Genomic DNA, 72,089 nt, shown 5'->3' with positions numbered 1-72,089 from the left:
ACAAAACAATAACAAAATTTTTTTGTAAATTATTTTTCTTCTCTTTTAAATATTCAATTATATATGTGCAAAGTTACAAGCCTTTATAAGCTTTTGTATTCATTTACCAGCCCATTGAAAATCTTGAAAAATTAAAATCGAGAATGGGGGGGGGGGTTCCCTTAAAGAATTTACCCAAAGCAAATTATGAATGACTAGTTGTCTTCACAACAAATACCAAAAATAAACGGTATTCTACAATTGGCTCATGTTTTCAATACAAATGCGTTCGGAATGTCACAAATGTCAAAATGGCATTTAATTATGGCAAAACAAAATAATTGCTTTACGAACTCAAAAATGTAGTCAAGGATTTATTACACTACATACACGTGCTAGCTGCTCTCTTTGGTCCACTAATCATCGGTGATCGAAGTGCGGCTGTTCGAATATTTTGTTTATGTTCATTCCACATCATGCTGTTAGTGTTGGTACAGCGTACCAACAGCTGTATGTGAATGTGATATACCACCGTTTTTATTCGCCGCAACTAATCCGCAGCCGATTTATGCACCATTAAACAAATCACTGGTACTTAATCACAACAAATAAACACAAAAAAAGCGTTCCAACTATATGGGTCTCCATAGATTTTACTTACCCGGTCATGTGTATGTGTGTTTGTTGTACTCGAGCTATTAACTGGAATCACAAATATGGCCTAAAATCCTTTAACATGAACCCACTCATGTTACTCTTTCTCGATTTGTACGTAAGTCACTGCTACGTACCACTTGTACACGCAATCACTCATTTAAGTACCATACCACGCACCACTAGCTAAACTCAATACCATGGGTGGAATGGGTTAGAAGCAGCCAAGTCGATGAATAAGAAGACGACGACGAAGAAAAGGATCAGAATTTTCGCCAAGAGAAATTCTCATTCCAGTAAATTGGTGGCGGTGCACTTAGCTAGCTGCTTGTTTGCCATTTTATTCATACAAATGAAAAATGAAACGTATTTTAAAAACGTATGTCACTGTTCAGCAGTGGTATGTAAGTGGGCTGTTGCCGAAGCACCAACGAGAGATCTGCAAGGCGTATGTTTAAAAGGGGCCAAGAAATGTTGGGCCTGGATCCTTTGAAATATCGTTGGAAGAATGCATACCAGTCGTTAAAATGGACACTCAGGTTTTGAAAAAAAACCCTCGACCATGTAAAGGGGCTTCAAAATTCCATAAATCGATTGCCTGCTAATACGTTTTTTATGATTTGTTAAATTGTAGAAACACTGTTTCTAAAACTAGGAATTTAATATACAGGTAAATAAGTGGGTCCTTTGTATAAGTGCTTTCAGAGTGCCACATCGAAACACTTTACAACATCGAAATTGGCGATATCGCCCCATTATCGTAATATACAATTACAGCAACTTTTGATGGGCTAAAACATTCTAAATACCAATATTAGGGCGGGGATTATATAAAAAATGGAAAAAAATATCTAGACAATTTCAATCGCGGTCACTGAATCCCCAAGAATTATTGTTGAAAAGTCTATTATATCTCACCGTTCGACTATTCGGTCGTTTCCTGATCCGCTGGATCATTACTTCTTCTGCCGAAAATGGAGTTTGGATCAGCTCGTCTAAAATGACTCCCTTCAGCTCGTCTACAGAGATACCCTTCAGCTCGCCCATAAAGACTCACTTCAGCTAGTCCATAAAGACTCCCTTCAGCAGCTCGTCTATACAAACTCCCTTCAGCAACTCGTCTATAACGACTCCTTTCAGTAGCTTGTCTATAAAGACTCCCTTCAGCAGCTCGTCTATAAAGACTCCCTTCAGCAACTCGTCTATAAAGACTTCCTGGAGCAGTTCGTTTATAAATACTCCCTTCAGCTCGTCTATAAAGACCCCCTTCAGCTCGTCTACAGAGATACCCTTCAGCTCGTTCATAAAGACTCACTTCAGCTCGTCCATAAAGACTCCCTTCAGCAGCTCGTCTATAAAGACTCCCTTCAGCAGCTCGTCTATAAAGACTCCCTTCAGCAGCTCGTCTATAAAGACTCCCTTCTGCAGCTCGTCTATAAAGACTCCCTTCAGCAGCTCGTCTATAAAGACTCCCTTCAGCAGCTCGTCTATAAAGACTCCCTTCTGCAGCTCGTCTATAAAGACTCCCTTCAGCAGCTCGTTTATAAAGACTCCCTTCAGCAGCTCGTCTATAAAGACTCCCTTCAGCAGCTCGTCTATAACGACTCCTTTCAGTAGCTTGTCTATAAAGACTCCCTTCAGCAGCTCGTCTATAAAGACTCCCTTCAGCAACTCGTCTATAAAGACTTCCTTGAGCAGTTCGTTTATAAATACTCCCTTCAGCTCGTCTATAAAGACCCCCTTCAGCTCGTCTACAGAGATACCCTTCAGCTCGTTCATAAAGACTCACTTCAGCTCGTCCATAAAGACTCCCTTCAGCAGCTCGTCTATAAACACTCCCTTCAGCAGCTCGTCTATAAAGACTCCCTTCAGCAGCTCGTCTATAAAGACTCCCTTCAGCAGCTCGTCTATAAAGACTCCCTTCAGCAGATCGTCTATAAAGACTCCCTTCAGCAGCTCGTCTATAAAGACTCCCTTCAGCAGCTCGTCTATAAAGACTCCCTTCAGCACCTCGTCTATAAAGACTCCCTTCAGCAGATCGTCTATAAAGACTCCCTTCAGCAGCTCGTCTATAGAGACTCCCTTCAGCAGCTCGTCTATAGAGACTCCCTACAGCAGCTCGTCTATAGAGAATACCTTCATCATCTCGTCTATAAAGACACCCTTCGGCAGCTCGTCTATAGAGACTCCCTTCGGCAGCTCTTCTATAGAGCTCCCTTCAACAGCTCGTCTATAAAGACTCCCTTCAGCAGCTCGTCTATAGAGACTCCTTTCAGCAGCTCGACTATAGAGACTCCCTTCAGCAGCTCCTTTTCTACCAGGACCTTCATCAAAGGCCCCCCATGTCCGCATTTTGTATTCAATTTCCACAACCGACCAGATTGAAGATTTTTTCCAGTTATGCTGCAAGGTGCAAATTGGTATTAAATGAAAAATCATTCTAAATCTCCGGCAATGTTTTTTTGTTATTGTTGTTGTTGTTCGCGTAGCACTTGTTGTTTTTGTTGTTCTGTCGTCTTTGGTGGATTTTCTTAAACTATGGCACGATTTATTTTAAGTGCAACTCATTAATCGCAATCGATACACAACATCGCACCATTTCATTGGAATAAACCGCATTGATTTCACAAATCCATGGACAAAAACAACTCAGCTAAGCGTTTTTGTGTAGAGAAGTAGGCATATGGAGAAAAAGTGCGAAACACTTGTTGGCTAAATCATGTGGCAAACCTAGTCAATACAAACCAAAAAAAAATAGATGTTCCCCAATATTCAGGGCAACATTACTGCGAAAAGGACAAAAAACAAAACGGCTTAATTTGGTTTACGCAATTCTCGGCGCAGCACAATGAACTAGTTCAGCCAACTTGAAGACGTTTTCTGGCTGGCTTAACGTAAATAAATCGACATGCCAAACAATACGGCGAACTGGTGAATGTATGTATGTCGTATTTATTCACAACTACGAAATATATGACTGTCATTATCATAGCTTTGAGTGGTTACGCCTTTTGTCATTTGTTCTGAATGAACTCGAAGGCATTTCTTGTTAGTTGGAAGAAATTATGATTCCAATAATAACATCAGCATATATGTACTCATATTGTAAATAAAATAGCGATATGTACCTAATATAATTTAAAGCTTAGCAGTTTAATAGAATTTCTTGAATATAGGTAATAGGAATTCAGCAATAATTTTTTGCATAGACTTTTTATAGGCCTCATTTTCTTCGACCTTATTGTTCTTTTTCTCCTTTAATTTAGCTGGTCCAATAGACATATATGGTCAATGGAAAGACATCTTCTTCTTTGTATTTTCAGACAATTTGTTTACTTTTTAAAACGTTTTTTTTTTCTTCCTTCCTTTCTTCTAATATTGAAGTTGGCACTGACTCAGCAGGGCAATGGGAACAAACAAATCAAGAAAATGTGTTCTATTACTTGAAAATACAAACATATGTATGTATATGACATGATGATTGTCAATATTGCCATAGTCCAAAATTAACATTCGAAAACATCTCTCATGACAGTGGACATTGTTGAAGATATCCATCGTCACCATATTCTAATTGTTGACAAACAAAAGCCAAGCAACTATGCCGTAATAGGACAATGCAATGGTTACATCAACTGGATTTCTAGTCAACTGTTAGCAACGATGAAAATGACACCCTCCCAAATTTCTATGACCCCTTTATAACATTTTAAAGTTAAACAAACATCCTTAGCTCCACATGACATTTTAAGGAAGTGAGAAGAAGTTAATTCTCAAAGACTTGAATCAATCAAGCTCGCCAGTTGTGTAATTTACCTCAGTGTAAATATATATGGGAGCTATACCCAAATCATAACCGACGACATAATCAACGAAACAACATTCGTCATTATAGACATAATTTTGTACGGTGTGCTAAATAACATCCCACTCATATATACCTGGGGAATTTGATGCAAAAATGCGACATGTACTTCGTTTACAATTTAACAATGGCTGACAGATAGGCGGATGGACGGACAATCCGCTACTTCGTATGCGGAAAGGGAATACAAAAAAGTGTTTGTTTTTTTTAATAGTCAGGCTTAATCCCAATTTGTTGTTTTTATAAAAAAACGACTTTTATTAGCATTGTCCGCCAAGAGGTAAGGCTGGGAAGACTACAGTTTCGGATGTCGTCACTGATCCTCATCACCACTACTAAATTCAGTACCAGTTATTACTAAAATTTTATTTCTAACTCCCCGTCAGTGACCCACATTTCAAATTTAGTATATTTTGTGTTTAATTTACTATAAATTTATTACATAAAAAATTGAGTTTCCAAAGTTGTCCCCATAACTCAAAACTACACTTCAACAGTAATCTAAATTCAAAATCTCAGGATTCAACCAAATCAAAATTGTTTCACATTTGGAACTTTTCATGCTCATAAGAAAACATTTCTAAAACTACATAAATCCTACAGTTTAACAATAATCTTAATTCCACCAAAGTCCAAATTGCACCAAATTTAGTACTTTTTGTACTCAAAAGTACGAATTTCCAAATGTACCTCAATCCTGCTTTCAAATAATGATAGTAAGTCTAAATTTAATTATTCCACCTCTGTTTGTTCATTAAAAACCAAATTGTTCCAGATTTGGAACCATTCTGTACTTTTCGTACCCACATTTCAAAGCTATCAATATTCTAAACCTGATTTCAAATAGCAATCGTATGTCCAAATTTAAGAATTCCAGCTCTGTCTTTTCACCAAATTGTACCAGATACCAATCATACACTCCCACAGTAACCTAGTTGCAACTTTCAGGATTCAAGTTCCGAAGTCCAAATTGTACCAATTTTGTTGCTTTTCGTACCCATAAGTACAAATTTCCTAAACTACCTCGGTCATGCACTCCAATAATAACCTCAAGTCCGCATTTACGGATTCCAGTTCTATCCGTCCACCAACATTCAAATTGTACCAAATTTAGTACCATTATTACTTCTCGCATACGTAAATACGATCCCAGCCCTATCCGTTCATATAGATCCAAATTGTACCATATTTAGTACTTCTCGTACTGTCTCAATCCCGTATTCTAGCAGTAATTTTATTTTCAAATATAAGTTTTCCATTTCTATCCGCATTTTCGCATTTTCAAAACTACCTCCATGTCTCAATCCTATCTCCAACCTTAATTTAAATTTAAAATTTTAGGACTCCCGCTCACACAAAATGAATTGTGCAATATTTAGTACCATTTAGTGCTTCTCGTATTCATAAGTGCGAAATTCCAATAATTTTCATTCCAAATTTAAGTTTTCCATCTCTATCCGTTCACTCAAATCTAAATTGTACCAAATTTAGTACCTTTTTGTACACATAATGACGAAATTTCAAAACAACCGACATATCTTAATCATGTATTCCAACTGTAATTTTAATTCAAAACTTCAGGATCTCAGCCCTATCCGCTCTCTATAGCTTAATCGTTAACAGTAATCTGAATTCCAAATTGTATGTTTTCAGCTCTATCCGTTCAAGCAAAATCTAAATTGTACTAAATTTTTTACCATTTAGTACTTTTCGTACCAATAAGTATGAATTTTCAAAACTACCTTAATCCTACACTGCAACAGTCATTTAATTCCCAACTTCTAGACTCCAGCTCTATCTGTAAACCGAAATCCAACTTGCACCAAATTTAGTACCATTAAGTACTTTTCGTACACATAAGTACAACTTTTTAAATCTACATCATTCCTGTAGTCCAATAGTAGTCCTAATTCTGATTTTCAGAATTCCATCTCTATGCACTCAACTAAATGCAAATAGTACCAAATTTAGTACCATTTTGTACTTTTTATGCACATAAGTACGAATTTCTTAAACCATATAAATACATCAACATCACTTCCCAACCTTTATTCCGTATACAATTTCAAGATTCTAGCTATATAAGTTCAATAAATATACAATTAAAACTAAATTTAGTAATTTTTAGTACTTTCAGTACACTTAAAGGTCGAATTTCTAAAAACCCTTTTGTACATCTTTCTAACTTTCCATCAGTGACCCACATGCCAAATTTCAGAAATAGGTAATATTGGCCCAAGTTTCTGGGAAGCCCCCAAATACTCGGTATTTTCTAAATCTGAACCGATTTTCTCCAATAGGGTTCGTCCTTGGGCCAAATAAGTGAACTGTGGCAAATGTCATCCAAATCGGACGGACGGACATGCGACTCAGAAAGTGATTCTATGCATATTCTCAAAAGGAACCATGGGTCTATCTCGATTCCTTTCGCCTGTTACAAACATATGCACAAAGACAGAAATGCACCAACAACACATCGTTTGTCCGATTGAGATGAAATTTAGCATAGCACGTTGTGCTGCGTAATACCGAATGGTATGTGTGTTAAATTTGCTTTAAATCAATCCAAAGTTATATAGAGAGTTATATAAAAAATTTGTCTAAGGCTTTCTTTGAGTACCGAAAATCACAAAAAAATACAATTTTTCTCAGGGTATGTCAGGGCATCCCCCTCTTGAATTTCTTTACATTTTCCATCATGAACATCATTTTGTTTGACACTAACACCTTAACCTGCCTGTATCAGTTAGGACAGCCATTGCAGCCGAACAACGTTTATCTAAATGATATAAACGACAATTAGAATAATAATGTATGTACGTACTCGTGTGTATGTAAGACGGCTCAGTGTGATAGGTTTTACAAGTGGCAATACACTTGGACATGGACACCAAACATAAACATGAACGGACATTTACATGCAACCAGAGAAACATCTAAAAACACGGTTGCTGCCGAAACTATTGTTGGCACGAATTTGCTGTCGGCAAACATAAGGTGATGTTTTAAATACTTGCCTTAAATTACAACAGGAACAGGTGCTATCGCCCAATATCAAGTCACAAGGGTGATTGACGAAGTACCGAAAAAACACAAGGTAGCAAAATGGGGAGAAATAAACAAATATCTGGCGAATAAAATAAACGGGATTCCAAAGATGTTCCTTTTCGAGCTTGTAAATGGGATTCTTGCATTCAAAAATTCGCATGATTTTAATTAAATTGCCATCGTTTATGGGTTATTAAATGTTTAATGACAATTTATGTCTTTCTTGCTGCTGCTGCTCTCGCCATTGTCAGTCGCATGATTGTTGGCAACAAAATTCGGAGGTTGTCAATGTTTTTGTGGAGGTTATGTTCTTTTTTATTTTATGTTTTGGAACATACACCAATGTTAATGTGTCAACATTTTCTTGGGTAAGTTTTTATGTTGATTTTTGGTATTTAATTTACAACTTGGTAATGCAACTACAGCGTGACACATGCCACCTTTTTATACTCTTATCTGATCTGATAATGCTTTAGTTTTATATGGTCATCATCATCATTGAATTTGGCCATAAATAATATCAACCTAAAAAAGGTGCTGATTTAGGACATCATAAAATAAGTAGAAAATTGTGTAAAATTGTTAAAGGGCGAACATAAATATAGTAAAACGGAATATATTTAAGTGCAAAAAAGGTATCATGGTGAATACGAAATTGGTGTATGATTCCCAATCGCACGATGGTAAAGGTAGATTATCGGTTCATAGAAATCAATTTTAGAACCGAATCTAAAGTCTAAACAAGTAAAAAACGTCATTAAATTCGGAAGTGTCAGAATATTGAAAATTGATCTTCTGGGAAAACGAAATACAAAACAAGTAAAAATATTTTCAAAATGTTGACCCGGAAGGTTCCAAAGAGAGTGGAAAGACGGATCGCATCATCGTTTTTGATCTGTTTTGGTAAATATACTACAATTGACATTTAACGAATCTATTTAATACTCCAATGGCTTCATATGAAATTTTCAAAATGTTGACACTTACCAGAAGGAGTGGATCGATCTCATCTAGCTTTTGTAAAAGCAATCAGTTGTGCACAGTATAGATTAAACTGAACTGTTAATTCATTTGAAAAAATTACGATATGTCAAGTTTGGATGAAAATGGATATTCCGAGAGACATTAAAAGAAGCAGACCGATATTTTTATACCCTTCACCACACTGTGGTACAGGGTATTATGTCTTTGTGCATATGTTTGTAACAGGCAAAATGAAACGAGATAGACACATGGTTCCTTTTGAGAATATGCATAGAATCATTTTCTGAGTCGATTTACGCATGTCCGTCTGTCCGTCCGTCTGTCCGTCCATATATTTTTGTGAACAAAGTACAGGTCGCATTTATGATTTGGATGAAAGTTGGCACAGGTCACTTATTTGGACCAAGGACGAACCCTATTGAAATTGGGAAAAATCGGTTCAGATTTAGATATAGCTCCCATATATATTTTCGTCCGATTTAATGTAAATGGGGCACCAAAGTCCCTATATATCTTTCGATTTGCACACAATTTGGCAGAGCATAATGAATTAGGAATAGAATGATGTGTGCTGAGTTTCATGGAAATCGGTTCAGATTTAGATATAGCTCCCATATATAGTTTCGTCCGATTTTATATAAATGGTGCACCAAAGTCCCTATATATCTTTCGATTTGCACGAAATTTGGCACAGCGTAATGAATGAAGTATAGAATGATGTGTGTTAAGTTTTCTGAAAATCGGTTCAGATTTAGATATAGCTCCCATATATATTTTCGTCCGATTTAATGTAAATGGTCCAACAAAGTCCCTATATATCTTTCGATTTGCACGAATTTTCGCACAGCGTAATGAATGAAGTATAGAATGATGAGTGTCAAGTTTCCTGAAAATCGGCTCAGATTTACATATAGCTCCCATATATATTTTCGTCTGATTTAAGGTAAATGGTGCACCAAAGGCCATATACATCTTTCGATTTGCTCGAAATTTGGCAAAGCGTACTGAATATACACTAGAACGATGTGTGTTACGTTTCGTGAAAATCGGTTCAGATTTAGATATAGCTTCTATATCTGACCAAATGAAAAATTTAGTATCGGTTGCAGAATGAAATGTTAATGTATCCAATTTCATTTTATTCGTCCTTTCAAAATGCGACGTCTGTTAGGATTCATCGGTTGAATATACCCAAAGTGGTGAAGGGTATCATATAGTCGGCCCCGTCCGACTTTACTACTTTCCTAACTGGTTCATCTTCGAGCGTACGGTAAATTTGTTAGAAATATACTACGTGCAAAGATTGTATAAAATCGATTGAATTCATCGAGAGTTATCGTGCGCACCAACCAGAAAAAGGGCATTTGTAAATCGCTTCTAAACGGAGTTGGTCCAAGAATCTTGGGGTATAAAATATATATTTTTAATTGCCAAATCTTTATCCTGAAGAAGTGCATATTATTTATTTATAGAGACAAATATTCGGTAAAATTCGGTACATCACTTAGATACTTAAAATGGGAAAGAACCTTGGAAAGGACGTTGGCTTTGTCAAAACATTGAACTATGAAGAAGTTTTTTTTTTATCCACCAAGAACCTAGAATGGCAAATTATAGGTCAATCAAAATACCAAAAAATGGTGGCTATGTCAGAACATGACATATATTTTCAGCAAATATAGTGTTTACCCTCCAAGAATAAAGACTAAAAATTCTTTTTAAAATTACGTATTAAAATATTCAAATGCCGGTTCCGTTATATGGCAGTCACATCAACATTTTTGCATATATGGTTTTTATATGGAACGTCATTGCACTGCATTTCTCATATATACATGGGATTCAGTAGCACAAGAACTCAAAACGGCCGATCAGCAGAAATTGGGTCCTTGAAAGAAATAAAATGTTCGATAAAGCTGATCGCAATATTTAAGATAGAGATCCGAAATTTTGCACATATATTGCTAGTACTCCTAGGATGTTCGGTATTGCAAATGGGATATATCGGTCCACGTGTTGGTGTAACCTCGATATAACGGGACCAAAATAACAGTTATTTTTTAAAATGCGAACAAAAAAATCTTCATGTTAGAGTCATGGGACACCAATAGTGTCATATACCAATAGATTCGTATTGAGGAGCCCATTAAGGATATTGAGTGATCTTGAGAAAACACTCTCTGTTCCCATGTTAAGGATTATTTTTTAACTGAAAAAATAAACGTTAATTTTTAACTGTTAAAAATGATTTTTATTTTTTCCGTCAAAAATAAAAGTCTTTTTGGGATTTTTATTTTTTCCGTCAGGAAATAAAACTCGTTTTACGTAAAGAAGTTTATACAACTTGTAATCAGTTATAAAATTACAATTTAAAAATCTCTGTCCTTATTACAATATGTGTACACATAAATAATCAAGATCAAAGGTAAAAAATATTTGTTATAAATTTTTAAAAAATAGTCTAGTGTACCAAATCATGAATATTAATAAAAGAATCATTCCCCTGACTATTAGGTCAAATGTTATATAACTGGTACCAAACTTTATATGTTTATTAACGTAAAAAGAGTTTTATTTCCTGACGGAAAAAATAAAAATCCCAAAAAGACTTTTATTTTTGACGGAAAAAATAAAAATCATTTTTAACAACGTTTATTTTTTCCGTTAAAAAATAAATAATTAAAGTGGATTTTTTTTTTATTTAGGCCACATAATAACAGTTATTTTTTACCTGATTTGATATATGTTATAACCATTACGGTCCCTGCCTTAAATTAGTACCATTCACATTTGATTTGACCAGTAAACATTGTTTGTACGCGCTAAAGGGGAATTCACATAAATCTTTAAGCTAGTGTTCGCAAACCATAGATACTATCGATGGTTTCAGACTTTTTTCTTTCATAAATACTTTTTTTGTGATATAAACATACATCGCAAAAATTAAATTTGACAAAAAAATTTAAGTACATAAAATTTCAAATCGTGCTAAGTGGAATAAAATTGTGTAAAATAATTTAAAAATACTCAGTTTTTTTTTTAAAAAAACGTTCAATTTTCAAACCGTGTACAAAAAGACCGTGTAAAAACGGACTTAGGTGTATAGCATTATTAACATTGACCAAAGTTTCAGGTTAGCCTCCACAAAATTGAACCCCAATATTCGGTATTTTGGACAGAATTTTCAAACCAACTTAGCTGTGATTCTGTATTTTGTGTTTTCGTTGAATAACGCATATCCGTACAAAAAATTATTAATATTGACCCAAGTTTCAGGTTATTCCCCATAAGAATACAGCCCATTAAAGGTAATTCTAGGAATTTTGATCACGTTTTCCAACCGAATTGGCTGTAATATGGTATTTTGGGTTATCATTGATTAACACATATCTACCAAAAAATATTAATATTCTACAATATTTCAGTATAGCCCCTATTCGGAATTTAGGGGATTTTGGACATGTTTTCCAACCAATTTGGCTGTAATTTAGTACAGTTCATTGAAAATCTGTATAAGAAAAAGACAAAAACTAATAACCCAATCGATTCCAAATGTTTACACGTTTCTCTGTGAGTGTATAGCTATCGTATGAACTAGGATAAAGCCAATCGGTGAAGATCTTCCTTATTTTTTAACTTGGTTTTTGGTCAAAAATCGGCTATTTTCCAAAAATATTTTTTCAAAGGTCCGCGATTTTGTTAATTTTAGAGCGAAGTCAATAATACTAGTTCATACGAGAGCCAGACATGTACTCTTTCTAACACCGTTGGAATTTTCGGATACCGATGTTGCAGTGAGGAGTTATCATGCCCGCCATCAAAAATAAGGACTTCTCATTAATTACAAAAAACAACAACAAAACAATTAAAATTTGTTTTTTTTTTTTTTTGTAAATAATTTTTCCTCTCTTTTAAATCTTCAAATATATATGTGCAAAGTTACAAACCTTAACAAGCATTGGTATTGATGGGAGGTTCCCTTAAAAAAAATATCATTTTTGTAAGGGCGACGAAATTCATTACAATTTTTACAAAATTGTGTTCCACATTTTCAGGACATCCAAGCAAATGTCTACGAAAAACAGAAGTTCGTAATCAATTCATTTTATAATATGATTTATAAATTTCACGATTTTTTCAGATAATGATTGAAAACTTCGTTTAAGCGCAACGAGTTTCGCTTATCCGAAGTTATTTTAATTGAAAATCCTGCTAAGAGAACAAATTTTTCTGAAATTAGGCATTTTCGCTTAACCGAATTTCCTTACTAAACATAATTAATATTGACCCACGTTTAAGAGTATCCCCCATAATGTTACCCTCCAATGTGCGGTTTTTACACGTTTTTCAATCAAATTGGCTGTAATTTGTTATTTTGGGTTCTAATAACAGTATCACCACATCTCTGCACTAAAAGTTGACTCAAGTCGGTATTTCAAACAAATTTGGTTGTAATTTGGTATCATATCAATATTCTCCGTTTTATTATAGCCCCACATATCGGTAGCCCCATTATTATACATTTGAGAATTTCATAAATCTTTTTCTTTTTTAAAGCCCTATCATAACATGAGTTTTCTCCTAGAAGCCCTCATTAATTTTAGATATATTGATTGTCATCCGTACATGGTGGAGGGTATAAAATGTTCGGCCGGGCCGAACTTAACATCATTGTAACTTGCTTAACACCGAAATTTAAGATAATCAAATCTTATTGAACTTTTTTCGATCCTAAAATGTAACTGAAATGAAATGTTAGGCCTCCGGGAAATTCTACTCACCGATTTCTTATTATACTCACGGCGGGCAAAAGACATTTTCAATTCCACCAATTTTTCTAACATAGTGCTATAAAGTGTACTTCATTGAATTTACAACGTTATCTAAGAAAATGTTCGCCAGTATCAAAAATTAAAACAGTTTACATAAATCGTTGTTATCATCTTAGTTTATCGTGTCATTTCGTATGTAAACTTCAATCTAAATGAATAACAAATAGAGTCAGCTGTTGTTGATGATGATGATGGATGAAGGTATACAAGAACAATTAGAAAAGAAAGAAAACAACATGTTTACAGAGTAACAATAAAATTGAATAGGATTTATGTTAGTTTTTTCACACCTCTAACAGTTTAGTTATAAGAAAAAAATGTTATATGTGATGTCAAGAAATACACTCGAAAAAATAGTGGTTTTATGCTATAAAATTTATGAGGAGAGTAACGAATCAATGAGGTCATTGTTGATGCTATAATTAAGTGCTGCTCTACGTTTTCTTACAACTGATTTATAAATCAAACGTATATTTTTTTATTTAATAAATTGCATACTTTTAGGCTCCTCTTAATTACTAATTAAAATTAATTAATTAAACCTACAAGTGCCGAATATTTTGAGTTAGAACACGATTTATACAAAAAATATGGTTCATTTCATCTCTCTTTGATCGTTCAAACAACAAATGTAGAAATTTAACTAATATTTTCTTTGAGTGTGTGAGTAACTCAAATAGTCCATTCTTTACTTGATATACTATAACATACTTCACAGTTTACTTACATCATCGTCGTACATCACTACTGTTTGTTCCAATCAAAGAATCTGATGATGAAAATGAAGTATAAACTACTGTAAGGAAAGAAAACAAATGTAATTTCCTGCTAACTAAGCCTTCATATAGATTCACAGATTCAATAAAACTCGAGGGTTTTTTTTGCTTCCTCGGCGCAAATGAGAATATGCATAGAACAAAAATGATCACATACCATTTAATTTCCTAGTTGTGATTTTTTCCCATGTATGAGAGACGTATATTGTCTTTAATATTGAAATATCAATGATTCCCGGTAAGGGAAATTTAAAGTTGAATACAAAGAAATTACAAACAATGGGTATTTCAGGAATTTCTACTTCATGTACTTTACTTTTCGTAGAGCAGTATTCTGAAAAACTCCAATAAACAAAACCATTCAGGAGAAATGAATGAGAGAATTTAATTTGTCAAAGAACAGGAATCGGTTCAGATTAAAAAAAAAACATTCATATATATTACATACATTAATTTATATGATGATTCAATAATCTAATGATCAAGATCATTCTGATTTTAAGAAACACGATCTTGGTGTGGACATTCCCTTTTGAGGATAAACTAACTTGACGATTTTGTTTAGAATCTAGAAGAACAAATTGGGTGACGCAGGGGGATGATAGATACCAAGCAATGGCTCTGATTGGCTTTAACATGGCAAGGCCCAGACTTATCTTGGTTCCTCTTTCATCTCAATTGTGGACACTGACCTTCCTGCTGTGTCACAAAGCCGATATAGTTGTCTTACAGGAAATGCGATGGAAAGGGGCAGGCGTAAGTAAATCAAATGATTACGAACTGTATTACAACTGCCATTAAACGATACATTAATTTGGCTGTGTATTTATGGTTATGTGTATTATGGTTAAAATACCTCGTCTCCAGATTCACTCCAGTAGATGAGCGAATTGCTATAATCCGTATAAAAGCCAAGTTCTTCTACATCAGTCTTATTTGCGCCCATGTTCCGACAGAAGGCCAAGATGAGCAGAACAATCGTAAATTTTACAAGCGCCTAGAAACAGCATATAACCACTGCCCTGGCCATGACATTAAAATTCTGCTAGGAGATTTTAATACAAAAATCGGAATGGAAAATATTTTTGGTTTCACCGCGGGATAATTCAGCTTCAATGAAGAAACATCCTGCAGCGGCATGAGGTTGATTGACTTCGCTGTAGCAAAAACATGGATGTTAGCACCACAAGATTCAAGCATATCAATAAACACAAGGCCACCTGGATTTCTCCTGATCAAGCAACGAAAAATAAAATTGATCATGTTATGATAGACAGAAGGCATTCATCTAGTGTTTTAGACGTAAAATCGATCCGAGGAGGGAATTTCGATTCGGACCATTACCTTGTAGCAGCCTAGGTTCGAACTCGTCTAAATGTTGCAGCAACACGGAAACTCGAGGTCGTAAAGCTGCAAACACAACAGGTAGCAGAGGCCTACTCCGCTAAACTTACCCACCTGCTTGACGAAAGCACCCCTTGTCACGATAATAGTATTGAAGCACAATGGCAAAGAATTGTTCACTCCCTACAAACTGCAGCAAAAGCAACACTTGGGTACCAAAAACCACCATCAAGAAATCCATGGTACGATCAGGAGTGCCGTAATGCTACTGATGTGAAAAACGCAGCGTATAGGGCAACCCTGCAGACAGTAGCAACACGTAATGTGATGGAGAATTATCGAGAGAAAAAGAGAGAGGAGACACGTGTTTTCAGAAAAAAAGAAGAAAGAACAAGAAAAACGTGAGCGCAAATCTTGATGTACAGGAGAATGAAGTCCGAAATTTTTACCAACGAGAAAAACACCAAACCGAAGGCTTTTGTTAAGGCAGAGGAGGATGTGCCTGCACCAAAGCCTTCGGTTGAATAGATAGATGAAGAAGGAAACCTGGTGACAGATACAGACAGCGTGCTGAAGATCTGGAAGGAGCATTTCGAAAAGCTTCTAATATCAAATAGTAGCGGTGAAGAATATACCCCAGAACTAATAAGTGATGACGGTATAGAATGTATACCACCTAGCCAAGATGAGGTTGAATAGCAATTAATCGGTTGAAGAATAATAAAGCAGCAGGTACCGATGAATTACCAGCCGAATTATTCAAGACCGGTGGTGAGACGCTGATCAGGAGCATATATCTGCCGATTAGTACAATTTGGCTAGAGGAATACATGTCCAATGATTGGAACCTCCGTATCCTGTGTGCCAACTATAGAGGAATTAGTCTCCTTCTCATCGCATATAATGTGCTATCCAGCGTGCTGTGTGAGCGACTAAAACCAATGGCGAATGATATTATCAGATCTGGTAAATCCACTATAGACCCTATTTTTAACCTACGGCAAATCCTGGGAAAAAAGCTACGAAAAAAATAAATCGACACAATCCACCTTATCGGCAGCCCAATTCCCTCAGATGAGCTTAAAGCCATGTCTGCGTTCGGCATTCCTGCAAAATTAATACGGCTATGCAGGATAACTTTAACCGGCACAAGATCAGCAGTTAACGTCGGAAAGAACCCATCGGAGCTCTTCAATACCGAACGAGGATTCGGACAAGGTGACAGTTTGTCGTGTGATGTGTTGTATGAATCTGTAGCATGGGTACTTGCGCAAGCAGATGAAGCAGCTCTTGGAGTGTTTGAGAAAAGATCTGTGGGCCGATCTGCGTCGGCGGTGAATATGGCCGTCGAATTAACCATTAGCTGTACTATCTACTGTCTGATATCGATATAGTCAGGCGGATCGAGCTGCAGCGACTACGTTTGCTATGTCATGTTGTGAGAATGGATGAAGATTTTCAGCTCAAAAATAAAAGAGAGCCAAGTGATAGTTCACGCAGAAGGGGAATGCCTCGAATTCGATGGGAAGATCAAGTAGAAACCAACATCTCGGAACATGGTCTTTCAAATTGGAGGAGATGCGCAAAATACCAACGCGCTTAGAAATCTTTTTTAAGCTCGGCTTAAGGATCAACCGATCTGTCACCAGTCAGCTAAGTAAGTAAGAAGTACTAATTCACCATAAGACTAATGGTAGGAACAAATTTTCAAATACGCCAAACAGAAAAGAAAAAGTAAAAATCTGTGCCGTACCCATGACACATTTAAATAAAAACATCAATGTTATTTGAAAACCCCTCAATTTGCCATCAGCTTATTAAACTACTGATCTGCATGTCCGTACATATTAGCAACTATGTATTTTATTATGAGTTCTTTTTTGTATTTTCAGTTTATCTTGATACGCTCGGATGAACACTGTTCCAACAAGTATGCTACTATCTATTATTAATGTAATTCCCGGATAACATAAACACAAAACAAATGTGAAAACTTGAAAATAACATGAAACCGCATATTAGCCACGCACAGATTTAAGCGCACACTCACTTTTCAAATGTCTGTATGTCAGTTTCCACAACACGGCTGTGAAGTTTCCAGCGAACGCATTTTAATAAATATTCATTACGAAATCTATTCCGACTTATTTTGCAGTGATAAATTGAATTAATTAGTACAACCCAATGAAGAACATCAACGATTGTTCTTAAAGAGTAGGCAGACACATTTTTATATTCGGAGGTTGGCTACTTTCGCACCACCGCGACGACCAACACCACCTAATAACGATCATTAATGTTTTTGTTTAATAGAATTTCCGTCAGACCTTCACATTTGTTGTGTTAACTATTCCACCTATAAATTATGAAATAATTAAAAACCGTAATAAATGTCGGATGAACATAAACTTCAACTATGCCTCATGGGATCCGTGTATACAACTAATTTAGACAATGATTGCGTCCATCACCATTCAAACCAGGGAAGAGTGGAAGACGAAAACAACAACCTGCTATCAAAATCTGCGTCAGTAGTATACGCAATTTACCATCACACCACACCACGTTGTTGTTGCAAGTGGCAAAAATGGGATGTGTTAAAAAGCATAAATTTATTTTATTTTCTTTCATTTTTCTACCAGCAATTTTATGGTTTGGGAAAGCTTTACTTTTGAGGAGAAATACTAGAAGGTTCTTCGTTAAGTTGTGGCGGTTTGTTGAATGTTAGCTTCCGGCCTAAATAGAAATATGGTGAATTTCAGAGATAGGGCAGAGAGCAGCCTTTCATTTTTAAAAATATTTTAAAAAATTTCCAATCATCAATTACACTGTGACACAAAATCGACGTCATAGTCCTAGGGTGGAAAATTCCATTTGGGAATGAAAGCCCTTGGCGAATATATTAAAAAATTCAGATAGACAATTTCGCCATAGGCCATAGTTATGTCGCAATAATTTTTTTGCTGGTAACTCTAAAGTTCATATTGCAAAGGTTTACATATACCAGGAAGGAGAGGAGGTAATTAAAAAGGTCAACTAGTTCAGATGTACGATTCAATGGGAAAAGCAAGAAAACTAGTTTAGTCGTTCTTTAGAGTTCATTTGTTATTTTTCAGCTATCCGAACTATTTCATACTTCGTTCAATCACAAATTTAACTCAATGACAAATTGCTTACATATATTAAAACACCTATAAGCAGTGAGCGGAGCAGTATAGTGGGACGGGGCCGACCATACGATAACCTAAACAACTACCACGGAACTCTAACAGTCTGCGGATGTTTATTCTGAGCCGATATTTGCTCCCTCTAGCCCGATTAGATTTCAACAGCATCTCTTCCTTACACCGACATATTTTCCGAATATTACTATTCATATTCAGTACAGCCCTTCTAATCAATTGTCCAGATTTTCTTCACCGTGGGTTGTGTTGAGTTGTGTTGTTATTATTGGCATCGACTCGAAAAAAAAAACACAACAAAAAAAAAGTATTCGGACCACGGCATCCCATAATTATAATCTGATCATCTCCGAAAGTTATAGGCATTGTCCTTGACCATAACTGGAACCTCATGGAAAATTTAAAAGCGATCAGCGCTGTATTTCCGCCCTCTAGTGTGGTAATGGGTTATTAAATAATATCAGAGTACGTAAGCACCAGTGAATATTTAAGTGTAACTCACACATTTCAGTACATACGATAATATAATTGGTATCAATTTAAGGGTCAACCAATCCTCTTGGATATACTATTAACTTCTCGGGTCTGTGTTCTTCAGGAGTAAATATACACGTCATAGTATACAATTTTTTAACTTTTCACACGAAAGTCAGGGTCCATTTGATCTGTTAAATATTGACCGATGTTCGGACCATAATAACAGCCTCTAGAGCGACCAGAAAATCAGACAAAAATATAGTTTTTGGTCCACTTCATCCCCTAAATATTAACAGATCTTTACCAATAGGGGTATTCATTGGCCAGAACCGACCTTACATGCAAAATTTCATGAAGATTGGTGCATAACTGTGGCCTGTATCGTGTTTACAAATTATAATGGACCGATGGACGGACGGACGGACACACATGTCTATATCGACTCAGCTAGTCGAGATATGCCGATCGGTATACTTAAAGGTGGGTCCAGAACCAATATTTCGCGGCGTTACCAACTCTTGGGCTACACAAAGCTATAATACCATGACAACATAGTTGTGTGGGTATAGAAATAACATGAATATCTATTTATAAGCGATTTTTTTAACAAAATTCCAATATATATTTTTATACCTTCACCACACTGTGGTACAAGGTACTATGTCTTTGTACATATGTTTGAATTAGATAAAATTTGGCACAGCTCATTTGTAGGACGAACCCTATTGAAATTGGGAAAAATCGATTTAGGTTTAGATATAGCTCCCTTATATATATTCGTCCACCAAAGTACCTATATATCTTTAGATTTGCACGAAATTTGTCATAGCGCATTAAATTATGTCTAAAGTTATGTGTGTTAAGTTTCGTGAAAATCGGTTCAGATTTAGATATAGCTCCCTTATATATTTTTGTCCGATTTATGGTAAATAGTGCACCAAAGTCCCTTTATATACTTCGATTGACACGATATTTGACATAGCGTACTGAATTTAGTCTAGAATAATGAGTGGTAAGTTTCAGGAAAATTGGTTCATATTTCGATATAGCTCCCAGATGCAGCGATAGCTTCCATATGTATTTCGAACGAGTGTCGATTTAATGATGTCTGTATGTTGAAATCACAAGAGAGATCGCAATAGTTAAGATCGAGCTCTGAAATTTTGCACAGACATTGCTAGTATTCCTAGGATGTTTGGTATATATTTGTCCAAGTTTTGGTGTAGCGCCCATATAACGGTATTCCCTATTCGGGTTTCTGGGATTTTGCTTATGCAAATGGTAACCCAAATAACCCGCCAAAACCAAAAATACCATAAACTATTAATATTGACCCAAGTTTCAAGATAGTCCCCTTATAATGGTACCCCCTATTCGGTTTATTGGGAATTTCGGACAAGTTTTCCAACCGAATTGGCTGCACTTTTATGTTGTGGGTTTTCATTGCACTCCACATCGCCGCACCAAAAATTATTAACATTGACCCGAGTTTCACGCTAGACCCCATATTCGGTAGCCCCAGTATTCGATATTTTGGGGATTTTGGAACCTTTTAACCAACTTGGCTCTAATTTTGTATTTTAGGTTCTCATTGCATAGCATATTTTCGTACTAATAATAATTGGCTTTCGTAATAATAATAATTGGCTGTCAAATATTTTGAGAATTTCACTCACTTTCTTCTCACATATTTTTCGGTATGTTTATGATAGAAAACTGAAAATCACTTTTATCGGGTCTTGTTCCATTCACTCACTTTGTAGGTGGTCTAGAACATATTCTTCTTAAAGTATTTTATACTTTTCTTCATTTTCCCTTCATTAGGTCACCGAACTACTCCCAACACAACCATCTCCCTCAAAGCACAATAACGCAACATTCTTGCAATAAAGTCTAGTTAATTTTTACCTTCACACCAATGAGAGAGTTTGAAATAGTTCTCCTTAATTTAATATTGAAATAAATTCTAAGACAAAAGACCTATTATGTTGGCAGGTAATCGTCAATAAATTAATTAAACCCATTCGCCCATAACAATTACGTTTTAATTGGCAAAAAGATGTATAATTGCTGTGAAAATATTAATTAAACAAACGCAACGACTGGACTGGTGGGGCTAAATGCAAGGAACACTAGACACTGGTAAATATCAAGTTCCCCCTATTATGCTATGAAATATTACGAACACTATTCTAGTGAGTAACATAATTATTAAAAAAATGCGTACACTGAACTATGATAGGACCGAGGCGCGTATAGATGCGCCAGGGCATGATGATGACGGAAGACAGTATTTCTAAGTACGTAGCAGTAGTAGTTGCAGTATAAAATGCATGACTCGCCAACAAACAAACTGAGAAGCTAAAAACGAACGCCAGGCCTGTCTATTATTGTCTAAATAAAATATGCGAAATTGAGGTGGTCATGGCATTTGTTACGTTGATAACAGTTTAACATGTTAACTGGGCATAAATATTGTTGATATAAGGAGACAGTTATAAAGAAGCACCAATAAATATTATGATACACACTGTAAGATAAAAAGGCTTACGGGAATAAATGAAAATATTAGGGTAAATCGTCTCAGATATTCTAAATTCAATTTCAACATAAGGTTGAGTGTATACTATTTGTGGACATTTTCCAAGAGAATGGTGTGTAATTTGTCATTCGGGGTTCTTGGAAATGTCTATGATATCACTGGCTTAACTGGCTAAGAGATCTATGCCCTCCACGATACGTGGAATTTTTCGAACAAAAAGTTCATCAGCAATGAAGCACATTTTTCACGCAGTGGGTATGTAATAATAAACGAATAAGGAAACTAGTAAAATCGCACGGGGCCAGCTATATTATCTCCTTTACCACTTGGGGTATATTCCAGATATGTATCCTCACAGACCTCGCATTTTTGAAGGGCCATTGACATGAAATTGGACTATCTCTACGATCAACAACCAGGTATATTATGTTAGTTTTTCCTTTTATAACTCATCGAAATAATTATTTCCGACCCTATAATGTATAAATATTCTTGATCAGCGTAAAATCCTATGACGATGTCTGACTGTTGTAATCACTCCAGCCTCCAAACAAATTAAAATAGATCACGTAAGGCTACGCTGTGCAAAATTTCGTAGGAATCGGCCTAAATTTTACTCTTTTTACTCTACTTAAAATCGGATGAAAATATATGTGGAACCGATTTCAATAAATTTTGCACAGGCTATCCTAGAGTTAGTACTTTGTGCAACAATTTGTGCCAATCGGCCTAAATTTGACTCTTTGCTAAAAATCGGAGGAAAAAATATTATATATGGGAGCTACATCTAAATTTGAACCGATTTCAATAAAAATTGGCGCACGTGGGGCTATACTAATGTTAATAGGTTGTGCAAAATTCCGTGCTTAAATTAATCTCTCTGGTGCACCATTTGTAAAAATCGGACGAAAATATATATGGGAGCTGTATCTAAATCTGAACCGATTACAATAAAACGTGACAGACGTTGGGATGCCCTAATTTCAATACGTTAGTATGACACATTAGATCAACTTCCAAAACTTCCTTACATATCAAAATCCTACATATTAAATTTCAGGATCCTAACTCTATCACCCAAACCCACATTTAATACCATTTAGTACAGTCTTCCAAACCATTCCAAACTATCAATATCATATAACTAATGGAAATCTTATTTCCCGATTTTATGATTTCAGCTCTATCGGTTCACCAAAAATTTCAGTTGTACCAAATTAAGTACACATTGGTATGTATATCCGAAACATCCTACATATCCCAATCCTACACCCCAACAATGATCCTAACTCCAAATTTCAGGATCCCAGATCTATTGGTTCACCCAAAATTCAAATTGTACCAAATTTAATACTATTTAGTACCCAAAAGTATGAACTACCAAAACTACATCCATACCCCAATCCTACACTCTAACATTAAACTGATTTCCAAATATTAGGATTCCAGCTCTATTGGTTCACCAAAAATCTAAATTGTGTTCTTTTTGTACACATAATTACAAATTTCTAACTAAATACATATCGCCACACTCCGACGGTAATATTAATTTCAAAGTTCAGTCTCCCAGCTCTCCGTCTCCTTTTACCGACTGCTCAACCTTAATTAGCATTTCAAATTTCATGTTTAAGCTCCACCCATTCACATGCTAAGGAATTGTACCAAATTTAGTACATTTCGGATATTTATAGTTCGAAGTTCCAAAAAACCCCCTTTGGTGCATCTATTTTACACACATTTCATTAGCCGAATATTGTATTTTTAAATATTGACAATTTTTAACCTTTATAGGGAGGGATGTTTCAGACTAATTGGTCTCATCTTTGGAATTGATCGAGGCTAGATAGGTCTTGCAAAGTTTGGTTGAAATGCGATGGTCCATTGGCATGATATTATGAAATTAATTTTAAGCCAAATCTTAACCATGCTCGAGAATTATCGTGCACACCACCCGGCCAGACAGGCCGAAGACGGACGGACATTTGTAAATCGATACCATACGGGAATCGAAATCCTCAAGGCCGTTTTCAGCTTCCTCCCTATTGAGAGATGATTAATGATATTTTATGATACGTAACGAATCTTTTGCTCTATGACGGAAAAATTGTATCGTTCTACAATTTAACACCTTGTGACTTCCTCTATTGGATACAAGTGGAAGATAAACCTAGCCAACAACCCAAATATAGAATTCGTGGTACTATCAGGAACAAAAGGCAGTCTTTGCGATTTTATTATGGAAAATTTCATGAAAATGATATGATCCTCCATATTTACCCATGGCATATTAGCCCAATATTCTATACATTCCATTATTATTGATATTTTAATTAAATTATCCACCAGTTATCATTTATTTACTACCTCCTATGTCTATGTCGGAACATAAACATGATACGCTTATTTAGTGTTTTACAGCACTACCTTCTTTTACCTACCAATCGATCATTTTGGCACTAAGTAAAACATTCGCTTAACATATTCCACCTTTTGACGATGCCCTGGTGGGACTTTTTCCGGACATTTAGTGTAGATTGAAAACATTTATCTTTAATTAGTGGTCAAGTAAACATAAATTTTCATGTTGCCAAGATATTATGAAGGGTTCGAAATTCTCTACAGAGTTTTCATATTATTTTAGCCGTTCGCTTGGTCGGCCGGTCAGTCAGTGGCGCATAAAAACAAGTATATTACACGCATAGTGCGCAGCATTTGTATACGTTTTTTCGATAATATGTGTAATATAAGGAAATTGCATTGACGCATGCTGAGGGGAGAACCCTCATCGAGAACAGTGGTGTAGAAAAGAAATGTTTCGAGTTTTAAATAAATTTGTATTAGCATTACGAGACTTTACAGCAGAACAATATAAACTGATAAAAGAGTAAAGTGATTGTCTGACTTAAGGATTTATCAAAGACCAGACGAAACGACTAAAGCTACAATCTTGAAATTTTGGGTGATGGTCACTCTTGGTCCAAAGGTGACAGAGAAGGCTGGGTTTTTCGAAATTCGTAGTAGAACGTAACGAAAAGTACTAAAAAGTACAAGCTATGGTATCATTTGTATTTCGGCAAGCGGTACAGCTAGAACTCTGAATTTTGGATTGAGGGTCATTGACAAAGGATTTTTCGAACTATAAGAATCGGAAATGTACTAAAATGTACCAAATTTGGTACAATTTCATAGCATGTGAACGGATTGAGCTAAAAACTTGAAATTTGGAATGCGAATCATGGTTGATAAGTAAGGTCGATATAATGAGGTGGTTTTGAAGTGTGTGCTCATGTATACGAAAAGTACTAAACAGTACTAAATTTGGTACAATTTGAATTTCGAGAAATCCTGAAATTTGTAGAATTAGAATATGTAGGTTGTTTTGGAAATTTTTTACTTATATTTACAAAAGGTACTAAATCGTACGATAATTACAATTGGGTAAACCGATAGAGCTGGAACACTGAAATTTGGAAATAACGTTACTTTTGGAGTGTAGGATTGGAGCATGAATGGAGTTTTGGAAATTCTTACTTATGGGTACTAAATGGTACTAAATTTGGTACAATTTGACTTTTGGTAAACCGATAGAGGTGTAATCCTGAAATTTGGAAATAGGGTTACTGTTTCACTATTTTGGAAATAGGGTTACTGTTGGAGTGTAGAATTGGGGTATGGATGTAGTTTTAGAAATTCATTCTCATGGGTACTAAATGGTACAATTTGCATTTTAGGTGAACCGATGGAGCTGGAATCTTGAAATTTGGAGTTAGGATCACCGTTAAGGTGTAGAATTGGGCTATGTAGGAATTTTCGGAAATTCATAATAGTGTGTACTAAATGGTAATAAATTTGGTACAGTTTGGATTTAGGTAAACCGTTAGAGCTGGAAGATTGAAATTTGGAAATAAGGTTATTGTTTGAGTGTTGCATTGGGGATATGGATGTAGTTTTGGAAATATATACTTATGGGTACAAAATGGTAGGTACTAAATTCGATACAAAGTACTAGAGTACTAAATTTGGTACAATTTGAATTTTAGGATACCTGTTGGGGAATAGGATTGGGATATGTAGATAGTTTTGGAAATGTGTACTTTTGTATACGATAGAGCTGTTAGAGATAGAGCTGGAATACTAAATATTTGGAATTAATATTACTGTTAGAGAGTGGAATGGAAGTATGTAAATAATTTTGGAAATTCATACTTCTGTGCACTAAATAGATTTAGAGTAAACCGGTAATTTAGAGTAATCCCGAAATTTGATTGGAATTAAGATTGGTGTATGCGGGAAGTTTTGAAATTTCGCCGGCGCTTTAAAAACGTCACTGGCGATATAAAACTTGGAAGGTAGCAGACACTTAAAAGTGCCTTATGCTATTTTCTTTAAACTGTACTTATTAGTACAAACAAAAGATATGTTTTGTTTGTGCCAACAAATCGGCAGTAAAAACTTAATTGATGTTATTTACAAAATTTTGCTACTTATAAACAAAAATAACGGGATCATCTTAATTTTATTTTCTTATATCCTAATATCCTTAAAAGTAAACATTGTAAATATTTACATTCCAGTGTCATATGTTTAAACTGCTGATATGAACTGGTGATACCTTTAGTAAAATTAGGGTTGTATAGATGTATAATATGACATTTCGGTATCTTGCAGGTTGGTAAACATCTTTGCAGAAAAATTTCGATATAGAGCATCGTATAAATATTTCGATATTTTGAAGGTCTTAGCCGCACTTTTGTATTCCAGGTTTTTGGAGGGTGAAAAATATCTTTGCAGAAAAATTTTGATAAAGGATTCAGCCCATTTGCTACAGTTTGAAGGTTGAAGCTGCATTTCTCACCGACGTGGCTGTAATTTGGCATATCGTATTCAATCAGAAATGATTAAATTTAGGTTGAGGTTCCTTGAGTAGTCCCATACAAAAGTCCGCCTTAATTTGTGGCATGTTGAAATTCATAGCAAAGTTCTTCGATCTGCATATAAAGGTAAAATTGTCTTCGCAACCACTGTACGCAAATAATACAGCTAATGAAACATTTTCAAAAACAACATTAAATTATCATTCATACCTTGGACACACATCTGCCATATAGTGTGGCACCTAGAATGAAATTCAGTTTTAGTTGGCTCGAGTCATGTAAAAGAATAACCCGCTGTTTATTACAACCATCCTGCAAATTCCCCCTTCGAAAGAGCATGCGTAACCCCAATGCATGCTATTAAACTTTTATCATTATACATTTCTGAAACATGTTTGGAAATGCTTGAAATTTTTATAATAACAGAAACAGAAAAACAGCCAAAACGCGTTGCGTTTTTTTAATAAATCAATTATTACAGTTATTACGCATTGGCTGGACTTTTTTGTTTAGTTTTTTTTTTATTATTATATGTTTTTATCCTATACCTTGCGAAAAAGGGGAAGGTAGACCGAACAGCAATATTATCGGAATTTACATGAACGACATTCATGTACATACCTTGTGATACGAATGACATAAATTGTGTGTAAACATTTTGTCATTTGGTAGGGGGGTTCCGTCATGCAGAAAATTAAAGGTGTTAATTTGCCGTGGAGGTAGGACTTAAACGTTATGTAATATATCGTAATGACACTTCAAATATACTATTTAGTCGCAGAAAATTATTAAATATTTTTCGTTGGTCTGTCATTATGTCAATGTCAACCAACGCAATGAAATAAGGCGTTCGCTGATATGGTTTGGTGAAGGTATAACATGTAAAACTATCGTACGTGTTAGTACTAAGTATAGCTGAAAAATGTAAATGGTTCGAAATTTGCCTTAACGTACTCAATTAAGTCTAGAATGATGTGTGTTAAGTTTCGTGAAAATCGGTCAAATTTAGATATAGGTGTCTGATCTGGTCAACTTAGTAAGTTTTCCCATTTGAATTCATTACATCTCTGCGGTTGCAGCTGATTGGATCATTTGCTGAGAGGTTATCTTCTATTGAGATATATTTGAATCAGTCGGTACCGTTTTATAGATGCTAGGTTCATATCCGTTCATACCCTTCAATATCCCGTTTTGCCAAATTATAGTCACTTCAATGAGAACAATCGGTTATAAATCTTCAAAATACTGAAAATGGGGCGCCAGCTATATTGTCCATAAAATATACCGAAAATGAGTCGGTACCGTTATATATGAGTATACCAACGTGACACCCCCATGGCAACCTGAAAAATTAGATTGAAGGCAATTCGGTTAAAAATCGTGCCCAAAACACACAAACTATATGACATTTCCAATATTGACATTTATTTTTGTAGTGAGATTTTATACCCAGGGAGAATCCAAAATAACAAATAATAAAATATCGAAATTCGAGGGGTACTGTACGAGTTCCGATACAGTACAGATCCTAAAAAGTGTCCCAAAGTTTATGTAAAATCCTAGTAATAGCAATGTATGTGCCAAATTTCACAGTTCTTCAATAAGGCGAGCTATAGCGACATGACTAAATCGACAAGAAATCTGATCCACGAATAGAATTCTCCATGATATTCTCCAACGAATATTTCGAGGTGATCGAAACGGAATAATTTTATATGTACTCCACCTTATAGTGGAGGGTATAATAAGTGAAGCAGGGCGGAAACTCTCACTTTCGAATACACTTTCTATATTGCACTATCGGAGAATGTGCTCAACCTATTAAGTTTCCCCAATATGGGTCATATAGGTTTTAAACCACCAAGATCCCAGCGTGATGTCGACAAACATATATACGGATGAACGAACATGGCTACATTTGCATACTCTAATCAATGCGGTAATTGACTACATGATTTTTTTCCTGACATAAAAGAAAAATCTTAACTTTACAGTGATCGTGATATTAATAACATTAATATTCAAATTAGCAAATGTAATCCGAAACTATTTATTAAGCAGATTGTAACCGATGATAACAGCTGCGGTGTCCGAGTGGTTAAGGAGATGGACTTGAAATCCATTGGGTTCTACCCGCACAGGTTCGAATCCTGTCCGCAGCGATATATTTTTATTTATCTCAATTGAAATGTAAAGATCTACTGTGGAAGTTTTGAAACTGGGTCAAAGTTCAATGATCAAATTTCTAAAGTTAAAAAAGCAACAAAGTTGTTTACATCTATGGACCTATTCTCGAATATTTTAAGACAATATTACGTTGGTATTATTTTAAGTGTTTTGTTAATAAATATCGTATGTATAAAAAACCTATCGCTGCGGACAGGATTCGAACCTGTGCGGGTAGAACCCAATGGATTTCAAGTCCATCTCCTTAACCACTCGGACACCGCAGCTGATTGATGACTGCGGTGAAAATATTTACCTGTTTTTAATTTTTTTTAAATTAATTTTTAACTATCGAATATGTATTTTTTAAAACAAATATTACTTTATTGAAAAGTATGCACACTTTTTGTTTGATTTGAAATAAAGCAACTAACAATACTCAATAATAAAAGTGGAAAAAACGTCAAAAAAGTGTGCGTCGGCCGGGAATCGAACCCGGATCAACTGCTTGGAAGGCAACTATGCTGACCATTACACCACCGACGCACCTGAAAAGCAGAGTTTTCAGAAGTTATTTTCAATTTATTGCTGTTGCTTGACATTTCAAAAAAATATATATTTTAAAAAAGGGGTTTGATACATAGCTTTATTTTAGAAATAATACAAAACCCCATTTCATTATCTTCTTTTAATCAGACTTATCCAAGTGTTACAAATTTCCAAAAACCGGAGAAGAAAGTATTCTCGCAAATTGACTCTAAGCCGCAATTTCTATTTTTATTGAGGTTTAGAATTGCGAATTTTTCAATCGACTTTTGAAACATTGGCAAAACATGTGCGTCGGCCGGGAATCGAACCCGGATCAACTGCTTGGAAGGCAACTATGCTGACCATTACACCACCGACGCCTCTGCATTTGGCGTTCCAATAGATTGTTTTGAATTGAAGGGTGAATTTTTTATTTTAAAAATCATTTATTTTTGGATATAATTTAAAGGAGTTTATATGAAGGTTATTTATATCCGTCTGGTGAAATGTATATTTTCTTGGATCTACATTTTATGAGGCACACATTTACCTTATGATGGGTAAATATCGAAAACATATCCACGCCTCAGTTGGCCCTTGAAAAATATTCTTTAATAAATCCACGCCTCAGTTGGCCCTTGAAAAATATTCTTTAATAAATCCACGCCTCAGTTGGCCCTTGAAAAATATTCTTTAATAAATCCACGCCTCAGTTGGCCCTTGAAAAATATTCTTTAATAAATCCACGCCTCAGTTGGCCCTTGAAAAATATTATTTAATAAATCCACGCCTCAGTTGGCCCTTGAAAAATATTCTTTAATAAATCCACGCCTCAGTTGGCCCTTGAAAAATATTATTTAATAAATCCACGCCTCAGTTGGCCCTTGAAAAATATTCTTTAATAAATCCACGCCTCAGTTGGCCCTTGAAAAATATTCTTTAATAAATCCACGCCTCAGTTGGCCCTTGAAAAATATTCTTTAATAAATCCACGCCTCAGTTGGCCCTTGAAAAATATTCTTTAATAAATCCACGCCTCAGTTGGCCCTTGAAAAATATTCTTTAATAAATCCACGCCTCAGTTGGCCCTTGAAAAATATTCTTAAATAAATATTTTCTTGGATGTACATTTTATGAGGCACACATCGAACAGTCAATGTTATTCGGAAATTGTGTTTTCTTTAGAGGTACAAAATTTAGAGGTACAATTCTATGGGATTTTCATTTCAAGGTATAACATAACAAACAAAATACCTCATCTTATAAAAAGCTGTGCGTCGGCCGGGAATCGAACCCGGATCAACTGCTTGGAAGGCAACTATGCTGACCATTACACCACCGACGCACCTGGCTTCTGGAAGTTTTACAGGAGATTTGAGCTATATGAATGTCTGGCTTTATAGGAGCCCTTACACACTCCTAAGGGAACTATAACACACTAGATCCCCGTCGTGTGTCGGTAATAGGGACCCAAGTTAAAAATGTTTATACATATAGCAGTCCGGAATGCTACTTGAAATTGCACGACGCAAATCGAATTTTCCCGGGTTTTAAAAAGTAAAAGAAATCGGGCGATAGAATCCATTTTAATTGGTTTTCTAATTTGACTGGGCCTTTTAACCGACCTACCTTAAACTAAAATTTCAGTTTCCACGTTGTCTATTACACCTATCAATGTTGTAGAATATGATGTAATGGAAGATTTGCAGACACAAGTAAAATGTAATTATTTCAAAATATGGGTTTTATACCAGTGCTATAGTTCAAATCTGCACATCTATCCACCGATGAATGTTATAATTTTTGTTATAAAAAAAATTTACATTCCCACTACGACTTCGTACACTCCGACAATAGAGGACACTCCGAAAATAGGGGACAATCCATACCAATAAAAGAGTAAAATGATTGACTGACATAACGATTCATCAACGTCCAGACGATACGGCTGAAACTGAAATCTTGAAATTTGGTCCAAAGGCACTAAAAGTACTAAATGTGGTACTATTTGCATTTGGCGAACCTAGAATTCTTAAATTTTAAATGAGAGTCACTGATGGAGTGTAGAATAGATGTAGCAAAGAGTTTTTTGGAAATTCGTATCTACAAGTATCCGAAAAGTACTAAAATGCCCTAAATTCGGTATCGCATAATTGGATAGAGCTAAAAACTTGAGATTTGCAATGTGAACTAAATTTGAAAAGTGAAGTATATACAAGGAGATGGGTTTGAAAGTGTATATCCGTGTGTACAAAAAGTACTAAACTGTACTAAATTTGGTACTACTTGAATTTTGAAAAACGGATGGAATTGTAGGATTGGCATATGTAGGTATGTTTTGATATTTGTACTCTTGAGTATGAAAAGTACTAAAAGTACGATAGAGCTAGAAAACTGAAATTTAGAAATAAGATTACTACTGCATTGTAGAATTGAGGTATGTTGGTAGTTGGGAAAACTCGTACTTATGTGTACTAAATTTTGTACTATTTCAATTTTGGGTGAACCAAAGAGCTGCAATCCTGAATTTTGGAATTATGATCACTGTTGGGGTATAGTATTGGGTTACGTAGGAAGGAAATTTCTACAAATGTGTACTAAATGGTTCTAAAAATAAAACATTACAGCTAATTTAGTTGAAAATCTCCAAAATACCGAATATTGGGAATATTCCAATAGATGGACCGATAAATCCAAGTATACCAAACAAACTAGGAATATTTGCAATGCATGAGTTGGGACACATAATGGGTAGCGTCATTATGAGTTCAAAATTGAATAATGTGCAGTCAAAATCGTTTACAACGACACTATTTATAACGACATATTGGTTATAATTACTTATCCAAAAGTCCAGAAAAAAGTTCTGCCCTTTATTTGTATCGTTTATAACGATATATCGTTTATAGCGACCAATTTTGACGTTGTACGCGATTTTACTTAGTTATTATTTTCCCCGATTTATTGGAGGTTTTAAAAAAGTGTGCGTCGGCCGGGAATCGAACCCGGATCAACTGCTTGGAAGGCAACTATGCTGACCATTACACCACCGACGCCTCTGTTTTCTTGGATGTTTATAGCCTCACTTATTTTTAGAATAGAATGTATTATTTTGGAAAAAATTCTTAGAACTTCCAATAATTAGAATTAAACAACATCTAATTTAAATATTGAAATATTAAGTTGGTGAAAATGGAATGTATCTGCGCTTGGATAAGTTGTGCTTGCTTGAGTTGAGTGTTTGTTTTTTATTCTATTTATAGAACAAATTTATTCAAGCTCAAACTCTTTACCTACTTTGGAACCAGTTTCCAACCCTTCCAACCATTTATTAATGGAACATGATTATTGTTGTTGTTTTTAATTTATTTAACCCCATTTTCCAGAATTCTCTTTTAAATTTGAATTTTTCATAATGAAACATTTGTTTTGGCTTATTATTTGTTTTTCTATTTTTAGAACAGAACACAGTAAGCAACAAGAATTCAAATATTTCTTATCTATTAATCATAACAAAGGCTGGCTCCCCACAATATCAATAAAAACTCTTCTTTGGTTGATATCTCTACCGAGCTAGCCACAGCACACAAAACAACACGCCGGCAGCGGCGTTGGTGTTTGAACCATGGCACCCTCATACTGTTGGACGAACACACTACCACCTAGCCTATGCTATACTAAAACCAACCTTGTTTAAATCATTGTTATGAATTGTAGTTAAAACTAGCATATGCACGCTACTTCGTTAGCGAATGTGAGAATTATTTAAACATGTCTAAATATTTTATATTCACAATATTTGCCATAATTTAAATTTTAGCATCATTTAGTTCCTTTGTTACCTTATAGTACGTATTTCCAAAACTACCTCCATATCTCAACACTTCACACCAATTCTCATCGCAACACAAATCATGCTCTATACATACTTATTTTGGTATCATTTATTACCTTTCGTTATTTTGTAGTACTTATTTCCAAAACTAATTCCAAATTCCTTAAATCGAGCTCTATAGGTTCACCCAAATCTTAACAAAACATCAAAATTTCAACCAAAATTCAATTTGTACTAAATTTAGTACCATATAGTACACATAAGTACGAATTCACAAAACTACCTACATACTTTAATTCTGCATTACAAATGTTTACTATTCCATCTCTGAATCCAAATCTACACTCCAACAATAATCTTATTTCTAAATTTCAGTGTTTCAGCTCTATCGGTTCACCTAAATCAAAATTGTACCAAATTTAGTATCATTTAGTACACATTAAAAGAAATTTCCAAAACTACTTACCCCAATCCTACACCTCAACAGTGATCCTAACTCCAAATTTCAGCATTCCAGCTATATTGGCTCAACCAAAATTCAAATTGTACCAAATTTGGCACACATAAGTACGTATTTCCAACATTAATAACATACCTCAATTCTACAATGCAGAACTAATCTTATTTCCAAATTTCATTGTTGCAGCTTCATCGGTTCACTCATATCCAAATTGTACCAAATATAGCACCATTTAGTACATTTCGAAGTCATAGGTATAAATTTCCAAAACTACGGTAATGTCAATTTAAAATTTTAGGATCCCAGCTTCATCCGTTTCTCTACATTCAAATTGTACCAAATTTGTACAGTAAAGTACATCTTCATGTATATGAAACTCTTTCAAAACCACCTCCATATATCGACCCTATTTCTCAAACTTAATTCGCATTCCAAAATTTCAAGTCTTTAGCTCTATCCATTCATATCCTGCGAAATTGTACCAACTTTAGTACATTTTAGTACTTTTTGGATGCTTATACCTCGAATGTATAAAATCCTTTGCTACATCTATTCTAATATCAATCAATGACCCTCATTTCAGAATTAAGAATTCTAGCTCTACCGTTTCTGCAAATTCAAATGGTACCGCATTATATTAAATTCGGTACCATTTGAACTTGTTCCATAAGTTTCTTACCTTTTCATACCGATTTCCATATCCCATCTTGATCAAATGCCTATATCATGGGAATGTTAGTGTCATCCACTATCTCGCGGATTTTCAGCGAGGTCTTCATCTTGCAAATCCAAATTGCCGGCTCTAAATTTCATAAACCAATTGCGGACGGTCCTAATGGTCGTAAACGGTGTAAATCTCGTTTGCAGCGTCCTTTGCCTATTTAAAAGCATGAAGGTTCATAACATGCCGTAAATGATTCCTTTGGTTCTCCATATAGAATGGGACAGAAAATATTTTAAAAGAGGCTTTGTCACCAACGAAACTTACTTTGAAAGACGACTGCTGTAACCGATGCCATAAAAGGCTATGAGATAAGCGCCAATCAGATTCATCCATAGCGTGGCGCGGAAGAAACTTATGGGACAACCTAATACTTTCATTCTAGCTTCAGCCGTTTCGCCTGGGCGTTGATTAATCGTTAAGTCAGTCAATCACTTTACCCCTTTATTAGTATAGATTATTTGAAGCCTATTTTCGTTTGGAGTTTAAATTTTGGGAATAATCGATGACACTATATGTTGAATGTATTACATTTTCAAGATATATCTTTTGAACGTTGCTCTGCTCCCTTACTGCATGGAGCAATATTCATATATTTGGTAGACAGACTTTCTACCCCAATCCAAAATATAAATTCCAAACTCCCTAAAAAATCGAAATCTCGGAAGTTAAATGGGTGATACCTAAAAAATAAAACCTCACATAATATTACCAGGTCCATAATCTCCAAAATACCGAAAATTTGGGTTTACCGATATACTGTATACCATTTCCATCTAAAAATTAATGTATGTAAATTTACAAACCAACAAAATGTATATTTCATTCGCCAGCCCATTGAAAATCGTAGAAAATAATCAACAATGAGTTAGGTCCCCACATTATTTTAAACCAAATTAAAGAAAAAGTTTACCATAACTAAATCATAATACAAATTCAACGTCAAATAAAATGTCACATAAATACTATTTGTATAAGTGAATGAATATTTTCTACATGAATTGGCAATTATATCTGGTACTTACTACTACAGTAGTTTTCGCTTATAGTCCATTTCGCTTAAAGGCCAAAAACGGATATAAGCGAAAAAAGTACTATTTACTGACATTTTTCTTCCAAATTCATACAAATTATTTGTTCTATAGTCTACTTCGCCTATAGTCCATTTTCGTTTATAGGCCACATTTTCTGTGCATGCAAAACTAATATTGCATAGAAAAAATTTTCATATAAGCCACCCTGTTTTTTGAACTTGAATGACATTTGGATTTCTGGCACCTGTTTTTTGAAATTTTCATATAGGCCACCCAGTTTTTTGAACTTGAATGGCATTTGGATTTCTGGCAACATTTATAAATGTCAAAAATTGCTAGATTCATAGAAGTTGTGAAAATGGGTACGCGCGTTACATTGAGTGTGGAGAAAAAATTAAAATTATTGAAAGACTATGAAGAAAATAATATGAAATGAAAATAATATGAAAAAAATAATAAGTTATTGTTTAAACAATAACTTATTAAATATATGAATTTGTTTTAATAAACTTAAATTTTATTTAGAAAAGTACATGTTTTGTGTATAGTCCATGACGTGTATTATATCACGATTCAGTTATAATCCAGTAATGGACTTAAAACGAAATTCGGATATAGTCCAAATTCACTTATAGTCCACAAAAGTTGTGCAACTATAGTTGTGGACTATAAACGAAAACTACTGTATGATGTTTCTTCGTAGGCATCTGCATTTCGTACAACCTATCACTACTGGTATTCCATGAATTGCAACCGCATCGGGCATAAATTGAAATGAAAATAACCACCATAACCGGCTTCACTCAAAACCATTGAGAATTATAAACGAATAAAGACGGGCAAATGAGACTACAACACGTCAATGATATTAAAAATGTTGATAATCTCCATGAAATGAACGAAGAAGAAATCCACAAATTCTTCGGGGGGTGAAAATTATAACAGCAACCTGAATGATAGACAAACAGACTGTCGAGAATGGCATAGTTTGCCACTGACTTCTTCTGCTCCGAGTAAGACAAACGTCAACTTTATGTGGCGTTAAAAACCAATTGAACGATTAATTATTCACACGATATTCGGTGCAGAGCAGAATAGAGAATTGTTTTTGGGAGGCCCAACGAATGAGTGAGTAAAAACAAATGGTAAATGCAATGCTGAAAACGTCTCATCGGGGAGGTGCATATGTAGTATGTGTGTTGTGTGCTTGTAAGTAAATAATCAACGTTATCATGTGTAAGTATGTTTTGTTGTAGTTGCTGTTGAGATAGTAACCCAACAAAATGATAAATGTTCTTTTTCGATTTTGACATTATGTGAGTCAAGTTATATAGCCCTGCCATTTTGTCACTCTGTTTGTTACTCATGGTAATACGGATTTTAGACCCTACAAAGTATATATTCTTGACCATTGTTAAATTATAATACGATCTAGCCATGTCCGTATGTCTGTTGTAATTTTCCGAATGACTGGAGATATGTCGCCAAAATTTAGCATAGAGTTGTATTTTGTCTGCAGGTAGGTCAAGTTTGATATTGAGCTATATCGGTCCACGTTTAGGCATAGCATTGTATTTTGGGTTCTCATACCAATGGTACCAAGTCTTCCCCAAAAAATATCCTATATTGGTCCCCCATTTATTGATACCCCCGTCTTCATATTTTAGATAGTTTTGACACGTATTTTGACAATAAGAGGGTTCATTGTACACCACTAGCTCTGATCCATAGGCATCAATTTTCACCCTCTTGACCGACTAGACTATTTTCACCCTCTTGACCGACTAGAGGTCACACAAAAGTCAGGGTTCATTTGACCCTATAAATATTGACCGATCTTTATCAAAACAGTCATGATTATTCTTGGACCGATCCCCTCTTCATGAAAGTGGGATGTTTGGGCCATAATTGCGGCCTCTGGAGCGCCCAGAAAATCAGACAAAAATAATTTTTTTGGTCCATTTCATCCCTTAAATATTAACTGATCTTTACCAAAAACAATGGCTGTCTTCATAGGCCAGAACCCATCATACATGCAAAATTTCCTGATAATTTGTCCATAACTGTGGCCTGTATCGTGTTTACAAATTATAATGGACAGACGGACGAACACATATATCTAGATCGACTCAGCTAATCGAGATATGACGTTCGGTATACTTAAAGATTTGGGGCTGCACAAAGCTATAATACTCTGACAACGTAGTTGTGTGTTATGTGTCGGCATTTTAGAGTGGTGGGGTACATTCGGCTATATACAGAAAGTGCTGTATAAAAATTTCATATATAAGTCCAAACGAGCTTCTATAGACGAAAATGCTATAGAAAAAAGCTATTTCATATTGTGTGTGGTCTTGAGATGTCAACGTCCGCCGGTAGAAAATATTGCTTTAAAAGTCAAAAAAGTACCAAATGTGCCCTAGTCTCCCCTATATATTCTAGGTCATGAAAAATTCTGATAACAAATCATCAAAATATTGGTTACAGAAACATTGTTTCTTTGGACCAAATCCGTTTTAGACAATTTGGAGTCGATGTACAAATGTCCGTGGGTTTGCACATCGTGATATTCCTTCCAAACTTAGTTCAAGTTCCCACTCCTTTTGGTACCTCTCCCACAAATAAAGAAAATTGTGTTAAACGGTAATTTTATAATATCATGCGAGCGGACTATCCGATTTGAACCAATCTCTGTATAATATATTATCTTTATCAAGACTTTGCACAATATATTATCTTCACCAAGTCTGATCATTGATCACCCCTTCTTGTACATTCCCAATAAAGAGTCAACATTTTCTATAATTATCTATATATATAAAAATGAATTGCTGTTCGTTAGTCTCGCTAAAACTCGAGAACGGCTGAACGGATTTTTCTTATCTTAGTCTTAAAATATTCGTAGAGCTTCAGGGAAGGTTTAAAAGGTGAGAAAAATTTAAAAATCGCGAAAAATTTGCAAAAAAGAAAAAATATTATGAAAAACAATATTTGAAAAAAAATATTCATTTGTCAAATATTGAAAATTTTCAAAATATTTTATTTTATTCAATTGGCATTGTAACGCAACTTTTTTTCTGAGAATGCAAAACAATAATTGAGATGAATTCGCGATCATTGTATGTACACGTTTTCCATAAAATTCACGTACATTTTGGAACAAATGTAAGGATGAAAATCGGAAGATTCAGAAAGAGTTCTGATTCTAAGACACGTGCCCTAGATTATTCTTCTTGAAAATAATAATAATAGGATATTTGAAACCTTGGGCGAACATAACATTGCAGCCAAACACCGAATATTAAGGGATGCCGTTAGATGCGGATATCCGAATACTTGAGTCAATATGGAAAATTCTAATTAGGGAGAATTTCTGCCCAATAAGTATCCCTAATATTAGGTTTGGGAAAAAAACCATTACACCGGTGGAACGATCGAATTTTACAGGCATGTCGTAACATCATCCAGGAGCTAAAAATTAAACCATTCACACAAAGCTGGATTCAAAAAGAAGCTCAATGGTTGGGTGCCTCACCAATTAACAGAAAAAATAAATGGATCGAATTTCCATCTGCGAAGTCTTGACCAAACGGAATGAGATACTCTTATTTTTAAAAACGGATGGTAACTGGAAATGAGAAATGGATCACATACGATAACCCAATGCAAAAACGATCGTGGTCAAAGAGCGGTGAAGCACCTCAAACGGTGACCAAACCAGGACTAACGACCAGGAAGGTTCTGCTATGCATTTGGTGGGACTGGAATGGGATTATTTATTATGAGTTGCTTTCATATGGCCAAACGCTAAATTCTGATCTCTACTGCCAACAACTGTACCGTTTGAAGATAGCAATTGGCCAGAATTAGCCAACAGGGGAGGTGTCGTGTTTCACCAGTAGGCCTATTCTGTAGCTTTTAACAACATTCGATATTGTTTAAATTTCTTTTGTTATTGTAAAAACAATAAAACTAACAAATGAAATTGTTGTAAAATAGACAATATCGAATGTTGTTAAAAATTTACAGAATACAGGGGCAGGACAACGCTAGGCCATCTTATGAGTAGTACAAATGTATGTGCAAATATAAAATGTATATCTTAAATCGTGGAGGGAACAACAAAACTCACTCATAAACATCAAATTCAGTTTTGTAATGTTACCCTATGTGTGCTATGATAATTACCAAGATGTTAAAAAAATATATACACTTCACCTTATGATGGAGGGTATAAAACCAACCTAAAATGCCGAAAATTATACATCAAAAATATTGTTAGGCAAGACAACGTTTGCCGGGCCCTCTAGTATATATATATATATATATATATTAGGCGAATGGAATGTCCGATTTGAACCAAACTTCGCACAACCAATTATCTTCACCAAGCCTATATCAAGTACGAAGATGAGACCCTTTGGTCTACCTACACCTTCAGGTACCTCCCCCAAAAATGGCCAAAACGGGCTATCCGATTTGAACCAAACTTTGCACAACCTATTACCTTTACCAAGCAAAGATGAAATACGAAAATCCGATCCATTGGTCCACTCCTTCTGGTACCTAACACACAATGGGTAAACATTTTCAATATTTATAAATCTCATATTAGGCCAAAATAATGTTAGATTTGAACAATCTATAATATTTACAATGCCTAGATAAAGTTCTCTCCCAGATATATCTGTCGTTAACACCGACTGCATGCAAATGGTGCTACAAATAATCAACGTGTGTCCGATTGATATGTAATTTTGGATAGACCGCTGTGCCCGGAGATGTTCCGTCAAAAAATGTTTGAATTTTTTATCAGTTCTAGTAAGAAATAGTCAGATATATTTAGAAATAATAAATAACTGTATATGGTGGTAATATTGAACTGGTGAGGATCAGTGACGTGATCCGAAACTATAGTCTTCCCTGTCTTACCCCTCGTCAAACAATGCCATACATTACCCACTAATAAATAGTTGTTTTTTAATAAAAACAACAAACTGGGATTCAGCCTGACAAAAACAAAATACAAATGGTACCCCGAATAAACCGCCAACACTACTAAATGACGTTTACTACATTTATTACATTTTATACAAGTATATGACGTTTACACCTTTTTGATAGTCGAAACTCTTAAAATTCGTCATACGGACAATCTCTGGCTGTGCCTCAGCAGATTTACAAATGCATAATTCTCATATGTACATAATTTGACACGAAAGTTTTCCTTGATTTTAGAATGTGAATGTATTAATTAAAATAGGTTCATCTACATAGATCACGTTGACACAGCAAACATTAAGCGGGAATTCTGCATGTATACAAACGAACATTGATCTATATTGAATATGTTCTTGGGAGAAGTAAGTAGTAACCAAATAACCAAGAACCTATAATGCCAAATTATAGCCTTTTCGTTTGACAATTGCGGCTAATAACCTCGAAATATCAAAAATTCGGCGGGATCTTCATCTCAGTTATATACCAGCAATCAAAATCCCAGATTAAATCCTTTTCAGTTGGAAAATGCGGCAGAGATGCGGCGGGACTTTATATGGAGGCTACGCCAAAACATACATACATACATGCATACAAATTTCATTTTTTTTTTTTGATAATTACCGGAAATTCCTACATTGATTGCGTATACGTAAGTTTGCTTCCAATTCCAATTATAATTGACTGTAATTTGGTACACCGGGATTTTTCAACCCTGTAATAACTTGTCCATAGTACAAGTTATTAGTTGCGGTTTATTTATCGGTGGAACCCCAGGAATCTATATCTATTGTTTTAAAATTATCCTTCCTTACTATAATTTACAGTAGTTCTTTCAAATATCTTCACTGGGTTATACAACCTCCGACTACTATGAAGCAAATAGTAAAACAGCTAAGACACTCATATGGTTTTAGTAAACAACTCAACAATAACAACGTTATCTATAGACCGTTTTGGAGCCGAAGCACACCTATCCGGCCCATATTTATTTGTCTGTTTGCTAACGATAAATAATAGATGTGTTGAATTCTTAAAACGTTTTGGGAATGTCAGCCAGCGTATAACAAACAGAAGATTGTGTACTAAAAACAAACTGCAAATCCTTCTGTGCCGTCACTTGCCATCCATGACATTCATGCTATACACAACATTCAAACGTTGTTGTTTTTATTGTTCTTGTTATCAAAATAGTTTTGAAAATGTAAGGAAATGACTCAAGAAGATTTTGGTGTACAAATACAATTGCATCCGGAAGGAATTAATAATTGAATAATTTATGTGAAATGAGGAGGAGCGAATAGTTGTTAGAGTAGAGTTTAAAAGATTTAAATTTTTGTTATGAATTGGTTTGAAGTATAATTACCTATCGCCCGGGATTTTTATATGGGGATGGTCATACCTAGTGTGGATGGTAAATTCGGCTAAGATCTCTGAATAATCGAGGATGCCACATTACAACTACTTTTGTAGAAAATGTGTGCCTAGGACTTTGAAAATACCTAAAATGGGACCTTAACTTTATTTAGGTGCGATTAAAAAAATGTTCGGGGTTACCCATTTAGTGGTTTCAAAAGTAAGCGGGAAAAATGAGTTTCGAGAAACATGTGGTTCGCTGATGGAAAAATATTTGGACACTGAAGAGAAAAATTCACCAGCCAAAAGAGTGAAATGTGAAAGTGATTCCCCTCCGGTTGATTCTCACTCAAAATGAAATGCCTGTGCAATGTGTGAACAAAATTGTTGAGAGCAGCAGCTGCCGCTGGTTATATTTTTAGCTCATGAATGGATTTTTGTTTTAGATTTTCTATTGATAAGTTATATGAGCGTGAAGAAGAGGCAGCAACAGAAAATTTAATAATTTCATAATTCTGTAGACCTGCACGCCGAAGGTTGCTGAAAGGTCAATTGCGCAAGCAGTCGTGGCCGAGTGGTTAAGGCGTCTGACTCGAAATCAGATTCCCTCTGGGAGCGTAGGTTCGAATCCTACCGGCTGCGTCAATTTCTACATGCATTAGAAAACCAATCTTTTGTTAAAATAGAAATTGACAATATTTCCAGGAATTTATAGTGGTTGTTTGGTTTTGTTATCAGATAACGAAACTAAATAGAACCTTTGAAGGAATGAAATAATTGTGGAAAAAACACCAATTTTTGTGCACGATTGAAGAAATAACATATAGAATGTTCTCGAAATATCCATTTCAATTGCATGTGTAAAATATTCTGTGTATAGTGAAAAAAAAATAACTGTTGTGCCGATTGCCATCATTAAGTATTAACAATATACAGATGTGAAAAATAAAATAGCACCACCATTACTTAGAAGGGTGTATCAACTTTGTTTAAGTTTTAATGATGTCTGTAGGATGGAATGTATATTTAAAAGGAAAAATGTATATAATCTATATTAATAAAAAGTATATACACGTTTTAATTCGCAGTTTTTATATATTAAACAAAAATAAAACAAGTGAAAAAGCGTAAAGTTCGGCCGGGCCGAACTTTGGATACCCTCCACCATAGATATACTGATAGGTACTTGAAATGAAAATATAGGGAAAATACCGTGGACCTACACCGACATTTCTAAAAATGGATTATGTGAACCATAATGTAAACCATAATGTAAACTATAATACAAATTTCACAAATTGTTAATAGATAATTATAGCCTCAGCTTTATGGCTAATGAGGGTATATACACTTTGACACGGTTATAATGTGCCTCATCGAAATATTGGTTCTAAACCCCATGTTTCTTTGGACCAAATTTGTTTCAGAAAATTTTATTTTCATCCAAACTTTGGACATCTTATTATTTCTTCCAAACTTAGTTCAAGTTCAAAGATGGTGAATATCGGTCCACTCCTTGTGGTACCTCCCACACAGGGGCTAGGCCTGAATACGTGTTATAGTTCATATATAGTTAATTATCGAATTTTACATTGTAGTTTTTTATCTCCATATCCTCCGCAGGTGATATGATTTCAACAGAGTCTTAGAACCAAACCGGAACAAATTGCGTAACTATTTTAATATAAAAGGGGGTTATATGGGGACCACCCCAAAAAGGGGGTGAATATTAATAATTTTTGGTATGGAAATTTGTTACCATATACGACTACAAAATAATCTATATTAATAAAAAGTATATACACGTTTTAATTCGCAGTTTTTATATATTAAACAAAAATAAAACAAGTGAAAAAGCGTTGGATACCCTCCACCATAGATATACTGATAGGTAATTGAAATGAAAATATAGGGAAAATACCGTGGACCTACACCGACATTTCTAAAAACGGATTATGTAAACCATAATGTAAACTATAATACAAATTTCACAAATTCTTAATAGATAATTATAGCCTCAGCTTTATGGCTAATGAGGGTATATACACTTTGACACGGTTATAATGTGCCTCATCGAAATATTGGTTCTAAACCCCATGTTTCTTTGGACCAAATTTGTTTCAGAAAATTTTATTTTCATCCAAACTTTGTACATCTTATTATTTCTTCCAAACTTAGTTCAAGTTCAAAGATGGTGAATATCGGTCCACTCCTTGTGGTACCTCCCACACAGGGGCTAGGCCTGAATACGTGTTATAGTTCATATATAGTTAATTATCGAATTTTACATTGTAGTTTTTTATCTCCATATCCTCCGCAGGTGATATGATTTCAACAGAGTCTTAGAACCAAACCGGAACAAATTGCGTAACTATTTTAATATAAAAGGGGGTTATATGGGGACCACCCCAAAAAGGGGGTGAATATTAATAATTTTTGGTATGGAAATTTGTTACCATATACGACTACAAAATACCAAATTTCAGTGAATTCGGTTGAAAAACGTGCTCAAGAACCTCAAAATAGCGAAATTTGGGGGTACCCTTATGCGGGGGCTACCAGAAAAAATTGACCTATATTTTTCATTTTTAGCGGAGATATTTTGCACCCAATAAGAACCAAATGTACCAAAGTTCAGCGAATTCGGTTAAAAACGCACTCAAGAACCCCAAAATACCGAAATTTGGGGGGAACTCTTATATGGGGGCTACCAGAAAAAATGGGCCTATATTTATAATTTTTAGTGGAGAGATTTGCTACAATAATAACTCAAAGTACTTAATTAAAGCCATTTCGGTTGAAAAATACGATCAAAACCCCCAAAGTACTGAAAATTAGAGGGTACCGTTATGTGGGGGCTACCAGAAAAAGTGGATGAAAAACGCGCTCAAGAATCCCAAAATATGGAAAATTGGGGGTACCCTTATATGGGAGCTATGCGTAAACGTGGACCGATATATCCCATCTTCAAACTTGACTGCAGACAAAAGATGACTCTGTGCAACATTTTGGCGATCTATCTCAACTCGTTTAGACGCTAGAGTGTTAGATTGTCTTAGAAATTACGCTGATCAAGATAGGGTCGGAAATGATTATTTCGATGAGTTACAAACGGAAAAACAAAATTAATATACCCTCTATACTATGGTGGAGCTTGCTCTTTATGTGCAATCAATCGAATTTTTGTTCAGACCCTTACAAACTTATCAATATTGACCCAAGTTTCAGTATAGCCTTTATAGGGCATTACACCCCATTATTTTTGGCACGTTTTTCAGTCACATGTTTAAGCATGGTGCTCTATATTGTAAATTTAGATAACGCATTATAATCTTAGGTTTTGCTTCCTACTATTAACACTCTTCTTAATTTTAAAGTTTATAAAAGAATGGTTCAATAAATTTAACCTTAAACCTTCGTTTTTCAACCTTCACACCTCGGAGGCCCCAAATTCAAAGTCTATGTCTATGGCTAAATCGTCTGCTTGTCTGAAGTCACAATGGATGTCGCAATATTTGAGATAAGTCTTTAAAATTTTGACCTGACGTTCATATAACTCCTAGGATGATTGGTATTGCATGCTGTAATTTGGCATATATCTGCGCAAAAAGGTTCGCCCAATTTTCGGTATTTTGAGAGCATTCGCCGGATTTTCACCCGAAAAGGCTGTAATTTGATATTTTAAGTTTTTAAAGGTTGTCGCACATATGTGCAGAAAATGATCATTATAGTTGTATGGTTAGGCATAACAACCAATTAAAGGTCTCGGCCAAATTTCAGTATTTTGAGGGTCATTGCGCATTTTCCACTCAAAAAGGCTGTGATTTGAACGTCATGTTTTGACATAACCCCAAATTAAAGGGGTTAAGTTTCGATATTTTTTGAGGGTCTTTGTCGCATTTTCCAACTGAAAAGGCAGCACTTTGCAGTCCATGTTCTTCTCTGTCTTATACACAATATAAAAAGTTAGGTCATGCCGAACATAACAACGTGTTTACATGTATTAAGTGTTTGATTCTTATTGGGTAGAAAATCGTTCCACCAAAAATTAATGATATTGGTCCACCTCAAATAACGGTATCTCTCATTGTTTGTATTACGGAGTTTGGATACATTTTTTCAAACAAATAGAATGTAATTTAATTGATTAGGAAATCTCTCCACAAAGGTCTTTCAAATTGGCATACGTGTTGATAGCATAAAATGGTACCTTCAAAGACGTATTTTTACAGTTTAATATACAGTCGATCACCGGTTTAAGGCATGTTTTTCAGACAAGTCTTTACTATTATAGCGAGTAAAAGAGAAACAGTTTAAGTATTGTCAAAAAGGAAATAAATCTACCAGTTCCGAACCGAATATATTTTTTTTCGGCTAAGCTTATGTTTTGTCTTTCCTTGGATATAACGAACTGTACTTTTCTCTATTAGGGTTTCTTTGGGTGTCAAATATCCCTTTATATGGATTTTGAGGATCCTAGGTGCTTTTCCATTTTGTCATTCCGGGATCTTGATGGGTAAATAAATGTTACACAGTACAGTTTCTATATAAGCCCATGTTTCTACATAGTCACCGAACATTTTCGTTATGTTCAATTTAATAGTCCAATTTTCCAACCTATGGGTTTGTTAAGACGATAAAAAATATATTGCTTAAACAAACATATTTACTACGTGAAGTAACTTAATTTTAATTACTTCCTATCATTCTATAATTACCAAAACATAATAATAACCCCGCTTGACTGTAAAATTAATTAAAACATTTTTTTATTTCACATTGCCTAAAAGTGTGCTTTATTTAAAATCAAAGAAATAAATGTGATTGACAGTGCGAACAATAATCCAACCATTCGATTTGTTTGACAAATAGAATAATGTTGATTTATGTTGTATTTTAGCTCGCGCCATAAGAATGCTAAGATCCGAATTACACCGGCAAAAGTGTATATCAAAGAAAGAACCATTTATTTTAAATATTGAAGGCAACTTCACGAAATCATTCAAAACAATAGTTCTTGTGTGACGCACAGCCACTTTCGTTGAAGATTTTCAAAATACCGAAAAATGGCGAGTCCTTTATATGGAGGCCATATGACAAGGTTTTTTTTGCAAATCTGTTTCATCCAAGAACACACAGTGCCAAGCTACAGCCTCAAACCTATTTATATAATAACACTGCCCAAAGTTTTAAATCTATAATTGTTTGTTTATCTAATGAAAGAAATTCCAGTTAACTTTTGATAACCATAATTGTAAAAAATATAGATATTTAAATGTTTGCAAAAAATCTATTAATAACTTTATCCGAATTATTTTTAGATTACAAGTTTTGCTCGTGTGTCGTAAGCAGTCGTGGCCGAGTGGTTAAGGCGTCTGACTCGAAATCAGATTCCCTCTGGGAGCGTAGGTTCGAATCCTACCGGCTGCGGAAATTCAATTTTTTTTATGTGAGTAAACAGATAAAACTCAGTTATATAATGTGTGTATGTGTGATTTGTTTTTCAAATAAGAAAAACTGATATTTTGTCTGCTTTATAGACTTCAAGTATTCACAATTACATACAATAATTATTAACGGTAATATAGCCACAATATAATTAGATTATGAATGTAGGTTAAGAGTTGTCAATATTAATTACATACCTACTACAAAATATATTTATGATAGCGCACACACCATAAGTCATTGGGTTAAAAATATAAAAAAAAGAAAATTACCATTCGGACCAATCTACAAAATATGTATGTGTGTTGCGTGACACAAATACTAAATTGACACGCAATGTTATTATCAACATAATGAGGTCATTTAGAATATTCAGTTATGTCAATTCGATATATTTGCTTTTGAAAGTTAATAATAAGTTGATTTTAATTATTCGATATTTTAGCAACGTAAGGCTGTCGAATATTAAATCGCAAAGAGAAGGATGAAGTTCCAACAAAATATGTGATTTATTTTGGTATTCAGTTAAACAAATGTAGGCATGTTAAGAGCTATACAATAATTAAAATAAAAAAAACTAAATTCATGAAAAAACCAGAGAGCGGAGCAGTATAGTCGGACGGGGCCGATCATACGATACCCTACACAGCTACCACGGAACTCTTACTTTCTGCGGATTTTTATTCCGAGCCTGGACAATATTTCGTGATAGTTGCACCCTCTTGCCCGATTAGAGGTCTTCCTTACACATGACATATTTTCCGAATATTACTAATATTCAGTACAGTCCTTCTAATTACTTGTCCATATTCCCTTCACCTGGGTTGTGTTGTGATGTTCGTCCTTGACGATAACTGGAACCTCATGGAACATTTCAAAGTGATCAGCGCTATATTTCCGCCCTCCAGTGTGATATTTATGTCTAACTCCCACATCCGAGTACATATGACAAAATAATCATCAATTAAAGGTGAAGCACTCCTCTTGGATATACTACAGTAGTTTTCGTTTATAGTCCACAACTATAGTTGCACAACTTTTGTGGACTGTAAGCGAATTTGGACTATATCCGAATTTCGTTTTAAGTCCATTACTGGATTATAACTGAATCGTGATATAATACACGTCATGGACTATACACAAAACATGTACTTTTCTAAATAAAATTTAAGTTTATTAAATCAAATTCATATATTTATTTAAAATAAATAAATTGTTTAAACAATAACTTATTATTTTTTTCATATTATTTTCTTCATAGTCTTTCAATAATTTTAATTTTTTCTCCACACTCAATGTAACGCGCGTACCCATTTTCACAACTTCTATGAATCTAGCAATTTTTGACATTTATAAATGTTGCCAGAAATCCAAGTGACATTCAAGTTCAAAAAACTGGGTGGCCTATATGAAAATTTCAAAAAACAGGTGCCAGAAATCCAAATGTCATTCAAGTTCAAAAAACAGGGTGGCTTATATGAAAATTTTTTCTATGCAATATTAGTTTTGCATGCACAGAAAATGTGGCCTATAAACGAAAATGGACTATAGGCGAAGTGGACTATAGAACAAATAATTTGTATGAATTTGGAAGCAAAATGTCAGTAAATAGTACTTTTTTCGCTTATATCCGTTTTTGGCCTTTAAGCGAAATGGACTATAAGCGAAAACTACTGTATCAACTTCTTGGGTCTATGTCTTTCAGGAGTAAATATATACGCCGTAGAATACAAATTTTGTAATTTTTCACACAAAATTCGGGGTCCATTTGACGCGCTAAAAATCGACCAATCTTTATCAAAACAGACATGCTTATTCTTTGGACCGATCATCTTTTCCAAGTAAAAATTCGGGATGTTTGGGTTATAATTGTGGCCTCTGAAGCGACCAGAAAAACCGACAAAAATTAAGTTAATTTGAACCATTTTCATCTAAATATTAACCGATCTTTACCAAAAAAAACATAGGGGTCTTCATTGGCCAGAACCCATCTTACATGCAGCAATTCTTGAAGATTGGTCCATAACTGTGGCCTGTATCGATTTTTACAAATTATAATGGACAGACGGACGGACAAAAATGTCTAGATCGGCTCAGCTAGTCGAGATATGACTGTCGGTATACTTAAAGGTGGGTCTAGGACCAATATTTCGCGGTGTTAAAAACTCTTGGAGCTGCGCAAAGCTATAATACCCTGATAACTAAGTTGTGTAGGGTGTAATGATGAGAAAAAACAGTAAGGAAATTAGTAAAGTCGGACTGGGCCGACTATATAAATCTATATCGTGCAAATTGAAAGATATATTAGGACTTTGGTACACAATTAACCAAAAATCGGAAGAAGATATATATGGGAGCTATATCTAAATTTGAACCGATTTTTACAAAACTTGGTAAACATCATTCTAGACCTTATTTATTACGCTGTGCCAAATTTCGTGCAAGTCAAAAGATTTCCAAGGACTTTAGTGGACTATTTTCCTTAAATCGGACGAAGATATATGTGGGAGCTATATCTAAATCTGGACCGATTTTCACGAAACTTTGCACACTTCATTCGTGATTTTATTCATTACGCTGTGCCAAATTTCCTGCAAATCGAAATGTATATAGGGACTTTGGTGCACCATTTACCTTAAATCGGACGAAAATATATATGGGAGCTATATCTAAATCTGAACCGATTTTTCCCAATTTCAATAGGGTTCGTCCTTGGGCCAAACAAATGAGCTGTACCAAATTTCATCCAATTCGGATCATAAATGCGACATCTAGTTTGTTTACAATTTAACATAGACAGACAGACGGACGGACGGACATGCATAAATCGACTTAGAGAGTGATTCTATGCATATTCTCAAAAGGTACCATGGGTCTATCTCGATTATTTTTGCCTGTTACAAACATATGCACAAAGACATAATATCCTGTACCACAGTGTGGGACTACCGATATATGGGGCTATAATAAAACGGCGATCAATATTTATATATTTGGTTGTGAGATTTTACAACCAATCAGAATACAAAATAACAAATTACTGTCAATTCAATTAGATTGAAAAACGTGTCAAAATTTCGCAAAATACCTACTTGGGTCAATATTAATAATTTTTGGTGCGGAAATGTAGTGGTACCCTTGTGAGAAACCAAAATAACAAATGACAGCCAATTTGTCTGAAAACGTGTCCAAAATCCCCAAAAAACCGAATACTAATGGGCACCGTTATATGGGGGCTACACCAAAACGAGGACCGATATATCCTATTTGCCATACCAAACATCCTAGGAGTACTGGCAATGTCTGTGCAAAATTTCTGAGCTCTGTCTTAAATATTGCGATCTTTATCGTGATTTCAAAAGACAGACATGCGTAATAGAATCTATAGTTTGTGGGTATCCTGTGAATATTTCAAGGTGTTGCACACCGAAGGAAAATATTATGGTAGAGGGTATAAAAAATCTTCAATAGTTGTCAACTTTTTGCGGTAGCCCCCGGAATAAAGGAAACACCCCCACCCCCAGCAATGTTATAATTATTCTATGGTTTGAAGGTATTTTTACAGAGGCAACGAAACTGTATTTGTCTAAAATAAATATACCGACCACTTACTCTACATAATTATTCACTTAACAATTTCCAAATTTTTTGCATCCCTTCCTTGCCATCATCACCAGTACTTTTGCATTTAAGCGTAAATGTGTACACCAATGACTTTGAAATAACCTTTGCTTTAGTTCTCGCACAAATGGACCACAATAGGACTATTGGCATGGGGAAGACAAACTACACAAAAGCGTTAACAAGGAATAACCTACAACGTCAGTGTTTGATAAAATGTCAGGCAATAGTTGTTGGTTTTGCCGTTACTGCAACTGCAATTTTTCCTACCCCAGTCGCTGGCATTAATATTTCGTCCTCACGTTTACGCCGTTTGAGACCGGGCCAAGGCAACTATAAAATTTTCAACATTGATGTAGACATCGTCAGGCGTTTCCTTCCCATTGTGGGTGTTCTATTCGAAACACAAACTGCTATAATAACGACCATCTCCATCGGCAGCGTGTGAAATATACTATGAAAATGTTATAACACCCGCTACAACTGAGGCAATGTACAAGAGACACAAAATGGCATCAGCGCCAGACCTTCCCAGTCAAACAATTCTGCCAATGCTTATACAAAATGCCATAAAATATTTAAGTTGCCTGCCGATTCCAACTAACATTTGTCCGCCAGCCAGCTATGTACTGTCGCTACCAAATAGGACTCTCATTGCTGCACCACAACGCATGCAAGGACATTTGAAGGATATATTCGCGTGAGAGTCATTCACTGAAAATAAGAAACAAAGCTAAAAAAATGTATGAGAAAAACTAAGGAAAAATTACAATTTTGTTATGTTGCGATTGGTGGTCCCCGAACAACAAAAAGCTGCTGCATGATGGCATAAAACTACTGAAATTAAACCACTTTAATGATAGATGATGCGAAATGCTGGCTATAAGTTTAATTCCACAAGGAGTAGGTCAAATTATTATATATGTGATAAATCCTGCAGGTATGTTGAATGTGGAGCTAGGCCGAATAAAAGCTCATTCACCATCCCAAAATTCGTGAAAATCGAATATGTGTTTTTAAGGGATCAAAATAAGCAACACCAAATACAATGTAATTTGGTATATTCGATTCTGAATTAGTGGCAAATATTAGTAGCAAGAATATTATTACGGATTAAATTTTTATGGTAATATGCATGCCAAATATTATAAATATCAGTTAAACTCTAGCTTATATTTTTAAATGTGTTTTGATGCTCATAGGCACATTTTCCAATTGTAGCGAGTATATATTGGCATTAAGAAGTAGTTGTAACTTGATATTGGGAGACCTTCGTTGATAAACAATTTCCACCTACTAACAATTTTTCTACCCTTCACCACACTGTGGTACAGGGTATTATGTGGCTATATATCTTTCGATTTGCACGAAATTTGACACAGCGTACTGAATTGAGTTTAGAATGATGAGTGGTGAGTTTCGGGGAAATCGGTTCAGATTTCGATATAGCGTCCGATTTTATGACTTAGATATAGCTCCCATATATAGTTTCGTCCGATTTTATGTAAATGGTGCACCAAAGTCCCTATATATCTTTCGATTTGTACTAAATTTGGCATGACGTACTGAATTGAGCCTAGAGTGACGTCTGCCAAGTTTCATGAAAATCGATCCAGATTTAGATATAGCTCCCATATATAGTTTCATCCGATTTTATGTAAATGGTACACCAAAGTCCCTATATATCTTTCGATCTGCACGGAATTTTGCATGGCGTACCGAATTGAGCCTAGAGTGACGTCTGCAAAGTTTTGTGAAAATCGGTCCAGATTTAGATATAGCTTCCTTATATACTATCGATTAATTTTAAGTAATTGACGCACCAAGGAACCAATATATGGCTGATAGGAACATACTGAACGTACTGAAATTAGTATAACCTAACCTGTGTCAAGAAATCGGTTAATAATGGATATAGCTTCCATATATATTTTCATCCGATTTTAAGTAAATGGTGCATTAAGCTCCTCATGTTTTTCAGATTGACATGAAATTTTTCACATCGTACAAAATTTAGCATAGAATAGCGTAACAAACGAATGTCATGTTTATGGATTGATCTTAGTCGATTCACATTTAGATAAGTATTACATATTTTAGTTCATCCAATTTCATGTTAATGGTCCTGTTTAATATACCCATAGTGGTGAAGGGTATCATATAGTCGGCCCCGTCCGACTTTACTACTTTCCTTACTGATAAATACTAGTTCAGGATTGTTTTAGGTTTGTCCACATATAATCCACCATTTTGTTTCCAAACTGAATTGGTTGTGTACGAATATCGGTCCATGATTTGATATATTCCTGACATAATGCTCTACCCAATTTTCATTATTTTGAGGATTTCGGACATGCCTGTCAACCGATTTGGCTCTAAGATAGAATTTTGAGTTCTACTTAAAATTATAAATACCAGCGAATTTTTGGGTGTAGCCCCATATGCATGTTGAGACCCTTTACAGATATTCTAATGGTTCTTGCCGCATTTTGCAACGGAAGTGCCAACCTTTTAGCATTACGTAGTGGCTGTAATTCGGCATTCGAAGGACATGGTGGATAATCATATTCTTCACTAAACAACATGAACTCGCTTAAATTTCAGTATGTTGTATGGTCCCAGCACGTTTAAGGTCCCAGCACGATTTTAAACACAAGGGTCTGCAATTCTGTGCCATTAAAAGGTTGGTCCGGCATTTAGAGGAACTTAAGTAGGTTTAACTTGTATTGTTGCCGCATTTTCCAATCAAAGTGGCAGCAGAACTTTCCCAACCGAAAAATGTACATTAGCATTCCGGATTTTGGAGATACTTGAAATGAAAATATAGGGAACATATCAAGAACTGAACCTATACCGATAATTCTACAATCCGGTTTATGGAAACAATTATGTACACCAAATACAAATTTCAGCAATTTTTAATGAAAACCTCAAAGCGTGGAATGATACTAATAACGCATGGTAGAATATACGATCCTCAAACTATTGCAATTTAGATTACATAATGTAGGAATTATCGAATATTTGTGGTTATAATTATATGAGGGCTATGCCTAATTAATGACCGACATATGCCAATTTCGAACCCAATATTTTTGTTTTGTGTCTCAATTCTTTCCTTCAGAAGGTATGATTATATGGGGGAGATGCCTAAATGCTGGCCTATATATTTCAGTATCGTCAGGTTCAAGTTTTTTTTATCACGATTTTCATAGAAAGCGGAATTATTACAACTGATGGCTAAATCATCTTAGAATTCCATAATTTGTAGGGTAAAACTGACTATTTCGAGTAACGACTATACTATGGTAGAATACGCCTATATGGGGACAACCCTTACTCACGGAACTAATCAGCTAACTATTTTAATACACGAAGAAGGTTATATGGCAACTACACCTAAAAGGGGGCGAATATTTATACTTTTTGGAAGGAAGATTTGTTAGAATATGCGACTACAAAATACCACATTACAGCGAATTCGAAAGAAATTGAGGTTGTCTTATATGGGGGCTACCAGAAAAAATGGGTCTATATTTATAATTTTTAGTGAAAAAATTGCTATCCAATAAGAACCCATTGTACCAAATTTCTGCGAATTCGGTTTAAAAATGCTCTTAAACAACCCACACCAAAATAAAATAAATTCTATGCACAATTTTTGCAACCTCTTTCAATTCCTTCACAAGATAGCGTGATTACAACAAATGAAGGGAGGGTATAAAAAAAAGCTATAACGTTATACTAGTCTCTATAACGTGATACTAGTTTAGACGCATTTCATTTAAAATGTGACGAAAATATATATATGAGAACTATACCTAAATCTGAACTGATTCTTACGAAGCTTATCAGACATCATTCTAGTCTCTGTTGAGTACGCTATGTCAAATTTCACGCAAATCGAAAGATATATATGGACTTTGGTGTATCATGTACATAAAATAGACAAACCATATATGGTAGTTATATCTAAATCGGAACCGATTTTCACGAAACTAAACACACCTCATTCTAGGATGAATTCAGTACGCTATGCCGAATTTCGTACAAATCGAGAGATATATAGGGACTTTGGAGCACCATTTACATAAAATCGGGAGCTATATCTAAATCTGAACCGATTTTCAATAGCGCCCTTAGGCCAAATAAAGGAGCTGCACCAAATTTCATCCAATTTGGATTCTAAATGCGACCTATACTTTGTTTATAATTTAACATCAACAGACGGACGGACATGCATAAATCGACTCAGAAAGTAATTCTACGTATATTTTCAAAAGAAACCATGGGTCTATCTCGATTCCTTTTGTTGTTACAAATATATTCACAAAGACATAATACCCTGTACCACAGTGTGGTGAAGGGTATAATAATATTATAAATTATGCCGACATTTAAAATATTTCTAAGAATTTCTCATTATATTTATAGAGAAATTTAATTATCAACAAAATGTTATTTGTTTAACAATTTCATTGAAAATTCAAATACTGACATTCAGCAGAAAAAATCCCAATCCCAAGTCAAGTCAAGCAAATGTCAAAACATCTGTGAATAATTCTTCAAAACAAATACACACACACACACATACAGACATTACAAAACAATTAAATGGAAATTATTCTGCCGCTACCATTCAATAGAAATAAGCAACTTATGTTTAGAGATTTCGTATTTGATTTGCCAGCAATTAAGAAGCAAAGAATAGCAGTAGAAGAAACTGCCTACGTTAGCGGGAAACAAGTGCTACAGATCTTCATCGAAAATACGTTTTGCTTCTGCAACCAATGACAACATAATTAGTGTGGTAACATACTTACTTCTCTGATTTTGAAGAATCGCTTACAAAAGCCATCAGCAGCAGTCAAACGAAACTAGGCACAGTTATTGTAGACAGACTGACTGCACATCATATGTATGAACATGTCTTGAACACAGTTTTTTTTTATTTTAAACAAGAATTTGTAGAACTTTGCCAACATTACAAAATAATGCCAATTCAACGTCAAAAAATTAAATACAAATGGTGTTACACATGTGAAACGACACAACATAAAAGCGTTTGAGGTTTGGCATGATAATATTTTGAATGTTATAGACTATTAAAGTAGCAGACACAACGTGATTGATCGGACAGAGGCTGTAGTACGGTGTTGGCGTACAGAAATCAGTGGGGAATATAAAGGTACCGTACCGAGTAAAATTTGAAACTACTACCATTAAAATATAAAAGATCTTTATAGGTGAGGAAAGTCAAAACTAAGTAAATTTCAGATAAGTAAAAACGTAGCTAAGTTCGGCTAAACCGAACATTACATTACAATAACCGAACAAGATCGGAACCTACGTCAAAACATAAACCAATATTGAAAATGTGTGAATATATCATTTATTGAAAATTTTTGGAACAAGTTTTAAATCCATCAGGACCTCAGAATTCCATATTTCGGTCACACAGGCTGCAAAATGTTTCTAAAACCCTGAAAATATCGCAAACGGCATTGGCCCTTTATATGAGCGTTATACCAAAACGTGAACATATATTGTACACTTCCTGCAAACGAGTTGTAATCCACCAACAACTCGGAATGCCAAAATAAGTCACATTGGTCAAAATAATTGAAATGTGACGGTGACGTTATATGGGAGCAATAACAAAACGTGGGTCTATATCGAAACATTTTTTGTCGGGAATCTTATATGAGAACTTTTTCGAAGCATGGAAATTTATGACATAATTTTCGAAAATATGTGGTTCAATCAATGAAGTAACCAGAATGACAAATTTCAGCCCCTTCGGTGGAAAAATGCGATTTAAATTGTAATTGGTTCGGTATCGTTATATGGAAGTTTTACCAATTTCTGGATCCCATTTTTAGTATAATGCGTATATTAATTTTGTAATATCGTTTGCAACACCTCGAAATAACCATCGAAGACCCCATTTAGCAATGCCTGTTCGTCTGTTGAAATCACGATAAATATCGCAATAATTAAGGTAGAGCTCTGAAATTTCGCACAGGCATTGCTAGTAATTCTAGGATATTTCGTATTGCAAATGGGACATCGAAACACTTTTTTATAGCCCTCATGAACTTCCCGCCCCTAGAATCACTTTCTGGATCGATTTATGCATGTCAGTGAGTCCGCTGGTCGCATCTATGATCACAGGTCGCATCTATGATCAGAATCGGAAGAAATTTTTCCACAGCTCATTTATTTGGTCCAATGAGGAACTCTATTGAAATTGGGAAAAAATTGGTTCAGATTTACATATAGCTCCCAAGTATATTCTCGTCGGATTTAAAGTAAATGGTGCAACAAAGAACCAAAGTTAGGCCGATCAACAAAACATTTTTGCACAGCGTACTGATTTAAGTTTTGCTGAAATCCGATCAGATTTAGATATGGCCCCTATATATATCCATCCGATTTGCATATATATCCGTCCGATTTCTTGGGTGCTCCAAGACCCAAAGTTAGTCCGATTGGTACATTATTTTGCACAACGAACTGAAGTTACTGTAGTCTAACGTGTGTCAAGTTTTCTTGAAATCAGTTCAGATTTAGATATGGCTCCCATATATATTTTCGTCCGTCCATATATAGTTTTGTCGGATTTTATATAAATGTTGCATCGAACAAAGTTTGGTCGATTGCCCTAAAATGTTGCACAACATACTGATATTAAAATAAACTGACGTGTATATAGCTCCCATATACATTTTCGTAAAATTTTGGTGCACCAAAGACCCAAATTTAGGCCGATTAGGATAAAATCTTGCACAAAATACTGAAGTTAGTCTAGTCTGACGTGTGTCAAGTTTTGTTGAAAACGATTCAGATTTGGATATCTCAAATATATTTTCGTCCGATTTTAAATAAATGGTGCATCGTGTTTGTCAGATTGGCACGAAATTTTGCAAAGCGTACAAAATTTAACATAAAGTGACGTAATTGAGTTTTGTAGAAATGCAGGCATAGTATTTCTACAAAACGTCCATATATATATTTTCGACCGACTTGATGTAAATTGGCCTCTAAATAATCCAAGGATGTCCGATTTGAATTTGCTTTAAATCGATTTACATAATTTTATATATGTCCAAATGAAACATTTTGTATAGGTTGCAGAATGATATGTTTATGGATTGATCTAAGTCGGTTCACAGTTAGATTAAGATCACATATCGTTAGGTAAAATGCAAAAAGGCGTAACTAACAAAAAATTGAAAATTGACTTTTTGAATGAATATTCTGAATGTCAATAAACTACATGTGTTGACAAAGTTTTACACTTCTGCGGACAAAAAAGGAGCTTCTATTAACAAAAAACAAAAAGACGTAACTACAAGTGGGTTTATTTGATAAATGCAAAAAGGCGTAACTAACAAAAAATGCACTTTTTTATTTAATTGTTATGACTGCCATAAAACTAAATAACTAAATTTGTTAAAAAAAATATAGTCTATTATTCGTCATATGCAATATAACCCTGCCGGGCATACTTTTTCATTTCATATGACATGTTTTAGTTACGCCTCTGTTAAGATGAATCTGTTGAATATTCCCTTCCTTTGGAGAATATGCATAGAATTACTTTCTGAGTAGTTTCATGAATATCCGTCCGTCTGTTGATATAAAATTACTAAAAACAAAGTGCAAGTCGCATTTATTATCGGAATGAGTTGAAATTCTGTATAGTTAATTTATTTGGCCCAATGATCGATTTTCACCTATTGAAATTGGTGAAAATCAAGTCAGACTTAGATATAGATCCATTATTTATTTTCGTCCGATATTATATAAATGGGCCAATGATGATATGTCTATTCTATCGACAGGACATTGTACATTGTACATCTGTTGTGGTGAAGGGTATAATATAGTCGGTCCCGTCTGACTTTTGCACGTCCCTTACTGGTTTATTTTAGGTTTCTAACCTCCATGCTTAAAATTATTAATATTTACCCAAGTTTGGGAGAGACCTCATATAATGGAAACAAATCTTACAAAAAAAAATTGCTGACATATTTTAAAACGCCACGCGTCAGTTTTGGCATATTTGAGATACTACCCTAATCTGGGTGTCTGTAGTTTGGAATTTCTCTGTTTCCCGGAAAGTTAAAATAAATCACTTTGATTGAAAATTCGTTTCCTCAAACACATCATTTTTTGCCCACGCTTACCCAAGTTGATAGACTAGATCATAAGGAGGAAGTAGTTCCTAAACAAGGATTAGGCAACATTATTATACCCTACACAACTCTGTTGTCAGGGTATTATAGCTTTGTGCAGACCCAAGAGTTTGTAACGCCGCGAAATATTGGTATGGTCGGCCCCGTCAGACTATACTGCTCCGCTCACTGGGTGTAAATCTTGTTGTTTCGAGTTTTATTCAATTTTAAGAAAATTAAAATTATTATTTTTTTCGAATGGAAGCGATCTCTTAACAAATGCCGAAAATGGTATATTTAATATATTTCACATATATTCATATATGTTTCCAACTGATTATATAGAATAGATAATTTGTTTTGAAATGCTTTCTCTGCTACATAACATAAAATTCGCTAAATCCACTGAGACATATAGTCAAGCTTGTTTTTCGTAAGCTTTTTTTAATTTCCAAATTATTTCAATACGAAATGTCCCATCACGCACCCATGATGTGGCACAAAATTAATACTACCATGAGACGTTGCATATCAGCTATGAACTGTTAAAAAGCTACCCAAAAAATGTGGCATGCCAGTTGCTAAGTTGCATTTTCTCTGCATTGTCGCCCACACATTCATCGCTCACACCAGATCCAATTGCAAACAAAAAATGCAAGTTTAAATTATTTGCTGCTTTTCTTGTTGTTTCTGTTGTTGTATATTTTTGTTGTGGACTCACAATGGCATGGTGTTGTTTTTCAGGAAACGTGCGTAGCATTTGAAAAATCATACATACGATGCAATTGCATCTTATACATACGATGCAATTGCATCTTACAATTCGAAATGAAGCCGAGTGTAGGCGTTATGTTACAGTTTCCATTTGAGATGGCATATTTTTTTCAGTCATTTTTTTATTCGCTTTTCGTTTTCTGGAACTTGCAGTTGTTTATTTAGTTTTGTAACTAAAAATAGCTTCGTTAGCCTAAGACCTAAGGGCGACATGAATACGTGCCGGTTTGGAAATTTTTGTTTTTTTTTACTAGACTAAATTAGGTTCAGAAATTCGTATTGTTTTTTGGTGATATGAATTTGTGAGATAATTTGGAGTTTTTTTCGAACGAAATTTTATATTTTTCCTACGAATAAAATATTTCTTTTAGCTGGAATATTAATTATGATACAATAATATTTCGTTATTAAGGTTAATAAGCATTTTTTTATCCTACTGACGATCCAATGCAGTGTCATTTACAAATAATTTTTAAAATAATTGCAACCAACATTTCAATTTTCCACTCCTGAACTTCCTTTATATAATTTTCCATTTTCCTATAATTACAGAATATCAACACACATACGTATGTGTCCTCCACAAATCACAATTTCATGTTATGATTTTTTTTTTTTTTGTCGTTTTAGCAGAAAAAACTCGAACATTTGCCAAACATCACAATGGGAGGTAAATTGAAACTTTCAACTCCATTATTGGTTAACATAACGTAAATGACAGGACCAGATAGCCAACACGGGCCAACCGGTCAACATGAAATATCAAACGCATACAAATGCAACAATGTACTATGTAAAAATGTAATGCATTTGAGGGCAAAATTGTAGCAGTGTTCGTTTTTAGGTAAGCTTGGCCTCTATAGATGAGGTGAATATTATAGAGATTCTATAGGCAGAAGATCAGAATTTTTTTTATATCAGAGCTGATGCTCAGGAAGTCTCTAACGGCGATCTGAAGATCAGGGAGTCTCTATAGGTGAATTGTTGCTCAGGGATTCTATACAGCGATCTGAAACTCAGGGAGTCTATATAGATAATCTGAAACTCGGTAGTTTCTGTAGGCGGAAATCTTTATAGGCGAGTTAAGGCTCAGGATGTCTCTATAGACGATCTAAAGCGTAGGGAGTCTGTATAGGCGAGTTGAAAATCTGGGAGTATGGGGGCCGTTCAAGCAGATTTATTGCAATTATTTACCAACCCTCACCCTTGTCATCAAAAAAAAAAAAAAAAAAACACAACTCTTAACCCAAAATAAAAAAGCGATCACCCCCACCCCAAATAGTGCTTACGTAATACTTGAACGGCCCATATATGGGCGAGCTGAAGCTCAATGAGGTTTTACAGACAACCACAAGGTCTGGGAGTCTCTATAAGCGAGCTGAAGATTGGGGAATCTCTTTAGACGAGCTGAAGATCTGGAAATATCTACGAACGAAAAATTAGAAAGTTTCTTTAGGAGGAATGAAGATCATGGAAGCTCGAGGATTATATATAGGCGAACTAAATCTTAGGGAGTCCCTATAGGCGAGTTGATGTTCAGTGAGTTTCTATAGACAAGCTGAAGCTCAGGACGACTCTATACGAGAACAGAAACTCAGTTCGTCATTATAAATGATCTGAAGTTCAGGGAGTCTTTGTAGACGAGCTGAAAGGAGTATATATAGGCGAGCTGAACCTTAATGAGTCTATATATGCGAGCTGAAGCTCATGGAGTCTATGTAGACGACCTGAAGGGAGTCTCTAAAAACGAGCTGAAGGATGTCTCTATAGACGAACTGAAGGAAGTCTCTACAGACGAGCTGAAAGGAGTATTTATAGACAAGCTGAAGGGAGTCCGATAGACGAGCTGAAGGAAGTCTTTATAGACGTGCTGAAGGGAGTCTTTAGAGACGTGCTGAAGGGAATCTTTAGAGGCGTGCTGAAGCTCAGGGGGTCTATATAGGCGAGCTAATAGTCTCTGTAGACGACTTTAAGGAAGTCTCTATAGACGAGCTGAAGGAAGTCTCTTTAGACCAGCTGAAGGTAGCCTCTATAGACGAGTTTGAGATTTTAAAGACGAGAAGAAGCCTTTATAGACGTGCTGAAGGGAGTCTTTATAGACGTGCTGAAGTTCAGGGGGTCTATATAGGCGAGCTGATAGTCTCTATAGACGACTTAAAGGATGTTTCTATAGACGTGCTGAAGGAAGTCTCTTTAGACCAGCTGAAGGTAGCCTCTATAGACAAGTTTGAGTTTTTATAATTTTTACAATCTTTCCAGACGACCTCATGTCAGAAAGTGTTTATAGTTTCTTTGATTTTATATAGAAGAAAACTGGTATTTTCTTTGGAAGAATTAAAAAATCCGTTAATTTCGGTCAGGCAGAAATTAGGAAGATTTCCTATCCGAATAACTGATTTACTTGAAAAAGTGTCCAAACTTCCAAATATATCGATTAATGGAGGGTACCGTTATATGGGGGGCTACTCCGAAACTGGTGCCATTTTAGGTTCTAAAATCCAATTCGGTTAAAGAAACGTGAGCAAACTCTCCAAAGTATAGAAATATTAAGGGTTCCATTATATGGAGGCGATCTTGAGTGAATGTTGATAAATCGATATAAATCTCGTTATTTAATAATTGTAAACATTATTGTAGACATACGAGGTTAGTTAAACTCCCGTTGTATATTTTAAGATCTAGTTTAATATGCTATTAATAACTAATGACTTCCATTTCTCCCTCGTATAAATAAACTATCAATTTAGGCGGCTATTTTAACACAGTCTATCTGTCCCTCTGTAATAAGGTGGCTCACACGCAGCGCTAGACCAACGCCGGCCAACAAATCATCCATGAATGGTATAATAACAACAACCATGGGATATCTATGTTTCTCGATATCTATGCCTTGTATCGCTTTGTATAGGCAGGCATAAATGACACGCAATCGCCTGTGGTGCCCCAAACTGCAGGAATTCCAAATGCGAACAAATATTTTATTTTGCCAACAAACAACAACAACAGCAACAACAAAACGTTGAAATCCGCAACAAAAAAAAAAAAAACGAAATAATTAATATTTATGAGAATTTTAATAATAAACAATAAATATTTATTCAACAGAATAAAATGGTTTCCTTTTTTCTTACGAATTATCATCATCATAATATCGCACACAAAATAAAAATCTGTTGAATCGATGCCACATTAGTGGAATTCGATTATGTTATTTGTCAAATTTGCAGTTGGGTGTGCCAAATGGTGGCAAATTCTAAAGAATAGTACATAAATATTTTTGTAAATTGCTGATGACATTTTCATTGTTATCTGTTATTATTAAGGTATGTTGATGAGTTGGGTGGCAAATAGTTTTCCGATGTAAGGACAATTAATATTTTATAATGATGTCACATTTAAAGATGCCTAGTTCCCTGAAATTAGAAATAAAGCAGAATAAAATAAAGAACTACGAAATTTAAGAAGTGAAAAAGCTTTAAGTTCGGCCTGACCGGGGATTTTTTTATGTGGATTTTTCCTTACATTTGAAAATCTCAAAATGTGGACTGATACTGATAACGTATGGTAGAGTATAAAATCCATACCTAAAGGGGGCCAATCTTGATTATATAGTGTAGGAATTAGCGAATATATGGGGTTATCATTATATGAGCCGACTCTATGATACCCTTCACCACTGGGGATACATATGTACGTCTGTATCCTAACAGACGTCGCCTCTAAGGAACATTGACATGAAATTGAACGAACTTATATATGCGATCTTTATCATTGTGCAAAATTGTGTACCGATCGGCTAATCTTTGGGTCTTTAGTGCACAATTTAAACTAAATCGGTCGAAAATATATATTGAAGCTATAACTTAATCTGAACATATTTTCACGAAACTTAGCACGTATCATTCTGGACCTAATTCAGTAACCTATGCCAAATTTCGTGCAAATCGAAATTGAAGCCCCTTTTACCTTAGATCGGACGAAAATATATATGGGAGCTATATATAAATCTGACCCGATTTTCTCAAAACTTAGCACACATCATTCTGGACCTAATTCAGTACTCTGTGCCAAATTTCGTGCAAATCGAAAGATATATAGAGACTTTGGTGCACCATTTACCTTAAATCGGACGAAACTTTAAATGGGAGCTATATCTAAATCTGACCCGATTTTCTCTAAATTTAGCACACATCATTCTGGACCTAATTCAGTACTCTGTGCCAAATTTCGTGCAAATCGAAAGGTATATAGGGACTTTGGTGCACCATTTACCTTAAATCGGACGAAACTATATATGGGAGCTATATCTAAATCTGACCCGATTTTCTCGAAACATGGCACACATCATTCTGGACCTAATTCAGTATTCTATGCCAAATTTCGTGCAAATCGAAAGATATATAGGGACTTTGGTACACCATTTACCTTAAATCGGACGTAAATATATATGGGAGCTATATCTAATATGAACCGATTTTTCCCATTTTAAATAGGGTTCGTCCTTGGGCCAATTAAGTGACCTGTGTCAAATTTCATCCAAATCGGATCATAAATGCGACCTGTATTTTGTTAACAAAAATACATGGACCGACGGACAGACGGACAGAGGGACATGCATAAATCGACTCAGAAAGTGATTCTTTGCATATTCTCAAAAGGAACCATGGGTCTATCTCGATTATTTTTGCCTGTTACAAACATATGCACAAGGACATAATACCCTGTACCACACTGTGGTGAAGGGTATAAAAAGGGGATTATATGGGGACTACCCCTAAAAGGTATATGGGAGGGAGGTTTGTAACCATATACGACTACAAAAATTGCATTACAAAGAATTTGGTGGAAAACCGCGTTCAAGAACCCCAAAATACCGAAAATTGGGGTACCCTAATATGGGGGCTATCCGAAAAATTAGCCTATATTTATAATTTTTAGTGGATACATTTGCTACACAATAAGATCTGGAAGTACTAAATTACAGCCAGTTCGGTAGAACCCTCAAAATACCGAAAATTTTGGGGTCATCGTTATATGAGGACTACCAGAAAAAGTGGACCTATATTTATAATTTTTAGTGGAGTAATTTGATACCCAATAAAAACCCAATATACAGAATTTCAGGGAACTCAGTTATAAAACGCGCCCAAGAACCCCAAAATACCGAAAAATGGGGGTACCCCCACACCCAATAAGAACTCAAAATACAAAATTTCAGCGAATTCAGTTGAAAACCCCACTCAAGGAGCTATGACTAAACGTGGACCGACAAAAGACGAATCTATGCAAAACTCAATTCGTTCAGACGCTAGAGTGATTACAACAGACAGACGTATAGACAGACATGATTAAATCGTCATAGAATTTGAAGCTGATCAAGAATATTTATACTTTAAAGGGTCGGAAAGGATTATTTCGATGCGTTACAAACAGAGAAACAAAACTAATATACCCTCTATACAATGGTGGAGGGTATAAAAATTGAATACACGTCATGTTATGTTTTAAATGTATCATAACTTTATAGTACGATACAGGCCACAGTTATGCGGGACGGGTTGTGACCAAAGAAGGCCCCTAATGTTTTTGGTAATGAGCGTTTAATATTTAGGGGATGAAATCGAACAAAATCCTTATTTTTGTTTGTTCTTCTGGTCGCTCTAAAGGTCACAATTATGTCACGAAAATCTCGAAATTTTACACGATGAAGGGAATCTGGCCAAAGAATAAGCAAGACTGTTTTGATAAATATCCTTCAATATTAAGCGGGGTCGACTTTTGTGTGGAAAATTACAAAAATTTTATTCTATGGCATATATATTTCCTCTGAAGGACATTGACCTGAGAAGTTGATAGAATATCCAAGAGGAGTGGTTGGTGTATGATACCAATTATATTGGTATATATCTTCGGACGTGGAAGTTATAAGTAAATACTTGCAGGGATCTACTTATTTTTATATTGATCAATATTAGCATTACCACACTAGAGGGCTTGAATTATGTACTGGTGTCTAAGCAATTTTAATAGAGGTTCCGCAATGGCCAAGGTCGGCGCTTTTAGTTAATTGTTGGGACAGGGGATAAAATGGACCTACCATTTTATTTTGTCCGGTTTTCTAGTCGCTCCAGACGCCACAATTATAAGCCGAATATCACAAATTTATTACGGGTTACGAGATTTTATTAGCATTGTTCAAAGGTATGGCACTAGGCACATTTTCCAGCCGAAGGAAATGCTTTTAAAAATCTATGCTGGAAATTAGCAATATAGGCCTATATTTTCATATTTTCTCATATAAGACGTATTTTCTTACCAAAGGGGTGGTATTAGAACATAATGCTTTCTTAGTGGATAAATAACTTGACGACAAATAAATGGATCGATACTCAATGTGGACTAGAAACACAAGAAACTAACTAAGCCAACTCGCCTGCCTTCAAATTCCCGTTTGGATACTGAATCAGACAATGGATACAATTTCCTATTCTCGTATTTCAGATGCTACAGCGGAATTAGAGAGAATGGGCAAGACATTTTAAAGGATCACCATAAGTTGTCGTAACAAAATTACAAAAATTAAAACATCTCATATAATATGATCGACCCAGCAGCATATATCTTGAAGCTCCCGGACGATTTGTATACCCTTCACCACACCGTAGTACAGGGTATTATGTCTTTGTGTATATGTTTGTAACAGGCAAAAGGAATCGTGATAGGCCCATGGTTCCTCTTGACAATATGCATAGAATCACTGTCTGAGTCGATTTATGCATGACCATGTATTTTTGTGAACAAAGCTGGTCGCATTTATGATCCGATTTGGATGAAATTTGGCACATGTCACGTATTTGGCCAAGGAGGAATCTATTGAATTTGGAGAAAATCCGTTCAGATTTAGATATAGGTCCCATATAAATTTTCGTCCGATTTTAAGTAAATGGAACACCATAGTGCCAATATTTGTCCAATTAAAACAAAATTTGCAACGCTTACTGAATTTTGCACAGCTTTTGTAAATGGAGCGCCATGCAGTCAATGCTTTCGATTGAGACAAAATTTGTCATACCGTATTGAAGTTACTACAGCTTAACATCCGTGAAGGTTTGTTAAAATAGGTTCAGATTTAGACATAGCTCCCTCATATATTTTTGTTCGATTTTATTCAAATGGTGCAAATTTCTGTTTGCTTTACATGAAATATTGCATAGCGTATTGGATTGAAGACGTTTCAGGTTTAGATATAGCTTCCACACATATCTTCATCCGATTTCATCAAAATTATGTACCAGGTATCTAAAGTTAGTTCGCTTTCTCAGTGGCAAGAAATTGTAAATATGTATTTTGTATACCCATCTTATGAAGGGTAATATAAAAATGATGGCCCAGTCGAACTTAAGACATTTTATTATATTTCAATTACTTAATATTTTCAGGAAATTTCAAAATAATCCGCAATAGTTTCATTCTCATAACGCGTAAAATTAACTGAAAACATATACGACAATATTTGTTATGCCAAACAGCTTTTTCATGTTTTGTGTTATTGTGTACATATGTATCTCCCTTGTACCATCTTAAAAAATAAACACTAAATTAAATTGAAGTATTTTTCTTTTTGTTTTGGCGTTCAACCAAATTTTGATGTTTTTTGTTTCGCTGACTTTTGGTAACCTTGAAGCTGCGTTACATAATTCAAATTGTAACGATGCGTGGAATGACGTGATTTATAAACGACCGACTAATGACGTTTGGATTGGTTGTAAAGTGCACACCAACTGACAAATATGTTAGTCATTCAGGCTGTCAGTCAGTCAGTGAGTGAGCCAAAAGTGGTTGTTGGTTGGTTGGTAAGGTTCAAGGTATGTAAGCAAGTGTAAACACTGCACAACGATCGACAGGTTAGGCATGCGCCAGAAACTAACAAAAAAATCTTCGATTTGCAGTTGTCTGTCTTAAGTCCATTATTGATGTAGAGGTTAATGTGTTAATAAATTTAAAGTGCAATAATCACGCTCTAAATGATTGTAGAGCAGTATGATTTTGTTTTTCTTTTTTGTTGTTAATGAAAACTGATTGGTCATTAGGTCGGCAGGGTATCATAATTTTGTTATGGTCAAATATAAGTTAAAACCTGTTAAAAAAGACACTCATATGTCCCGCTTTTTGGAGAACAGAGATTTTTATAACTTCAACTACAAGGAGGAGTGTTCATTAAATATAATCGGAATTCATTATATGTGGAATTAATTCAATACCCTCCCGTTTGTTGAAAACTCGATATATCTCGCGATATTTATGATATAGCTATGATATTTTGCTCATAAATTTTTAATACTTATGTGTTTTATAACTACATCAAACCATGCACATATCATTCTGCAACTTATGGTTAATTTAAGGGGACCCCCCATTCTGGGGGTCAAATTTTTTGTTGATATAATTCGAATCTACACTGATTAAAGAATGTCTCTACAAAATTTCAAATGAAAATCTCAAGAACTCTTGAAGATATAGCCGATTTATTGTGTCAGCATCAAGTGACGGCTGAAGGGCTTCTCAAACTTTAAACGCGTTTTTCTCTAAACATTTTTTGCGAATGGCGGGCACGATAACTCAAAAACTAATAATCCAATCGGTTCCAAAGTTTGCAACGTTTCTCTGGGAGTGTATAGCTCTCGTATGAACTAGGATAAAACCAATCGGTGAAGATCTTCCCTATTTTTTAACTTGGTTTTTGGTAAAAAATCGGCGATTTTCCAAAAATATTTTTTCAAATGTCCACCATTTTGTTAATTTTAGATCGAAGTCAATAATCCTAGTTCATACGAGAGCCATGTACTCTTTCTAACACCGTTGGAATTTTCGGATTCCGATGTTCCAGTGAGGAGTTATCATGCCCGCCATCAAAAATAAGGCTTTTCTTTAATTACAAAAAACAACAACAAAACAATAACAACATTTTTTTGTAAATTATTTTTCTTCTCTTTTAAATCTTCAATTATATATGTGCAAAGTTTCAAACCTTAACAAGCATTTGTATTCATTTACCAGTCCATTCAAAATCTTGAAAAATTAAAATCGGAATGGGGGGGGGGGGGGGGTTCCCTTAAAGCAAACTTGACACACGCTATGTAGTATTTTACTCTGTTCCAAATTTAATCTCGATCTCAATGGAAGCTATGTCTGTATCTGCACCAATTTCAACAAAACGCAATAAATTCTTTCTAGTCTCAATTTGATACATTGTAGAAAGTTTTGTGCCAATCGGACATACATTAAGAGTTTGGTGCACCATTTATCTAAAACCGGACGAAAATTTATATATGCGAGCAATATAAATCCGAACCAATTTTCACGAAACTTAGGATACACAATTCTAGACTCAAATCAGTACGATGTGCGAAATTTCGTGCAAATCAAGGAGATTTAGGGCCTTAAGTGTCTTATTTACACAAAATCGGACGAAAATATATATGGGAGCTATATCTAAATCTGAACAGGTTTCCACAAAACTGACGCTGTGCATCGTGCAAATCGAAGGATATAGGGACTCTGGTGTACCATTTGGCATGACCTTCGAGAGCTCAAGAGGCTCCATTATTGATCGGTTGCACGGTCTGTTCTGTTTTTGTCCTCTACTAATATTGTGGAAATGGGATGCAATGATGTCGTGATACTGTGTATCTTAAGCAATTCATGTGGGCTATTGGAAATCTTCTTCTCAGCGATAGAAAAAAAAACTCCTCAACTGTCTTTGTACTGACAACATATTTATACTTTCTAGGCAAGGGAAACTATAGGGTGAATAAGGACGAATTGTCGTCTGATGATAAGTACTCTACTCAGGGTACATCCAGTCACTTAATATTTAAGTGATAAATTGTGATACTGCCTCCTCAGCTTGGGGGCTCTTATACGACGTAGTACATAACTCTTCGCCATCACACTCACATTGTGTTCTTCGAAATTCCAGTAAAAATAAAATGTGAACCTCTTGGAATCTGTATCACCTACGTCATCACTACCTGGTTTCTATCAGGGTTCCAGGGCATTGGCGACAATGAGTTTGAGACATATTGGCATCATGTCGCATGGTGTATGCTGTTCTGACAAGCAGTGTAAAACCAAGCTCCGTAGGTTCTAGCGTGGACTAACTTTCCGGTATATTATGTTCTTTTTTCACCATCTAGGGTTCAAATAATAATTCATCAATCTATGTCTAACAAATTAAAAAAATCTGATAATTGATTTTTGAAAACTGTTTGTCATGCGTAAATATGCTGCTACAGTTATCGCACATATTTTCACAATCACACTTTACGTCATTGTTGATGTGAAACTTTTTTCAAACCAGTTGCATATATGTTTATAAATCATACCAAATATAAATACAGTAAAACCTCTTACAAAAAATGCTGACTACAAAAAATATCCGCCTATAGAAATCATAGCTTCGAAACTGTGTTTACTGTAAATATTTAAAATGTTTATTTTATTTATTATTTTATTTTTCTGATTATTTATTTTATTTTTTCTGATTTATTTGAAATTCAACAAAATAATCTTTCATCCATAAATGGTATTTAAATCAATTGAAAATGGTATTTTCATATAAATACTGGTTTGCCTTCTATGATTTTTGTTGTCATTTCTCAACATTGTTTCAGTTTTCTGCACAAACAAGAAGCCAATAAAATTGCATCAAACTACTTTCGATGTAATTGAATGAATTGATTATAAGAAATGCATTTTTAATGTCCAGAAGAAGAAAAGTAAAAAAAAAAATTGAAACTAGTTTGCAGTATTTTGTAAGCAATGTTAGAAAAAAAACTTTACTCAAAGTGTGAAAATTGTTTTGGGTATACATACATGACAATTGCAGACAGATATTTACATTATGGAAATATTTAAAGTTGTAAATTTGTTATACCATCGGAAGGTACCTATATTGACCATTTTTCGATGATGCTTTTAACTCTTCAAGAACAAAATTACAGTCCCTTCTGTTGGAAAGTATGATTAGAAACTTCAAAATACAGACAAGTCAAAATTAATGCAGCTTATATACCTTCCAAAATACAGAAAATTATTGTGTATATTTATTTAGGGGATATACCTAAATGTGGACCGATATTGAAAAATGTTGGTACGGAAACAAACCGTCTGGGCTGTAAACCGTCTGGGCTGTTTAATAATCGCCATAAGTTCCTCATAATGACAAACATATGGGGGTACCATTATTAATATTGAGTTTTGATGGGGAAATTTGGTGCTCAATTAGCGGACAGAATCAAAGACATGGATCTATATTGACCATTTTTTTAACATGATTCTTTAACTTTTCAAAAATTAAATTACAGTTCCTTTTGTTGGAAAATGTGATTATAAACTTCAAACTTACCAACAAGTCAAAATTAAGCCAATTATCGAAATGTTACACCCTCCGTGGTGCGCAATCAAAATTTCTTAATTAGATCGTGACTTTTACATGGGGGACATATCATTGCAAATTGCATGATAGTAGAAAATATGAAAGAAGAAGAAGAAGTAAAGTCGGACGAAGCTGACCTACACAATGACCACGGGCAATATTTCGCGTTATTTTACCCTTTTGGCCGATTATATGTCAACAGTTTCTGCTTCTTACCCTGGCATATTTTTAGACTTCTCGCCGGCGTGACCATTTCCGCCACAAGATGTAAATTTTATAATTTTACACAGAAAAGTCTTGGCTGATTTGACCCGCTGAATATAAAAACAACCCTTTTAATTAGTTGCAGAGGTATGATGACTTGATAAAAACAAAACAAGTTAAAAAGTGCTAGATGTTGTTTTGTCGAAAAATATTCACCCTCAGCCTATGGTTTGCTGAGGTCTTCAGAATTTCACACAGGCGTAGATTTTTAAATAACCTTTTTTGGTGTCTATATAAGCGTAGATCTCTTAAACAATTTTTTCTGGTGTCTATATAAGGCGTACATTTTTTAAATAATTTCTTTCTGGTGTCTATATAAGGCGTAGATTTTTTAAATAAAATATAAGTATATTTTTAAATAATTTTTTTCTTGTAAGGTTTCAGATTTAATGCTGATAAAAACGGTTATTCAATTTGCTTCAATTTAATAAACATTTTGACATTTAGTCCAAGAGGTACCAGAGGGACTTCATCTAGGTATATTAGAGATAATAGATTGTACAAAGTTTGATTCCAATTGGACATTCCATTCGCATGATACTCGATTTATAAATATTGACAATTTTGTCCATTTATGGGGGAGGTACAAGAAGGAGTGGACTTGATCGGACTTGATCTAAGCTTGGTAGAGATAATAGGTTGTGCATGTTTATTTTCAATCAGACATTCCGTTCTCCTAATATTGGATATATAAATATTGAAAATTTTGA

The 72,089-nt window shown here is 34.9% G+C and overlaps 8 non-coding genes across 8 annotated transcripts; 3 read left to right on the top strand and 5 right to left on the bottom strand.

Annotated features, from left to right (window-relative positions):
* The first annotated feature begins 28,637 nt into the window (after positions 1-28,637).
* Positions 28,638-28,719, top strand: Trnas-uga (transfer RNA serine (anticodon UGA)). The gene has a single exon. It is a non-coding gene; the product is annotated as a tRNA-Ser (tRNA).
* Positions 28,720-28,928: 209 nt separating this feature from the next.
* Positions 28,929-29,010, bottom strand: Trnas-uga (transfer RNA serine (anticodon UGA)). The gene has a single exon. It is a non-coding gene; the product is annotated as a tRNA-Ser (tRNA).
* A 187-nt stretch (positions 29,011-29,197) lies between these two features.
* Positions 29,198-29,269, bottom strand: Trnag-ucc (transfer RNA glycine (anticodon UCC)). Its single transcript has one exon. It is a non-coding gene; the product is annotated as a tRNA-Gly (tRNA).
* Positions 29,270-29,559: 290 nt separating this feature from the next.
* Positions 29,560-29,631, bottom strand: Trnag-ucc (transfer RNA glycine (anticodon UCC)). Its single transcript has one exon. It is a non-coding gene; the product is annotated as a tRNA-Gly (tRNA).
* An 893-nt stretch (positions 29,632-30,524) lies between these two features.
* Trnag-ucc (transfer RNA glycine (anticodon UCC)) lies at positions 30,525-30,596 on the bottom strand. Its single transcript has one exon. It is a non-coding gene; the product is annotated as a tRNA-Gly (tRNA).
* Positions 30,597-32,235: 1,639 nt separating this feature from the next.
* On the bottom strand, positions 32,236-32,307 carry Trnag-ucc (transfer RNA glycine (anticodon UCC)). Its single transcript has one exon. It is a non-coding gene; the product is annotated as a tRNA-Gly (tRNA).
* A 9,908-nt stretch (positions 32,308-42,215) lies between these two features.
* On the top strand, positions 42,216-42,297 carry Trnas-cga (transfer RNA serine (anticodon CGA)). The gene has a single exon. It is a non-coding gene; the product is annotated as a tRNA-Ser (tRNA).
* Positions 42,298-47,003: 4,706 nt separating this feature from the next.
* On the top strand, positions 47,004-47,085 carry Trnas-cga (transfer RNA serine (anticodon CGA)). The gene has a single exon. It is a non-coding gene; the product is annotated as a tRNA-Ser (tRNA).
* Positions 47,086-72,089: the final 25,004 nt, after the last annotated feature.

This window comes from Musca vetustissima, unplaced genomic scaffold (assembly GCF_032173495.1).
Source record: "Musca vetustissima isolate MV318-11 ecotype Yass unplaced genomic scaffold, APGP_CSIRO_Mvet_v1 utg40097, whole genome shotgun sequence".
Lineage (NCBI taxonomy): Eukaryota > Metazoa > Arthropoda > Insecta > Diptera > Muscidae > Musca > Musca vetustissima.
This window is presented reverse-complemented; position numbering and strand designations above follow the sequence as displayed.